General features: G+C 41.1%; 1 long non-coding RNA gene and 1 pseudogene across 1 annotated transcript; both read right to left on the bottom strand.

The window, feature by feature from the left end:
* Window positions 1-10,100: 10,100 nt before the first annotated feature.
* On the bottom strand, window positions 10,101-35,196 carry LOC108518430 (protein FAM183A-like; annotated as a pseudogene).
* A 14,265-nt stretch (window positions 35,197-49,461) lies between these two features.
* Window positions 49,462-51,202, bottom strand: LOC108518567 (uncharacterized). Its single transcript, XR_001882402.1, has 3 exons — window positions 51,154-51,202; window positions 50,078-50,138; window positions 49,462-49,522 (listed from the first exon to the last, which is right to left on the bottom strand). It is a non-coding gene; the product is annotated as an uncharacterized LOC108518567 (long non-coding RNA).
* Window positions 51,203-66,819: the final 15,617 nt, after the last annotated feature.

Here is a 66,819-nt window from a genome sequence, read left to right as displayed (position 1 = left end):
GGTTGTTCCTTTCCATGTTTAGTGCTTCCTTCAGGGTCTCTTGTAGGGCAGGCCTGGTGGTGACAAAATCTCTAAGTATTTGCTTGTCTGTAAAGGATTTTATTTCTCCTTCACTGATGAAACTTAGTTTGGCTGGATATGAAATTCTGGGTTGAAAATTCTTTTCTTTAAGAATGTTGAATATTGCCCCCCACTCTCTTCTGGCTTGTAGAGTTTCTGCTGAGAGATCTGCTGTTAGTCTGATGGGCTTCCCTTTGTGGGTAACCTGACCTTTCTCTCTGGCTGCCCTTAACATTTTTTCCTTCATTTCAACCTTGGTGAGTCTGACAATTATGTGTCTTGGGGTTGCTCTTCTCGAGGAGTACCTTTTTGGCATTCTCTGTATTTCCTGAATTTGAATGTTGCCCTGCCTTGCTAGGTTGGGGAAGTTCTCCTGGATAATATCCTGAAAAGTGTTTTCCAACTTGGTTCCATTCTCCCCGTCACTTTCAGGTACACCACTCAGATGTAGATTTGGTCTTTTCACATAGTCCCATATTTCTTGGAGGCTTTGTTGACTTCTTTTTACTCTTTTTTCTCTAAACTTCTCTTCTCACTTCATTTCATTCATTTGATCTTCAATCATTGATACCCTTTCTTCCAGTTGATTGAATCGATTACTGAAGCTTGTTCATTCATGTAGTTCTTGTGCCATGGTTTTCAGCTCCATCAGGTCATTTAAGGACTTCTCTACATTGGTTATTCTAGTTAGCCATTCATCTAATCTTTTTAAAAGATTTTTAGCTTCTTTGCAGTGGGTTCGAACTTCCTCATTTAGCTCAGAGAAGTTTAATCATCTGAAGCCTTCTTCTCTCAACTTGTCAAAGTCATTCTCTGTCCAGCTTTGTTCCATTGCTGGTGAGGAGCTGCATTCCTTTGGAGTAGGGGAAGTGCTCTGATTTTTAGAATTTTCAGCTTTTCTGCTCTGCTTTTTCCCCATCTTTGTGGTTTTATCTACCTTTAGTCTTTGATGATGGTGACGCACAGATGGGGTTTCAGTATGGATGTCCTTTCTGTTCGTTAGTTTTCCTTCTAACAGTCAGGACCCTCAGCTGCAGGTCTGTTGGAGTTTGCTGGAGGTCCACTCCAGACCCTGTTTGTCTGGGTATCAGCAGCAGAGGCTGCAGAAGAGTGAATATTGCTGAACAGCAAATGCTGCTGCCTGATTGTTCCTCTGGAAGCTTTGTCTCAGAGGGGTACCCAGCTGTGTGACGTGTCAGTCTGTCCCTACTGGGGGGTGCCTCCCAGTGAGGCTACTCGGGGGTCAGGGACCGACTTGAGTAGGCAGTCTGTCCATTCTCAGATCTCAAACTCCGTGCTGGGAGAACCACTACTCTCTTCAAAACTGTCAGACCGGGACATTTAAATCTGCAGAGGTTTCTGCTGCCTTTTGTTTGGCTGTGCTATGTCCCCAGAGGTGGAGTCTACAGAGGCAGGCAGGCCTCCTTGAGCTGCAGTGGGCTTCACCCAGTTCGAGCTTCCTGGCAGCTTTCTTTACCTACTCAAGCCTCAGCAATGGTGGGCACCCCTCCCCCAGCCTTGCTCCCACCTTGCAGTTAGATCTCAGACTGCTGTGCTAGCAATGAGGGTGGCTCTGTGGGCATGGGACCCTCCGAGCTAGGGGCAGGATATAATCTCCTGGTGTGCTATTTGCTAAGAACTTTGGCAAAGCATAGTATTAGGGAGGGGGTGACCCAATTTTCCAGGTGCTGTGTGTCATGGTTTCCCTTGGCTGGGAAAGGGAATTCCCTTACCCCTTCTGCTTCCTGGGTGAGGCGATGCCTTGCCCTGCTTTGGTTCTCGCTCGGTGGGCTGCACCCACTGTCCTGCACCCAATGTCCAACATGCCCCAGTGAGATGAACACAGTACCTCAGTTGGAAATGCAGAAATCATCCATCTTCTGTGTCGCTCATGCTGGGAGTTGTAGCCTGGAGCTGTTTCTATTTGGACATCTTGGAGCCACCCCAGTTATACCTCTCTTAAATTATTTAGTAGTTGATGTAGGATTAACAAAAGACATCTTTTCACATTACAGTCTATGGTTAAGCAATTATATTGCTTCTTTTATAGTACAACAGTATATTTTATTTTCTCTGTTTCATCTTTTGTGTGATTTTTGTCATGTATTTTACTTCTATATATGTCATAAATTTCACAATATATTGCTATTATTTTGGCCAAGACAATTTTCCTTTAGAGAGATTAAAAATAAGAAAAAATACTTTTCTATATATTCTGGTATTACCAATTTTATTGCCCTCTATTTCTTTGTGTGGGTCAAAATTTCTGTCTTTTATCATTCTCCCTTTGCCTACGGAACTTTCTTTACCCTTTTAATGCAGGTTTACTGGCAATGAATTTTTCTCAACTGTTGTCTTTTAGAAAATATTTTTATTTTGCATTCATTTATAAAAGATTTTTTTTCTGGGCGTAGAATCTAGGTTGACTTTTTTTCTTTCAGCACTTTAAAGATGCCTCTCTTGTCTTGTCTTGTATAGTTTTTGATGGAAAGTCTGTCATTCTTATCTTTTTATCTCTGTATGTAATGCTTCTGTTTTCTCTGGTTGCCTTCAAGATTTTCTCTTTATCTTTGATTTCAGCAGTGTGAGTATGATGGGTCTTTGTGTCTGTGTATATTTATCTAGCTTGTGTTTCTCTGAGCTATTCAGATTTGCTGTGTTGTCTCTCATTAATTATGGAAAATCATCTGTAATTACTTCTTCGAATATTTCTTCTGTAGTATCTTTCTCTCTTTTCCATCTGCAATTTTAATTACATGTATGTTAAACTGTTTGATACTCTACCACAGTTCTTTAATGCTCTGTTTTTTCTTTATTCTGTTTTAATTTGGATAATATTTTTTCATTCATCTTCAGTTTTACTTGTTTTTTCTTAAGCTATGCCTTATTGAAAGAATTTTGTATTTCAGATATCATGTTTATTGAAAGTAATGTAGCAACAACAAATCCTAAACTCATTGTATCATGCTTTTTATTTCTAGCTTTCCATGTGACTTCTTTTTAAATTTTAATTAATTATTATTATTTTTTAGATGGAGTCTCATTCTGTTGCCCAGGCTGAAGTGCAATGATGCAATCTCAGCTCATTGCAACCTCTGCCTCCCGGATTCAAGCAATTCTCCTGCCTCTGTCTCCTGAGTAGTTAGGATTATAAGTGTGCACCACCACACCTGGCTGATTTTTGTATTTTTAGTATAGATGGGGTTTCACCATGTTGGCAAGGCTGGTCTTGAGCTCTTGACCTCAAGTGATCTACCTGCCTGTCTCGGCCTCCCAAAGTGCTAAGATTACAGGCATGAGCCACCACACCTGGCCATTCATGTGACTTTTTGATAGTATTGCTTTGCTAAAATTTCTATCTGTTCATGTAAGTTACCCACTAATTCAGCTAGATTATTTAAAATATTCTATGGTTGTTTAAAAATCTGTCTGGTAATGCTAATGCCCATATCATCTCTGGGTCTTATTAATCTATTGATTGCTCTGTGTCTTCATGTGGTTTGCTTTATATTGTTATTTTGTCTGTCTTGTTATTTTTGATTGACTGCCACACATTATATGTAAAAGAATAGTGACATCTGAGGTAAGTGGTATTTATGTTCTGAAATGGACATGACTTTTCTTATTTCATCCTATTAGTGTGCGAGCTTGAGTTATTCTTGTCAGTACATATGTTGAGCTTAGGTTTTGTGATTATTGTAGTTACCATCAGTAGACCGTGAGCTTCAAATTCATTTGGTGGTGGACTGCTTCCAACTTGCACTTGATATGGGGCCTGAGATGTTGAGAATTTTTCTCTATATTTATGTTTCATCATTAGTTTTTAGCAGCCTCTGCATGTTTCCATCACAGATAGGATATTAATTCATATTCTCGCCGTTATACCCTCAGGTGTAGACTGCTGTTGTATGTTATTTGGTGTGAGGCTTGTGATACAGCGGGGAAGATCTTTGTTCTTCTGGTTCAGCACTTGTCTTAGGTAAGTCCTGTGTCATTGAGCCTCAGTCATGGCACTTTCTCAGTATTCTTATCCTTCCCCTCCATTTCAGCCAAACTTGGCCTTATATGAGGTTGGTGCAAAAGTAATTGTGATTTTTGCCATAGCTTTTAGTGGCAAAATCCGCAATTTCTTTTTCACCAACCTAATATCCATGGGAGCTCTTGTGTAGTCAGATTTTTCTGTTTTGCCGTCAGTGGCAACAGGCCACTGCTTTGTATGAGTGTAGGGTCCTGGGTCATAGAGAGTTTCTCACTGTTCCAGAAGCTTTCTTACCTGGTAGCAGAGAACTTATGCTTTCTTTCTCCTTGAGAAGCAGGGATCTTTGCCAGGGCTCTGAAAGCGGGAGGTTTTCTTGCTTTCTCTCCAGCAGCTTTAGACTTTTGCTTCATGTAAAAGAAGTGGGCGAGACCTTGTGCTTGTTCCACCGCAGCAGCAGATGTTCATGACTAGAATGTTGGCACTATTGAAGAAACTCACTCAAGTTTCCTATCCTGCCTGAAATCCTTCTCAAGAGTACCTGGTAAAGGTTTAAGAAAAATAACTGGTGAGTGGGTGCAGATACTGCCTGTATATAAGGGGTCTAGGGATTGCATATTGTGTCATTAACCTACACTTGACCTTAAGAATTTGTTAAAATTGTAGCTGTTTTCTTTTTACCTGCTTTTATGGCACCTGCCTTTTCTTTTTGTGTTCTGCCAAAAGAGAAATAGTTTGTGTGTTCCATCTCTCCTTAGAGGGGTCTATGACTCACTGGAACTTACTTCACTTGGTTGCTGTGTGTTCTCAGCTCTCTGATGGGCTCAAGAATAGGTTCTTTGGCTTTTTCTCATTATTGGGGTGGGATCAATATTCTGTTGGGCTTTCTATATCCTAAGTGGAAGTGGAACTTGAGGAAAGTTTAGTAAAGGAATTATTTGTAGGAATGCAGATCAGATCCATGAAAACCATAGGATAATGCAGTACCCTGGGGCAAGTAGTAACAGGACTTTGTTACCATCATGTTATGGGTTAAATTGTGTCCCTTAAACAGACATGTTGAAGATGTAACCTCCCGTTCCGGTGAATGTGATCTTATTTGGAAAGGGAATCTTTGCAGACATAATCAAATGAGGATGAGATCATTGTGGTGGGCCCTAATCTTGTATGTCTAACATCCTTATAATAAGAGGAGAAGAGATATAGACAGAGACACAGGGAAAACATCAGATGAAGCTGAAGAAGAGATTGGAGTAATGCATCTCTACGCCAAGGAATGGCAAGGATTGCCAGCAACTTTCAGAAGCAAGGCATGTGCAAGGAAGGATCCTCACTTATACCCTTCAGAGAGAGCATGGCCCTACTAAAACCTTGATTTCAAACTTCTGGCTTCAGAACCATGAGACAAATGTCTGTTGTTTGAAGCATGGAAATTTCTTATGGCAGCCTTAGGGAACTAACATACACCCTTAGGCCTGAAGGGGTAAAGAGACAGAGGGAAAGAGCTGTGTGGAGCTCTCATCTCAGGATGATATTAACATGGGGCTGAAGGGGACTCCAAGGAATAAGCAACCCAACCTCTCCATCCTCTATCCTTTCATTCTCTTGCTAGGGGGTCGTCTTTGATTAAACTCAACTGGAAGTCAGAGGGCAAGTGTGTCAGTTGACATAGTCCATATAACAGCCTCCTGGGGCAGACAGCAGAGTGGAGAAGACTGAATAGAAGATGTGAGAAACAAAAGGAAGATAGTGAGTCCAGCAGGGCTTTGTGTAACAATATATCTCTCTAAATTTGTTTCTGGTAGGTGGTATGGTATCACTAGAAAGACCACAAAGTTGGCAGATCCGTGGTGTGCTCTGGCTCTGCACTGACTCATTGTGACTTGAACACTTCATTTAACCTTTCTGATATTCTATTTCCTCATCTGTAAGAAGGGATTAAGCTAGATGACCTCTGCGGTCTCTTCTCGGCCTTTTATTGTGTGTACAGGAATGAGTAATCTTATGTCAGACAAAATGAGGTCTAAAATAAATGTTCTGAGTTCATAACTTGGAATTTTATGATTTTCAACCCAGTTCAATGAAGAAAACGATGATTATTGTTGATGATAATTATACCTTTACTTACCAGCTGTTTAAAAAAATGTGTTTTCATGTCTATTATCTCTTTTAAGTAATAGCTCTGTGAAAACTTTGCTACTTAGGGGTTAAAATTCTTTATGTCTTTGTGTTTACAGTCCAAATGGCTCAACTCAGAGAAAAGTTGAATTGCTTGTTAATGAGACTTGTTTTTGTCAAGGAACTCACCACTTACTCTTTGTAGTTCTTTCCTTTCAGGTACCCTTTCAGTATAGAGTTGCAGAGAGAGAGAGAAAAAGAGAAAGTTTTTGGGCCTTATGTATTCTCTAGTCACTAAGGAGCCAAAAGTTTTTTTTTATTGATTCTCTTTCAGTCTTTGAAGTCAAAGGTCTTCTTCCACATGGGCTACAGAATTGTTGGTGTGGGGATGCCTGTGAGGGCTCTGAGATTGTCGGTCCAGATGCTAGAGTGAGCTTTGAGCAAAGGCAAAGACTAATGACCCAGTAATGTTATACATCACAGACAAACCAGATGGAATCAGTTTCAGACTTCCTGGTGTCTGCAAAGGGAGATTTTTCTTTTGTGTGAGTCTCAACTCAATTGATACCTCATTCAAAATGGCTCCTCTTATCACACAAATCCATGTTTATCATTTTCCTTCTGCTCTCCAAATATTCTCAGATAATATTTCATCGTAGATGACCTTCTGATGTCAACTCATTTCTCAGGGCAGGGATCAGGAAGACCTCCAGTATGGTGACATGGAGAAAGATACGCTTATTTAGGGACAAGCAAAGCAACCAAATTCATGATAGACACATACTCATGAGAATATATGATTATGTTCTTTCTTGAATATTGTAACAGGTCTATAATATGTAACTGTGCATTGGATGACTGAGTGGTAAGAGATGCCCCTGTAGGAAGCAACAGGGCAAGAGATATTAGCACTGGGTGGGAAAAAGGAATGAGAGTAAGTACGGAAATAAAAGAGAAAAAGAGAAGGTAGTATTAATTTATATTCATTCACTTTCCTTAATATAACCTACCTCTTACGAATTTGGCAATGGTTCATCTGATATGAAGTAGCAGATTGCAAGCTAGCTAAGTGTGAGTCATTGACCACAGAAAGAGGCATTGAGGCAGAGGGAAGCCCAGGATTCAGAGAGACCGGCTGGTAGCAGCGGGTGACAGTTTGACCACTGGAGAGGGTTTCGTGTTTACTTCTAAGAAGTGGTGTTTTTGGAACGTCTGGGGCAGAAAAGAAGTCTCAAGTAATCTTAGGTCCATAAACCAAGGGGTCTGTGGATAGAACTCAATTTTAATGTATTTGTTTCTTTTGTGATCCTATGTGTTTAAAAAAATTATTCTGCCAGAGAGGTCTATGGTACAAAAAAGGTTAAGAATTTCTGAATTGGTGGAATTGCAAAATACGGAACCAACCTAAGTGCCCATTGACCAACTAGTGGAAAAAGAAAATGTGGCATATATACACCATGGAATACTACTCAGCCATAAAAAGGAACAAAATAATGTCTTTTGCAGCAAACTGGATGGAGCTGGAGGCCATTATTCTAAATGAAGTAACTCAGTAATGGAAAAACCCAATACCATATGTTTCCACTTATAAGAGGGAGCTAAGCTATGAGGGTGCAAAGGCATAAGAATGATATAATGGACTTTGAGTACTTGGGGAGGGAGGTTTGGATGGGGTGAGGGATAAAAGACTGCATATTGGGTACAGTATACACTGCTTGGGTGACAGGTGCATTAAAATCTGAGAAATCATCACTAAAGAACTTATCCATATAACCCAAAACCACCTGTACTCCCAAAACCATTGAAGAAAATAGAGGATACTTAATGGTTCAATGAGTGAGACAGATTTATGTATTTGTCAACTTTGTTTTGTAGTAAATACACTACAACACTTAAAAAAATTCTGAATTAGGAAAACAATTCAATAAAGAGGCACCTAGATGACTGATGTTGGTTCATTTACTAGGTTCCATGCCAGCAGGTAAACTGAGGTCTGAATCAGCAAGCTGCACACACTGCTAGGTCGTAAAGGCAGAACAAACAGCTGGTCAAGGTTAAGGTGATCAATGAAACGTCAGCGTGTTGCACAGCCCTTACACATTTAATATATGATATGTGCATAACACATTTTTTTTGATATTTGAACTTAGCATAGTTTCCTGGTAAGAGTAACTCTTCCACCTGGTAAAGCTTGTTATCTACTTCCTTTCTTACATCAAAATAAATTCCAGAAGGCTCAAATGCTTAAATGTAAAATATGAATCTATAAAACACTAGAAAAAACCTTCATGAATTACAAAAAAAAAATCTTAGAATGGGTAAGACTCTTTTAAGTATGATATAAAACTAAGAACCATAAGGAAGAGGATAAACAGATTTGCCTATATAAAAATAAAAAAATTTACTTGAAAAAAGTACCATTGGAAAGTCAAAAGACAGCCTGGAAAAAAAATAATGGCAACACTTGTAACAAAAGGACTCATTTTCCACAGTACCAAAATTGCTTCTAAAAACAGGAAAGAAAAAGACCAAAATTCAGAGAAAAATGTGTATAAAACATAAAGAGGGAGTTTGTGTAAAAAAGAATGAATCTGTCTTACAGAGACTCATGCTCACTGATAATGAAAGAAATACAAAATAAATGGACAGATTATTATATTACCCCCATTGAATTGGCAAAGATTTAATAGTTTGATCACTCCCTCAGTTGGCTAGGATCTATGCAAACAAATATTCTTGCACACTGTTGTTCCTGGGAGAACAAATTGGTACAAGTGTTTGAAGATCAATTTGGCAATATCTATAAAAATTTTAAATGCTTCATTCCTTCGACTCACCATTTCTACTTTTATGAATTTATTTTGTAGATAAATTCACATAAATTTGCAAAGTTATGTGTACAGGCTGTTCGTTGCTGCTTTCTAATAATAACAAAAGCAAATATATAGACACAAAGAAGTAGCCTACATGTTCATCCAAGGTGCCAGTGTGCTCTCATGATGCTACAATAATACAATGGCTTATAGCTATTAAAATGGGCCACACATACTGTATTAACATGGAAACCTCTCGAACATACATTATATTAAAAAATAAGTTGCAGAATAGTATGTAAGAAATTATCTTATTTGCTTTAAAAAACATTCGGAATATTCACAAAGCTTGGAATGTTAGCAGTGGTTAACTTGGTAGTGCAGAATGGTAGGTTGGGATGGGGAGTGAAGAGGGAGCAGGGGAAGATTGGAGATTTGCAGAATCTTCCTACCTACTCCCACTCTATAGCTTCTGTATTATTTAAAAATTTTAAAGCAAATTTATAAAATATTTTAGAAAAAGCATACTTTTTTTTTTAAGAAAAGGGATTAGTTACTGCTATGGTTTGAATGTTTGTGCCCTCTGAACCTCACATTGAGATGTAATTGATGTGGGGTCTTTAGGATGTGATTAGGTCATGGGGGCTCTGCCCTCATGAATGGATTAATGCCATTATTGCCAGAGTGGGTTAGTTATTGAGTGGCTGGGTTTGCTATAAAAGCAAGTTCAGGCTGATTTCTTATCTCTGTCTCACATGCTCACTTCTGCCTTCTGCCCTCCAGCGTGGGCTGACCCTTGCCTGATGCCAGTGCCATGCTCTTAGACTTCCCAGCCTCCATATCTGTGAGAAATAAATTCGTTTTCTTGATAAATTATTCGGTCTGTGGTATTTTGTTATAGCAGCAGAAAACAAACTGAGACACATACCAAGAAAAAGAATGCCTACCTAGATATTAGATATTCCCATTTATATGGTGTTGAGAGATTGGGGAGGGACATATTAAGGTAAGTTTGGTGGCTTTAGGAATGCCTCTAGACCCACCTCACTGATATATGTTCACCCTCTTGTATTTTTCTAAAGGTAATATTTCTGTGGGCCATGCAAACTCAGGGTACTAAATCCTCTGGGATGCTACTTGTGGTCATTATCTTTTCCTAAACTCCACATTTTAGCCTTGCACAGAGTGATGTCATTGTAGACCCAGAAGTTACCTACTTCCTTTCTTACCTGTGATTCAGCCTGTGGTTGTGGCATTCCGGGTTGACCAGGAGAGGTTGAGAGATGCTCGTTGAGTGTGCCTTCCGCAGTATCCCAGCATTGCAAAGCCTAGGAAGATCTGAGCAGGACAGCCCTAGCTGGGCCTGCCACACTTGTCCTTCCTGCTATAGTAAGCTTGCTACAAGATGTTGTGAAATGTTAAAGATACAATGCTTCCCCATGCACACTTCATATCCATGCGAGCCAGGTCTTTACTCTCTCCCTTTTAGACTTAGATCTTTTGTTGTGTAAGTAGTGTGAGCTTCACCTAGAATGGTCTCTCTGTCTTCCATAGTCTCCTGTCTCCAAGGAGAGGTGCCACATCTGAAGAGGTGCTGTTGCAAATGATCAGTGTATTTACTCTCCTCTTCACTGGTAAAACCTGGGCTTTACTGTGCTACTTACTCAAGTCTCTGTGAAGCAGCCCTGCTTCAGAGCTGCACGTTTTAGACTGGAGTTGGGTGAATGAATGAGAAGGCTCGGCTCCAAGGGCTCTGAATCCCATCCGATTTCCTTATTTTTCAGTCTGTGTCTCTGGATATTTCTTCCTTGATCCCTGGGAAGCATGATGAATGAGATTCAGAAGCCTGGCACCTGTAGGTTTCTCCAGGTTATCATGCTGAGATATGGGTTTCCAGGTGACCATGTGACCTGTGGGTTGTCCAGGGAAGGTAGCTGGGAGGTAGTTGGGCATGGGGGTCTGAAGATGCATTTGAGGTCCAGTCACATTTAGAGGGAGCTGATGTGAAAGGCCCAGATGAAACCGCCCAAGGAGCATCTGCAGTGGCAAGAGTCGAGGGTGGGGCTGCAACATCAGGGGAGCACCATGGGCCCAGAGGCTACTACCCCTGAAGTTTCCGAAGGTCTAAGACAATATCAGAAGCCCTTGTGGAAGGATTCATGTGATATTGGGTATAGGGTTTCTGCGTTCATAACTCCTTGAGGTCTAGTCCCTGCAAGGTCTGGTTCTGGGATGGAACTCATCTGGGATTGCCTCCTCTCTTGGGTGTCCTACTATGGACTTGGCACTGCTTGTCTGGTCTGGTCTCTATCAGCGTCTCTCTCCATCCTCAGCCTTCTGTCATCTCCAGGCAGTGGTCTGCTGTCTCCAGGCAACAGTGTCCCTGTACTGCCCTGCCCCAGCTTCTCAGAATCCAGCCTGGTTACTAGAATCGCCCCTGCATACTGCCAGGAAAGGGCTCACTGTCAAACGGCAGGCTCAGGAAGTATTGGACACATGATTAGACCTGATGTTGGCCAATTATTTTCCTCCTGATTATATGCTTTCCACTTCTCTCCTCCACCTTCTCTGCTACTTGTCCTGCAGTTTGCTGTGTGGTTACAGACAAGTTTCACAGAGAAGCCAGTTCCAAATGTAGAGGCTAAGGAAGTCTGGCTGATCACACAGGATATGGAAGGAACAGACTGTTGAGGCTGAATGTCGGTTTGCCATTGTCTTGTATTCCCTATGCCCACCATGTTAGGCTTCCAGGAATCCACAATCCTGGCCCAAGAACTGTCACAATAGTAGGGAAACCATGTCTCTAGGATGAGGTTTGTGAGCCCCCAACAGGTCTGGTTAGGGGTGACTGGAATGGGGGTGGAGACTAGAATACAGAGGACTAGAAACTAGGGCTAGGAGGAGAAGTAGGGTGAAAAAGAAGGCAGTAGTGGAAATTGGGACCCTGATGAACATAATGGTGGCAAATGCACAGGTTAAAACCAACAGAGGAGAGCTGGGCAGGTCAATCCTTAAGGTAGGGTAGTGGGCAGGGATGACTTTAACCGGTAGGGCAGAAATGGAAAAAGTTGGATGGAACAGGAGAGTAGGGTGCAACCTGAGAATTGTGAAAAAATGAGAGAAAGGGCTGGATGATGAAAGCAGCAAGGAATGGAAAAAAGTGAAGGCTGGGGTTGAGATGGAGAAATTCAAGATAGCTGTCTTGACATGTTTTCATATGAGAGCTCTAGTTACTCACTTGTCCACAGGGGTCAAAATGTGCCCCAGACCTACCTCAGCATTTATCTCACACACCTGCTCTTTGCGTCACCCCGTGACTGAATGCCCATTGTGAAACTCATATGCCCTTCCCTTTTGATCTAGTGAATAGGCTCCACCAACCTAGAAATGGTACCAGTTTTCAGGTTTAAGTGTAATCATGAGGGCCGGATGTGGTGGCTCACACCTGTAATCCTAGCACTTTAGGAGGCCAGGATGGGCGGATCACCCGAGGTCAGGAGTTTGAGACCAGCCTGGCCAACATGGTGAAACCCCATCTCCACAAAAAAACATAAAAATTAGCCAGATGTGGTGGCAGGCACCTGTAATCCCAGCTACTCAGGAGGCTGAGGCAGGAGAATCGCTTGAACCCAGGAGGCGGAGGTTGCAGTCAGTCAAGATTGCACCACTGCACTCCAGCCTGAGCGACAGAGTAAGACTCCTTAAAAAAAAAAAAAGAAGAAGAAGAATCATGGGAAAAAAAGAGAAGAAACGGGCTATAGTACTAGTCTCTGTTCTTGGGATGCCATGTCGTTTTGCCCCTCAGTAGGCAAATATTTATCAAAGGGCTAGAAAAGAGTTAGGAGGTGGGGGCCTAGTAGAGCAGTTCTGAAGCAGTACTTGGGAAAGTGGGAGAAAGTCAGTGCCCCAGACTCTTTAACTTACCACATTGTTCAAAGCCCTTTCCCATCATTTACATCACTGCTTGAATATGTGGGATTAGAGAAGGGATATATATTATGTTCATTTTACCAATGAGGACACTGAAGACTGGAGAGGGAACTACCATAGGCAGGCAGTGGATGACAAAGCAGGTAGGACTAGAATTTGGGGCAAAAGGAGGGGCAGGCAGGAGGGAGTACAAAATGGCTCAAAGCACCGAGCAGTAGTATCACCTCCACCTATGTCTCTGGGATGGGTCCTGTAGGGAGGAAGTGCTTAAGAGCAGAACTGTACTTTTTGAAGCTTATCCTTTGCTCCTGGTGGTCCGTTGGTTTGATGCATTACTCTTTACTAGAACCGGAAACGTAGAGCCGAAGCTGGTAGAATAACTGCCCACTCCTGAGTGCCTGAAGACTACATTTAGGCTTCCTTGATCACTACCTGAGCTGCTGACTCCATGGCAGATGATTAAGGAGGTTACTGCACTCTTCCCTCTTCTTTTTTTCTGATGTAGCAACCCTGTCTGCTTTAACATTCCTGGTTTCTTTGGTCACTGTACAAATCATAAGCCCCCTTGCTCTTCTGTTTTTAGTACTTTTATCACCATAATATTCTGATTTTTCTCCCTTAACCCAATACTCTTTTCCTCCCTTATTTGACAAAACTCTAAGTTGTACTCTCTAGAAGTCCGGGTATATGATTACCAAACTTCCCTATTTCCTTAGACTGCTTTTTTTTTTTTTTTTTTTTTTTTAATTTTAGATTCAGGGGATACATGTGCAGGTTTGTTGCATGGACATATCACATAATGGTGAGGTTTGGGTTTCCAGTGTGCTCATCACCCAAATAGTGAACATTGAGCCCAACTGATAATTTTTTTAACCTTCACTCCCTCCCACCCTCCTTCCTTTTGCAGTTCCGAGTGTCTATTATTTCCATCTTTATGTCCATGTATGCCCATTATTTAGCTCTTCCTCAGAAGTGAGAACATGTGGTATTTGGTTTTCTGTTTCTGAGTTATTTCACTTAGGATAACAGTCACGTCCACGCATGTTGCTGCACAGGACAGGATTTCATTCTTTTTTATGGCTGCATATTTCACGGTGTGTATATATACATTTTTTCTTTAGTCATCCATTGATGCGCACTCAGGTTGATTCCATGGCTTTGTTATTGTGAATAGTGCCATGATAAACATACTAGTACAGGTGTATTTTTTTTAATGTTATGATTTATTTTTCTTTGGGTAGATGCCCAGTAGTGGGATTGCTGGATTAAATGGTAGTTCTATTTTTAGTAGTTTCAGAAATCTCCATACTGTTTTCCATGGAAGTTGTACTAATTTACATTCTTACTAAATGTGAGGGGTATAAGGATTTCTTTTTCTCAGCATCCACACCAACATCTGTTGTTTGTAGACTTTTTAATGGTAGCCATTCTGAATAGTGTAATCTCATTTTGGCGTTACTTTGTGTTTCTCTGATGATTAGTGATGTTGAGAATGTTTTCATATGCTTGAGGATGCTTGTATGTCTTCTTTGATAAAGGTATGTTTATGTCCTTTACCTACTTTTTAATGGGATTGTTTGTTTTTTTCTTGTTGAATTGTTTGAGTTCATTGTAGATTCTGGATATTTGTTATTTGTTGGAGACATAATTTGTGAACATTTTCTCCCATTCTGTAGGTTGTCTGTGTACTCCATTGATTAATACTTTTGCTGGCAGAAGCTTTTTCATTTAATTAAATCCCATTGGTCTATTTTAATTTTTATTGCATTTGCTTTTGAGGTCTTAGTCATACACTTTTTGTCTAGCCCAATGTCCAGAAGAGTTTTTCCCTGGTTTTCATCTAGGACTTTTATAGTTTCAGGTCTTACATTTAGGTCTTTAATCCATCTTGAGTTACTTTTGTACATGGTGAAAGATAGGGGTCCAGTTTCATTTTTTTCATATGGCTAGCCAATTTTCCCAGCACAATTTGTTTAATAGAGTGTAGTTTCTCTATTATTTATTTTTGTCAACTTTGTCAAAGATCAGTTGGTTGTAAGCATGTGACTTTATTTCTGGGTTCTCTATTCTATTCCATTGATCTGTGTATTTACTTTTGTGACATTACCATACTGTTTTAGTTACTATAATCTTGCAGTATAATTTGAAGTCAAGTAATGTGCTGCCTCTGGCTTTCTTCTTTTTGCATAGGATTTCTTTGGCTTTTGGGCTCTGTTTTGGTTCCACATGAACTTTAAACATTGTTTTTTATAATTCTGAAGAATGCTGTTGGTAATTTTGTAGGAATTACATTGAATCTGTAGATTGCTCTGGGCAGTGTGGTCATTTTAATAATAGTGATTCTTCCAACCCATGAGCATGGGATGTTTTTCTATTTGTTTGTGTCATCTACAGTTTCTTTCATCAGAGTTTTACAGTTCTTATTATAGAGATATTTTACCTCCTTAAATATATTCCTAGGTATTTAACTGTTTTGTAGCTATTGTAAATGAGATTGCATTTTTGATTTGGTCCTTTGGTTAGATCATTATTGGTGTATAGAAATGCTACTGATTACTGTATGTTAATTTTATATGCTGAAACTTTACTGAATTCATTTATCAAATCTATGTTTTGTTTTGGTGAAGTCTTTAGGGTTGTCTAGATATATTATCAGAATTTGACTTTCTGTTTTTCAATTTGGTTGCCTTTTATTTTTCTCCCTTTCTTGATTGTTCTGGTAGGAACTTCCAGTACTATGTTGAATAAGAGTGGTGACAGTGGGCTTCCTTGTCTTGTTCAAGTTCTTAGAGGGAACGTTTTCAACTTTTCCCCATTAACTGTGATTTTGACTGTGAGTTTGTTGTAAATTGCCTTTGTTATGTTGTGGTATCTTCTTTCTGTGCCTAGTTTGTCGTACATGTTTATCATAAAGTGATGCTGAATGTTATCAAATGCATGTTCTGCATCTTTTGAGATGATCATGTGGTTCTTGCTGCTCATTCTGTTTATGCAATCTATATATTTATTGATATGTGTATGTTGAACCATCCCTGCATCCTTGGGATAAATCCCACCTAATCATGGTGTATTATCTTTTTGATGTGTGGTTGGATTCAATTTGCTGGTATTTTGTTGAAAACTTTTGTGTCTATATTCATTAGAAATATTGGTCTATAGTTTTCTTTTTTTGTTGTGTCCTTATCTGGTTTTGGTATCAGGGTGATACTGTCTTCATAGAATGAGTAAGGTGAATTCCCTCTTCTTCATTTTTTTTGAATAATTTCAAGGGGCTTGGTATTAATTCTTTGTATGCTTGGTCGATTTTGGCTATGAATCCACCTCATCCTGGGCCTTTTGGTTGTTGTTGTTGGGATTTTTAAATAATTACTAATTCAGTCTTGCTGCTCATTATTTGTCTGTTCACGGGTTTTATTTCTTCCTGGTTCAATCTCAGGAGGTTGTGTGTTTCTGGGAATTTATCCATTTCATCTAGATTTTCTAGTTTGTGAATATATTGTTGTTCATAATAATCTCTGATAATATTTTGTATTTCTGTGGTATGTACATTTCTGTGATATGTTGTAATGTCTCCTTTTTCATTTCTGATTGTGTTAATTGAGATCTTTTCTTGGTTAGTCTAGCTAGTGGTTTATCAATTTTGTTTATCTTTTTGAAAAATCAACTTTTGTTTCTTTGATTCTTTGTGTTGTCTTTTGGTGTCTATTTAGTTCTGGTCTGATCTTTGTTATTTTTTTTAACTTTAGGGTTGTTTTGTTTCTGTTTTTCTAGTTCCTTGAGGTATGATATTAGATTGTTAATTTATAACATTTCTACTTTTATGATGTAGGTGTTAGTGCTATATATTTTCCTGTTAGCACTGCTTTTGCTATATCCCAGAGGTTTAATTATGTTGTGTTTTCATTTTCATTCATTTCAAAACATTTTAAAATTTTCATGTTAATTTCTTCACTGACCTAGTGATCATTCAGGAGCATGCTCTTTAATTTCTGTGTATTTGTATAGTTTCCAAAGTTTCGGCTGTGCATGGTGGTTCATGCCTGTAATCTCAGCATTTTGGAAGGCCGAGGCAAGAGGATAGCTTGAGCCCAGGAATTCGAGTCCAATATGGGCAACATGGCAAGACCCTGTCTCTCTATACAAAGACAAAATTAGCTGAGCATTGTGGTGAGCATCCGTAGCCCCAGCTGCTACTTGGGAGGCTGAGTTGGAAGGATCATTTATTTGATCCTGGGAGGTTAAGGCTGCAGTGCGCCATGATCGTGTCACTGCACTCCAGCCTAGGTGACAGAGTGACAGCCTGTCTCACAAAAATAGTTCCTATTGGTATTGATTTCTAGCTTTATTCCACTGTAGTCTGAGAAGATACTTATATTATTTTGATTTCAATTAATTTATTATTTAATTTTTGTTTTTCTTTATTTTTTCTAAAAATGAAATGGGATACATGTACAGAACATGCAGGTTTGTTACATAGGTATACGTGTGCTATGGTGGTTTGCTGCACCTATTGACCCGTCTTCTAAGTTTCTTTCCTTTACCCCCTACCCCCAACAGGCCCTGATGTGTGTTGTTCCCCTCTCTGTATCCATGTGTTCTCATTGTTCAACTCCCATTTGTGAGTGAGAACATGCGGTGTTTGGTTTTTCTGTTCCTGTGTTAGTTTGCTGAGGATGATGGCTCCCCGCTTCATCCATGCTCCTGCAAAGGACATGATCTCATTCATTTTTATGACTGCATTATAGTATTCCATGGTATATATGTACCACATTTTCTTTATCCAGTCTATCATTGATGGGCATTTGGGTTGGTTCCATGTCTTTGTTGTTGTAAATAGTGCTGCAATAAACATATGTGTGCATGTGTCTTTATAGTCAAATGATTTATATTCCTTTGGGTATATACCCAGTAATGGGATTGCCAGATCAAATGGTATTTCTGGTTCCAGATCCTTGAGGAATCGCCATACTATCTTCCGCAATGGTTGAACTAATTTACATTCCCACCAACAGTGTAAAAGCATTCTTATTTCTCCGCAGCCTTGACAGCATCTATGGCTTTCTGACTTTTAAATAATTGCCATTCTGACTGGTGTGAGATGGTATCTCATTGTGGTTTTGATTTGCATTTCTCTGATGATCAGTGATGTTGAGCTTTTTTCATGTTTGTTGGCTGCATAAATGTTTTCTTTTGAGAAGTGTCTGTTCATATTTTTTGCCCACTTTTTGATGGAGTTGTTTGTTTTATTTTCTTGTAAACTTGTTTAAGTTCCTTGTAAATTCTGGATATTAGACCTTTATCAGATGGACAGATTGCAAAAATTTTCTCCCATTCCATAGGTTGCCTGTTCATGCTGATGATAGTTTCTTTTGCTGTGTAGAAGCTCTTTAGTTTAATTAGATCCCATTTGTCAATTATGGCTTTTGTTGCCATTGCTTTTGGTGTTTTAGACATGAAGTCCTTTCCCATGCCTATGTCCTGAATGGTATTGCCTAGGTTTTCTTCTACGGTTTTTGTGATTTTGGGTTTTACATTTAAGTCTTTAATCCATATTGAGTTAATTTTTGTATAGGGTGTGACAAAGGAGTCCAGTTTCAGTTTTCTGCATATGACTAGCTAGTTTTCCCAGCAGCATTTACTGAATAGGAGATCATTTCTCCATTGCTTTTGTCAAGTTTGTCAAAGATTAGTTGGTTGTAGATGTGTGGTGTTATTTCTGAGGTCTCTTTCTGTTCCACTGGTCTATATATCTGTTTTGGTACTAGTACCATGCAGTCGTAATATAGTTTGAAGTCAGGTAGTGTGATGCTTCCGGGTTTGTTTTTTTTTTTTTAGGATTATCTTGGCTCTATGGGGTCTTCTTTGATTCCATATGAAATTTAAAATCATTTTTCCAAATTCTGTGAAGAATGTTCATGGTAATTTGATGGGAATAGCATTGAATCTATAAATTACTTTGGGCAGTATGGTCATTTTCACAATATTGATTCTTCCTATCCATGAGAATGGAATGTTTTTCCATTTGTTTGTGTCCTCTCTTATTTCCTTGAGCACTGGTTTGTAGTTCTCCTTGAAGAGGTCCTTCACATCTCTTGTTATCTGTGTTCCTGGGTATTTTATTCTCTTTGTAGCAATGGCAAATGGGAGTTTATTCATGATTTGGCTCTCTGCTTGTCTGTTATTGGTGTAAAGGAGTACTTGTGATTTTTGCACATTGATTTTGTATCCTTAGACTTTGTTGAAGTTGCTTGTCAGTTTAAGGAGTATGAGCTGAGATGATGGGGTTTTCTAGATATAAAACCATGTCATCTCCAAACAGAGACAATTTGACTTCATCTCTTCTTAATTGAATACACTTTATTTCTTTCTCTTGCCTGATCGCTCTGGCCAGAACTTCCAATACTATGTTGAACAGGAGTGTTGAGAGAGGGCCTCCTTGTCTTGTTCTGGTTTTCAGAGGGAATGCTTCCAGCTTTTGCCCATTCAATATGACATTGGCTGTGGGTTTGTCAGAAATAGCTCTTATTATTTTGAGCTATGTTCCATCAATACCTAGTTTATTGAGAGTTTTTAACATGAAGGGTATTGAATTTTATCAAAGGCCTTTTCTGTATTTATTGAGATCATCATGTGGTTTTTGTCATTGGTTTTGTTTATGTGATGGATTATGTTTATTGATTTGCATATGTTGAACCAGCCTTGCATCCCATGGATGAAGCCAACTTGATCAAGTTGGGTAAGTTTTTTGATGTGGTGCTGGATACAGTTTGCCAGTATTTTATTGGGGATTTTTGCATTGATGTTCATCAGGGACATTGGCCTGAAGTTTTCTTTTTTTGTAGTGTCTTTTCCCAGTTTTGGTATCACAATGATGCTGGTTTCATAAAATGAGTTGGAGTGGAGTCCCTCCCTTTCAATTGTTTGGAATAGTTTCAGAAGGAATGGTACCAGCTCCTCTTTGTACTTCTGGTAGCATTCAGGTGTGAATCCATTTGGTTCTGGGCTTTTTTTGGTTGATAGGCTATTAATTACTGCCTCAATTTCAGAAAAGCTTGTTATGTGTCTATTCAGGGATTCAACTTCTTCCTGGTTTAGTCTTGGGAGTGTGTATGTGTTCAGGAATTTATCCATTTCTTCTACATTTTCTAGTTTATTTGTGTTGAGGTATTTATAGTATTCTCTGATGGCAGGTTGTATTTCTATGGGGTCAGTAGTGATGTGTCCTTTATCATTTTTTATTGTGTCTATTTGATTCTTCTCTCTTTTCTTCTTTATAAGTCTAGATAGTGGTCTATCTATTTTGTTATTTATTTTTTATTTTTTTCAAAAAACCAGCTCCTGGGTTCATTGATCTTTTCAGAGGGTTTTTCATGTCTTTATCTCCTTCAATTCTTCTCTGATCTTAGTTATTTCTTGTCTTCTTCTAGCTTTTGGATTCGTTTGCTTTTGCTTCTCCAGCTCTTTTAATTGTGATGTTAGGGTGTCAATTTGAGATCTTTCTAGCTTTCTGATGTAGGCATTTAGTGCTATACATTTCCCTCTTAACATTGTTTTAGCTGTGTCCCAGAGATTCTGGTACATTGTCTCTTTGTTCTCATTGGTTACAAAGAACTTCTTGATTTCTGCCTTAATTTCCTTAACTACCTAAGATTCATTCAGGAGCAGGTTGTTCATTTCTATGTTATTGTGTGGTTTTGAGTGAGTTTCTTAATCCTGAGTTCTAATTTGATTGCACCGTGGTCTGAGAGACTGTTTGTTATGATTTCTCCCACAACTGAGGTTCTGTTGTGTTGCCTTTTGGTTCCTTTTTCTTCATCCCTTGTGTGATTGCTTTATAAAAACTGTGAGTTTTATATTTCTATATGTTTTTGTGATGGTGAATATCAACCTTTTGTTTCCATGCTTAAGACACTTTTGAGCATTTCCTGTAGGGCTGGTCTAGTGGTAACAAATTCTTTCAGCATTTGTTTGTCTGGGAAATACTTTATTTCTTCTTCCTTGGTGAAGCTTATCTTGGTAGGATATACAATTCTTGGGTGAGAGTTTTTTTTTCTTCCAGCATTTTGAAAATGCCATCTTGTTCTCTTCTGGTCTGTAAGATTTCTGCTGAAAAGGTCTGCTGTCAATCTGATGGGGTTTACTTTATAGGTTACTAGAAGCTTTTCTTTTGGCTAATTTAAAAAATCTTTCTTTCATGTTGACTTTAGATAGTCTGAATATAATATGCAGCGGTGAAGTCCTTTTTGCAATGTATCTGTCTGGAATTAGCTGGGCCTCCTATATCTGAATGTCTGATTCTTTTGCTAGACTTGGGAAGTTTTCATTGATTATTTTCTTAAATGGGTTTTCTAAACTTTGTTTTCTCTTCCCCCTTGGAAATACCAATAATTTGTAAGTTTGGTTGGCTTAGGTAGTCTCAGATATCTCAAAGGCTTTGTTGATTCTTTTATTTTTTTTCCTTATTTTGTCTGACTGGTTGATATAAAACACCTATCTTTAAGTTCTAAGACTCTTTCTTCTGCTTGGTCTAGTCTGTTATTGAAGTTTTGAATGTATTTTGTATTTTCTTCACTGGATTTTCAGTTCCAAATTTTTTTTTTTAAAGATACTTTCTTGGTAAATTTCTCATTATATCCTGAATTGGTTTCTGATTTGTTTGTATTGATTTTCAGATTTCTATTGCATCTCACTTAGCTTCTTAAAATCAATATTTTAAATTGTTTATCTGGATTTTGAGGAATTATCTTTTATTGGAATCTGTTGCTGAAAAGTTGTTGTGATCCTTTGGTGGTGTCATATTTCCCTGCTTTTTCATGTTTTCTGTGTCCTTTCATTGGTATCTACACATCTAATGTAGCAGTTCCTTGTTCCAGGTTTTTGAAGTTGCTTTTGTAGGGGAGAATTTTTCTTGAAGATGTATGTGTGTTGTTGGTTGAGTAGGATATTTTGGCTTTGATTTGGGGTACCACAATAGTGTGATTTTTAAAAATGACTTCTTTGGCAGTGCATAGGGTGAGTGATATCTGTTATTTCCTCAGTGGCTTAGGGTATAGTTATTAGCTTAGGTTGTGGCAAAGTTTTGTTGGAAATTTAGATGCTAACTGAGGCAGTCTTTAGGCCCCAGTAGTTGCAGCAGTGGAGTGAATGTTCCTGTTTTAAGCTCCAGAGCAGCAGCATCTGGCTCTGTTGTTAGTGGATCTTGAAGGGCTAATCCTTGAGCCTCCATGTGGCTTGCTTAGAAGCTAGTAGAGAGAGTGATGTTTCATGTGTGTGAGTGAATTCTCAGGCCCCTGGGCATCTGGTGTGGTGTGGGTGATGGCAGTAGTGGTGATGGAGCAACCCACTGGTACTCAAGTAGTCCATGTTGGTGTTCCTAGCAGCTGTGATGGGTTGGGTGGGCTAGTTCCTGTTTCCACAGCCACTCATAGTAGGACAGTGTGTATTGTGCTAAGTGTGTTTAGGAAAGCTTGGTCTTCTCTGTCCTTCCCCTGGCTGGGTGTTGGCTGCAGCCACATCTCCTTGAACTCAGCCTGAGGGTGGGTCACAACCCACAGTTAAACCCTCAAAATGATGCCAGTTCTGGGCTTGTGACCAAAGAGGGTGGGGCCCTCAGCCCTCCCTCAGGTAACCAGCATGGACAAGAAGCTGTAGGGAGTGTGGTCCACTTAGTCTTATTCTCACAGCAGCATGTAGCAGGATGGTGAGTATTGTCACAGGCAGGCATGCATAGGGTAGCCTTGTTCCCTGTTCATTCTTGGTCAGTTGGCAGCTGCAGTGATTCAGTCTGAACTCAGCCTGAGATCAGGGCACAGCCCAGTGTTAAACTCTCAAAATGGTGCCTTGGGGCCAAGACCAGTAAGGGAAACTCCCTTCAGGCAAGCAGCATAGGCAAGAAGCTGTGTGGAGTGCGGTCCACTCACATCTCAGTCTCAACAGCAGCCTGCAGCAGGGCAGTAGGGACCCTTCCAGGGAGGGGAGCATGGAAGTGCCTGGTCTCCCCTGTCTCTCCTTGGAGCAAGGAAATGGCAGCAGCCATGTCTGTAGATCTCTGGTATCTAGGCCTCAAAATGGCACCAAGCTGAGGCTGTGTGGATGCCTGTGAGATTCCATGTGGGTTCCCTTTATGGAGCAACATTTCTGTGCAATTGTTAGGCAGCTCTGTATGTCAAACACAAGGGCTTAGTGGGTCAAGGGTTTTGTCCACAGCCAAGATTGTAAAAGCCAAGACCTGGGAGTTTCTCTTTTACTGTTTCCCTGCATCCAGGAGCCTCTCCTGGTTCTCAATCAGTCCCCAGTTGGGAAAGCTGTCTCAAACCCTCTCCTTACTTACTTCTGGTCCTTCTTGTCTCTTCTCTGGTGAACCCTAGATGATCTCTTCAAAATGTCAGTATCTTCTGGTTCCTCTCCATGAAGGAGGCACATGCTACCTGTTAGTAGTGAGCCATTTTGATTTCTCTCTCTACTTCACCTTTCTGAGACTTGTAACAGGGAGAAAAATAATAAAGGCTACCTGAACAAAACATGTAAAACAAATAGCAAAGTGAAACCTCTCCGGGTTAATCCCACGGAAAACTGGGAAACTATTTCAGACTCTCTCCACTATATCTCAAAGCCTGTAGGCATTATTGGGCAGCACTGAATAAACAGAATGAGAAATTTCATGTAGTAAGAAGCCAGTGTGCCCTTCCTAGAGTGTTGGTGGGATGTTCTCCTATGGAGGCCACTGGCGACTTCCTCTCAGCTTTATGAACTGTGAGAAGCCAGGTAAATGAACACCTTGAATAGAAAGCAGGCAGGCATCTTGCATATTGTTTTAATTTGTCATTCCACAATGTTCCTGGACAGAATTGTTCCCTTCTGGATTCAGGGGTGGGTGTTTGATTTCACTGTGTCTGTGTTTCATGACGGATTCTGAGTCCCCAGCACCGGCATCTAAACTGGACTCTGGACTCTGCAGATTTTGGACTTGCTGGCCTCCACAACTGTGATCCAATTCCTTAAAATCAATCTTTCTTTCTCTCTTTCTTTTCTTTTCTTTCTTTTTTTCTTTTTCTTTCTTTCCTGTCTCTCTTCTTTCCTTCTCTCTTCCTTCCTTCCTTCCTTCCTTCCTTCCTTCCTTCCTTCCTTCTTTCTCTCTCCCTTTTCTATTTATCTATCTATCAATCATAAACCTACTTCTCTGGCTTCAGGACTATAGACTAGTTTGGGAATAAGGCAGCATAAGAAAAATTCAGAATTGGCCGGGTATGGTGGCTTACGCCTGTAATCCCAGTACTTTAGGAGGCTGAGGTGGGCGGATCATGAAGTCAAGAGATCAAGACCACCCTGGCCAACATGGTGAAACCCTGTCTCTACTAAAAATACCAAAAAAATTATTTGGGTGATGCGTGCCTATAGTCCCAGCTACTTGGGAGGCTGAGGCAGGAGAACTGCTTGAACCCAGGAGGCGGAGTTTGCAGTGAGCCGAGATTATGTCACTGCACTCCAGCCTGGCAACAGAGCGAGACTCTGTCAAAAAAAAAAAAAAAAAAAAAAATCAGAATTAACTTTCCAGAGACAGGATTGTGGTAGAAACAGGGCATATGGAAATGGGAAAAATCTTAGTGGCTTTTATGATTGTGATAATAATTGTATTACATAGGCAAAAAGAGTAAGAGTTTTGGGATGTACCATGCTTTAATAAGAGTCTTTGAGACAGGCCTACGTGAATCTTTCTGAGCAAAGAATTACAATAAAATAAAACAAACATTCCTATTTTCTGAGTGAAAGGAAAAGAGAAAAGGCTGAAATAGCTTCTCACTCCATCCAAGTACCCCTTAAGCAGTTTTCGTCAAGCATCTGCAAGTTGACATAAGGTTGATCCGTTCATTCTGGTTCTAAATTGTTCTGTTAAATGCTAGACAACTTTTGTCACAGAAGCTGCCCCCACCTCCTTCAGGATGATTGTCTATAATTAAGGAGGAAACCAGAAAATAATGATAGGGTTCTCTTTTGCCTTTCTAATGGCTTTCTTATTAAGCATGTCTGAAAAAGCTACTGAGATGTTGATTTCCTACATAACCAAAAGAAGTCAGCCATTATATAATTACTTCTTTTTAAAAACTACAAAGGGAAATGTGTCAGAAATGCTTTCAGTGGGCTAAAGACACCATGAAGCATAATGAAAAAAAATTTTCTCCAACAACAAAAAAGCAGTGAATAAATTAGTCATTAAAGACACATTTTTGGGAACTCTTCTGAGGTGCCAGTTGCGTATCACCCACGGGGTGATCTTTGAGGCTTGATTGTGGCAGGAAAAGCAAAATAGGAACAGGGAATGTGGAAGAGGGCAGTGGGGCTGTGGGTGGTATAATGCTATTTGTGCCTTTTAATGGTAAAAAGAGTCCTCACATATTCTCTATTGGAATAGACCAAGATGTTCAGAAACTGAGACTTGATGTGGATCCCTGGTGTCATTGCTTGGAAAGTGGCAAGGTCCATGTTCCCAGTGCCCCTTGACTACCAGCTTAATTCCTATACTGGGTGCTCAAGGAATAGTGAAAAATGCCTGGTAGCAGGGATTCTCTTCTCCCTTTGCTGCCTTCTTTTCTCTCCCTTTTTCTTCCCTCTAGACAGAAGAAAGAGAGAGACTGTTAGGATAATTACCCATCAAAGTCACTCAGTGAAAGCGGGCCAATATTAGAAGAACACGGTTTGTCTGTCTTGTAGGCATTTATTCTGTAGGGTGGAGAGGCCTATAGAATCCACAGGTTATTTTAGGCGAAGGCCACACACTATAAATGGCTGGGGATTCATTTCCAAATTCTGCTGTAATTTCCTCTCTGGTGACCTGGGCTTCTCTTTAGGTCTTCTTTCTCTAGAATCCCACTGAATGCTTTCAGGTTGAGGCTGACTCCATGCTAAGCAAAGGAGAGGTGATCAAGAAGAGCTTTTGTGCTGACCCAATATACACATCACCCTTTTATATAGCAGCTCCATTTTGTTCTTTGAGTTCATTTTATGCTTTACTTGTAAGGAGCTGCTCCTCTTTGAAGGTGGGCTGATGAACAGGGTGGAAATAAGCTTGGAATGGTATCAAGAAGTGAGAGTGTGTGGCTAGTGATTGCCTTGAAACATCTTGTTAGCATCCCAGATCACGCTGTCATGGAAAGAGCCTGGATTGAGAGACCTGGATTTTAGTCCTAGGACAAGCGATTAAACCCCCTCAAATCTCAATTTCTTCATCCATAAAATGAGAAGGCGGAGGATTAAATTTTTTAATATTTTAAATTTCTTGGAATTAAAAGTAGTTTGCATGAATTACCTGGGTCAATTATATAATAATAGGATATTAGAATCAGAAGAACATGTAGAGGTCACTAGAGATCCTAACGTCCTGTGCAATAAAGTTATTTTCTTTGCAATATCCCTAATAGGTGATCATCCAACATTAATTTGAATATTCCTGGTACAAGGAGCACATTGCCTCACAAGTGAGCCATTTCAAATTTTTAAACAACCCAATTATATGGCAAAAATATGCATCCCTGTAATATTTAGTCATTGATCTAATTCTTGTTGTTCCAGGGACCCTATTTGTGATGGTTAATTTTACGTATGAACTTGACTAGGCCAGGTACCCAGATATTTGGTCAGACACCAGTCTAGATGTTGCTGTGAAGATATTTTTAGAAGAGATCAACACTTACATCAGTAGATTTTGAATAATGCAGGTTACCTCCTCGTAATGTGGGTGGGCCTTATCCAATCAGTTGAAGGCCTTAGGAAAATACAGATAGATCCCTCAAGGAACAGGGAGCTCTGCCTTAAGACAGTGCTCAGACTCTAGCTGTAAAATTAACTCTTCCCTGGGTCTCTGGCTCACTGGCCTGCCCTGAAAACTTTAGACTTGCTGGCCTCCAAAATTGTGTGATTCAATTCCTGAAAAATAAACCTGTATGTATGTATGTATGTATGTATGTATGTATGTATCTATCTATCTATCTATCTATCTATCTCTCTGTCTATCTATAATTATCATCTCCTATTGGCTGTGTTTCTCTGGAAAACCTTGATTAAAGCACCTACTACAATACTGCAATATTACCTACTACAATACAATACAACAATACTTCAGGCCTTCAAATATTTGAAGAAAGTATTCATATCAGCCCATGTGAAGTTGGGTCCTGAGAAGAGATGGTTTAATGGAGCTTTTTCTAGGCAAAGAAAAGCAAACTTACCTCTGGATTCATGGGTTGGGGGGACACAGGCAACAACAAAAGGCCAAGAGATAAATGAGAAAATAAAGAATGCAAAGTGCTGAAGGTGTTAGCAGAAAACTTTGCACCTACTAGATCCTCCTTTAATGAGAGTGGTTACGATGAATAAAGACACGCCAAGGCCAGGCAGATAATACAATCATCCCCACCAGTGTCCTCTAACATTTGTAGAGTTTGTGGGGCTATCACAATATTTGCTTTCACGCTTGGGAGATAATTGGCACTTAGCTGTTACAGCAGCAGCAGTAGGGGAAAAAAAACACACACACATGGGGAAGGGGGTAGGTCTGGTTTTCATCTGCTGGATCCAGCACATGCCCATGTGAATGAAAAATAACAGCTATAGATGGCTCAGTGCCTGGACATCTGTCGTCACCCTGTCTGGTAGCTGTGCTTTCTTCCTTAACCATGAATGAGGTGACTGTAGGGGAAATGGAAAATCTTTGCAATGTGGGAGCCAAGGACAGTGTTCCTGAGGCAGCACTGAAATTTGCTGCAGTCTGATTCTTTGCGTGGGAGCTTACTGTTGAATGCTTGTACTAGGAAGGGGAGCTGTGGCTGCTTTTCTTCGGGCTCCCATGATGGGCTTCTCTGGCCCCAGCTGAATCTGTGGAACCAACACTGAGAATCTTACAGAAACAAAATGGAAATACACATCTTACAAGCCCACCACCCAAGCATAACTGTTTTTAACTTTTTTTTCAGTTTTCACCCACCTGCCAACATCCTTTAGCGTAATTATGATCAGTGTGTGAATAGAATTTTGTATAATATATATTGTTTTCCCTTAAAATTTTATGATAAACATGTTCTTACATTGTTTCTCTCCATCAGCACTATTTTATAGCTGTGGTATTATTTCAGAGCGGATGTACCGTGGTTAAGTTCACCCTCCCTCATTGTTAATGTTAAACATTTCCAATACTTGTTATAAAAAACCCTACAATGAATAACTTTTTGGATATAGCTTCTTTCCTCTTTTGAATAACTTCCTTCAGCGTTTCCAGAGAATGAGTCAAGAGATGTGAGTATTTTTATGTCTTGATATAGATCGCTGTATTGTTTCCCCAAAAGGTTTGTATTGGTATAAATTACCAAAAACAAGGCACAAATAGGTCACTCTGCCAGAATGTTCCCAGATTGGGTATTAATTAGAGTGAATATAAAATGATATGTTAGTGTAGTTTTTTTTCATTTTTAAAAAAATTAACAAGGGTCATCTTTTTTTGTGTATTACTTCCCAATTACATTTCTTCTTGTGTGTATTGTTTGTGCCTGCTGGGGTCTATTGGGGTACTGATTTTTACAAATTAATTTGAATGAGCTCTTCCCATGTTAAAATCAATAGAAATATTTTTCTAATCTATTATTTTAAGTTTTAGTTTTATTATTTCTTTGTGTAAAAGGCGAATTTTTTTATCTTAATGGGCTTTCCAATTGTTTTCATTGTCTTACTAAGAAAAGCCCTTTAATCAACCTTGTGTTATCTGGTACTTGTTTTCTGTTTTCATCTGTGCCTTGAATTTGGTAAAATATTGCCTAATTTCTGAGAACATTTTGATATTCAAGTTTAGTTCTGGTTCAAAATGGTTCTGGTTCCTCTAAACACAGTCAACCAACAACAAAAAATTCAAAAATAAGCTTTGGCTCATTTTATTATTTAGAATATGCAGTTAATAGTTCCATTTCTGCATAGAAGTATGGTTCATTCCTATTTTTTGTTAAAGTCCTTGAACAGCTTTAGTATCCTTCATATGTGCTCCATATGTAATCTCTAGCAGGGGGAAAAGCCTTTGAAGGCAGGGTTTATGTACTCAATTTACTTGGTGTGGTACCCTCTCCTCAGTTGGAGTAATTTTTAGCTTGTGTGTCTTCCTGGCTGTGTTGCCTGGGATGCCCTTTACCCTGGTTACCATCTGGATCAAGGTCTGTCATGAGCAACCATTGGTGTAAGGCTTATATTCTGACCAGTTGGTTTGTGGCTTGCCTGCCTCCCTCCCACATAGCAGCTGTGAGGTTGGACAGGAACTCTGTCGTCATTTGGTAGGCTTGCATATGGCCCTCCTCTGCTCTCTCTTTTGGGTTAAGGCCAAGTCCCTGCCATTCATAGCAGAGGCTGTGGTTAATTTGCAAGTGGGATCTAGAACGGGAAGCTGAGAAACACTGTCCTATGGTGCATTGGCTCATCATAGCTCTTTAATAAGTGGTGTTTGATCATTTATTGACAATCTGGAGATTCTTTTATGGCTTAGCCTGGAGGCTGCGTTAGAATGGAAGCCATCCTTATGAAGTTAACAGGAATTCTGGACAGACATAAAGTTATAATTAAGCATTAATCAGGCTGTACTTTGACCCACTTCCTCATAACCAAAAGTCACTAGCTGCTGACTATTTGCATCCCCATTTTTCCTATAGATAGGATCGCTGATGTTAGCATCGTAAGACTTTGGTTTAAGAATTGATTAAGATGTTTTTCAGTTCTTGAATTCCAGGGAGACAACTGATGTCAACCAGTTTGAAGACCCCCCACAGGGGAATGAATGGAATCAGCATGGAATACAGTTTCTTCTTTTCTCTGTCTTGACTTCGCCATGCACTCTTTGGCCAATCAATGATCTCCATGCTTCAGCCCACTCCAGACCCCTTACAAACCCTAGCCCAAAACTCCTCAGGGAGATGAATTTGAGGTTCCCTGCCATCTCCTTGTTTGGCAGTCCTGTGAGTAAACCTTTTCCTCTGCTGTCCCAGTGTCTCAGCATACTGACTTGCTGCAGACATTGGGCAGCAGACCTCTTATGGTAACAGAACCCAACAGTACAAGGACAGAGCAAGGCAGAAGGAGCTGTAGCTCAGACTGAGAACAGGTTCCCCAGATAGTTCAGTAGTTCAGGTTAAAGTGTCCACAGACTGTAGCCATCAAGGGCCCAGTCCAGGCTGGAGGTAGTACCTAACACCTGGTAGGTGAAGACAAAGCCTCTGGGTTCTTTGGTGGAAAATTACATCTTTGACAGACAAGTTACTGAGTTACGGTTCTTGGCTCTGGGACATAAGAACAAGGAACAGCTAGATGAAGGATGATTCAAGGTACTGTAATCACCTGACAGGGTTGATCTTCTCATGGATTATCTTAAACGTGTTCTCTGTATTTCCTGAAATTGCATGTTGGCCTGTCTTGCTAGATTGGGGAAGTTCTCCTGGATAATATCCTGAAGTGTGTTTTCCAACTTATTTCCACTTTCCCCGTCTCCTTCTACTCCAATCAGTAGTAGGTTTGGTCTTTTTATGAAGTCCCATATTTCTTGGAGGTTTCATTCATTCCTTTTCATTCTTTTTTCTCTATTCTTGTCTGCATGTCTTATTTCAGTAAAGTGGTCTTCAAACTCTGATATCCTTCTGCTTGGTCAATTTGGCTGTTGACACTTGTGTATGCAAGCTCTTGTGCTATGTTTTTCAGCTCCATCAGGTCATTTATGTTCCTCTCTAAACTGGCTATTGTAGCAATTCCTTTAATCTTTTATCAAGGTTTGTAGCTTCTTTGCATTGGGTTAGAACATACTCCTTTAGCTCGTCGTAGTTTTTTATTACCCGTCTTCTGAAGCTTATGTCTGTCAGTTCATCCATCTGATCCTCTGTCCAGTTCTGCACCCTCGATGGAGAGACATTGTGATCATTTGGAGGAGAAGAGGCATTCTAGCCTTTTGGGTTTTCAGCATTTTTACATTGATTCTTTCTCATCTTGGTGAGTTGGTCTAGTTTCGGTCTTTGAGGCTGCTGACCCTTGGATGAGGCTTTTGTGGGGGCTTTGTTGTTGTTGTTGTTGATGATGTTGTTGTTGCTTTCTGATTGTTTGTTTTTCTTTCAGTAGTCAGGTCCCTCTTCTGTAGGGCTGCTGCAGTTTCCTGGGGCTTTACTTCAGGCCCTATTCATGTGTTTCGCTCTCATGCCTTGAGATGTCATTTAAGGAGGCACCTCCCTTGGCTGTGGGGTGGGGCTTCCCTTTCCCTGCGTGGCTCTCAGGTGGGTCACCGCACCATACTGCTGTTCCTTCTGGGTCACGCCAGCCTTCTAGTCAATTTTGATGACAGAACCGGGGATACCTTGGTTGCTGGTGAATGATTCACACACTTATTATGGTTTTTTTCTGATGGTAACCTCCAATCACTGCTGCTTGTTGTCGGCCATCTTGGTCCCGCCACCTATAGTACATTTTTTATAGCAGCAGGAACAGAATGAGATGGGGTCTTGTCCTGCTTCTCTGCTGTGGTGTCTGTCTTGCTCATCTGCTCAGTAGAACTTCTTTTTTTTTTTTTTTTTTTTTTTTTTTTTTTTTTTTTTTTTTTTTTTTTGCAGAGATTCTGACTCACTCCTGGGGAAGCATTTCAGCTCTGGGCTTCCTAGAGGAGGCTTCAAGATCTGCTCTTTTTCCCAGACTGGATTTTATGTACCTTCTATTACTCCCACAATATTCTGCATGATTTTTTCTTTCTTTCTTTTTTGTTTTTACATAGAGCCTTGCTGTGTCACTCATGCTGGGGTGCAGGGACGCAATCTTGGCTTACTGCAACCTCTGCCTCCCAGGCTCAAGTCATCCTCCCACCTCAGCCTCTTGAGTAGCTGGGACCACAGATGTGTGCCACCAAGCCTGGCTAATTTTTTTGTATTTTTGGTAGAGATGAGATTTCACCATGTTGTCCAGGTTGGTCTCAAACTCCTGAGCACAAGTGATCCACCTGCCTCGGCCTTCCAAAGTGCTGGGATTACAGGTGTGAGCCACTGTGCCCAGCCCTGTGCAGATTTCTAACGTCATTCCTAACACAGTTTTTATCATCATCATGATTATCATAATGATCCAGTTTTCAAAGCAATGTTTATATACTATTTCTAATATACAAGAAAAGCAGAAAAATAATATAGCACATACCAATGTACTTGCCATTTAGATTTTCCAAATATTAATATTCTTTTTATTAGGTTTTATAAAGGAATAAAACATTACAAATACAGCTGAACTCCTGCCTTTCCATCACATTCTCCTCCCTCTTTCTTTGAGCAGAGGTAAGCTACTAACAATTCAGGATGTAAATCTCTGGAGTGTGTGTTCTTGGAGTGCAGCACTACATCTTATTCACCTGGAATTTTTAACTAATAGCAGTGCCTGACACTAGAAGAGATAAATAAATATTCAAACAATTAAAGAATAAATGAATGACAGGGATTGTTTTTATTATAATAATAATAATAATAATAATGATTTTTGTCCTTTGCCATATCTAATAGAGGTTCTGTAAATGATGCGTTTGGGAATTAATAAAAAAGTTTTGGTCTCTTACTGAGAATAATTTGCTCCTAGCTCTTAAAAAAAGCTTATGTTTTGGCCTCTTTAGGCTTTGTGTACAATGTAATTTTTAGGCTTCATATGCAAAATATGCAATGTAGAAGCATGATCTACCTTAAGAAACTTACAATGCATGTAGAATTAACTTCAGATGCAAGACACAAAAGATGTGTGATTGCATGAGATGTATTAAGAAAGAAGTCAACTAAATTAATATCATTAGAAACCCTTCACATTTGATTTGAGTGGAAAATATTCTGGACCACCAGTTCACCGAAGCTGTTGTCAGGAAATGCCAGCCCCAATAACCTGATACACATGGAGGTGACACACACACACACGCCCTCTGTTCATTTGTGTCTCTTCGTCACTGTGCAGGTCCATGAAATCTCCTGGGGACTGTGAAGAACTGGGATGGATAGTGTACAAAAGAACAGTCCCCAACAATTTTGGTACCAGGGACCGGTTTCATGGAAGACAATTTTTCCATGGACCTAGGCAGGGGGTGGGGGGATGGGGGAATGGATTGGGGACGATTCAAACTCATTACACTTATTGTGCACTTTATTTCTATTATTATTACATTGTAATATATGATAAAATAATTATACAAGTCACCATAAAGTAGAATCAGTGGTAGCCCTGAGCTTGTTTTCCTGCAACTAGACAGTCCCATCTGAGGGTGATGAGAGATAGTGATAGATTATCAGGCATTAGATTCTCATAAGGAGCGCACAATCTAGATCCCTCACATGCACAGTTCACAATAGGGTTTGTGCTCCTATGAGAATTGAATGCCACCACTGATCTGACAGGAGGTGGAACTCAAGTGATAAAGCAAGTGATGGGAGCGGCAGTAAATATGGATGAAGTTTTGCTTGCTTTCCTGCCATTCACCTCCTGCTGTGCAGCCTAGTTCTTAACAGGCCACAGACTGGTACTGGTTTGTGGCCTGTGGGTTGCAGACCCCTGGTGTAGAAGAAGTAGAATTTTAGCTCTTGTTATAGGAAGCTTCTCATGGTAAGTGAATACAACCAACCACACAGTAGGCACACTTTTTATTTTTTTTTTTCCTGCGGGACACTAGCAATCTCTTCCATGTTTCCATGTCTTCTTAACCACCTGTTTCCTTGATGGAAGGATATTGATGTTTCCACACAGATTTGGAGTAAAAAGCTTGGTTTTATTCATTTTCCCCTCTGAATTAGGGAAGCTTTTCAAAATGAACATACTGAACAGCAAATTATCATCCCATTAAGCGCTTAAAATTATAGGCAGCTGAGCCAAACCTGCTACCAGCCCCCGCCACCCCTTCCCTGGATACAGTCTAACAAGTCAGCTACAAATTCCAGATGATCAATTTGCTTAGCTGTGATGGTAATTTAGAAACTCAGTGTTTTGCTTCAAAGTCATTGAGAGGCAGTCTCGAATGATAGGCTGTGCTTCATGCACTCTTTGGCAAGAAATTTACTTGGGCTCTTCCATGTTTCTTGATTTGGTGTCCAGCAGTTCTGGGCATCAGAAAGGAGACCCGCACCGTTGGTTACTGCTGCACCATGGAATGACTTTCTGGTTCTCCTGCTGCTTGCACCACCACCACATTTTCCCTAGATGTAGTTTCTCCATATGAACTGCAATTGTTTTCCAGTACTTTTTTGCATAAGTCAAGTGGCCATGACGAGTAGGGTGCATGCTCATATCTGTTAACTCCTTAATTTGATTAATCCGTTCAACATTTACTGAGCACCTTCTATGTTTTAGGCATTGTGCCAAGTGCTGAGGATTAGAAGTTGAGTCAGAAACAATCACTGCCCTCATGAAGCCCACAGTCTAACAAGAAAGAGAGACTTGTAATGAAAGAATGGCAATGCACTGGCCTATCCTGGAAACAGAAACAAGGTGCCACCATGAGATCTGTATTGATCAAGTAGGTACTAAAGAACATAAGGCACTTTTCCAAGAGTCATATTTCTTCTATCCTCCCCAGTTGGTGGGGCTGTGTAATTGTTGTCTACAAAGGTTAAATGAAAGCTCATTGATATAGTTTTGCTGTGTCCCCACTCAAATCTCATCTTGAATTGCAGTTCCCACAATTCCCGCATGCCATGGGAGGGACCTAGCAGGAGGTAACTGACTCATGGGAGCAGGTCTTTCCCTTGCTCTTCTCATGATGATGAATAAGTCTCATGAGATCTGATGGTTTTATAAAGAGGAGTTCCCTTGCACAAGCTGTCTCTTGCCTGCAGCCATGTAAGACGTGCCTTTTGCCTTCCATCATGATTGTGAGACCTTCCCAGCCACATGGAACTATGATTCCATTAAACCTTTTTTTCTTTATAAATTACCCAATCTCAGGTATGTCTTTATCAGCAGCGTGAGAATGGACTAATACAGGCATTCATGATAGAGTCTCCAGGAATTCCAATTTCTCAGTACTCTCTGTTTGCTCCCCTACATAGTAGACTCCAAATGAATTGGATTCACTCACCACCCCCAAAGACACATTGCCCTGCCTTTCTTCTGTTCGTGCTCTTGCCTCTGCCTGGAATGCCTCCTTCCTGTTGCTGTGTTTAGAAATCTTGGCAGTACTTCAAGGCCAGGCCCACTTTGCTCCAAGTTCCTGGAGTACTTGGTGCTATTTAGAGTAAGGAGCATAGAGCACGTGGCCTTGCCTGAATGCTTTAGGTTCAGCTGAGTCCCCATTGTGGACTGTGAACATCACAGGGACTCGCAGTCCCTTGGAGAACATAAAGTGCCCCCATACAATTTTCAGTAACCACTTGTTTACTGAATAGGAACGTTTCAATACCAAGGATAGAAAACTCAGCTTTGATTTTCCTAGCTGAGCTGTTACCCGGAAATTCCCTAGACTCACGGTTTGAATTTTATCACCCCTAAAGTGAGGAATATTTACAAGCCTAATGACAGAGTTTCATTATCTGGAGACGACCTGGAGAGAGATAAAAAAAGTTTTGTTTCTCTGTTCTGTTTTCTTAGGGTAGAAACATTCCAAATAATTTTATGCTAGACCAGAAAAGAAACATTCCAAAAAATTTTATGCCAGGCCTCTGTTTCCAGGATAGGCCAGTGCATTGCCATCCTTTCATTACATGTCTCTCTTCCTTGCTAGACTGTGAGCTCCATATTTTGTATTAAATATGGAGGACCTGCCTCCAAACACAGGTGTTAACTCTGATCTAAAGTCACAGGCATTGCTGTGGAAATTCTCTTGTTACCAGTTTTATGCAGCTGTGGTGGGAGGGTCATTCTATCAACCCAAGGGGGTTCTAGTCCCACAGCTTGTCAGGAGAGTCTGGTGCGTGGAAACAGAATCCTTCATCCTATAAATCACAGATGTGATCTTGACAGTCATGTTGATTGGAGTCTTGAGATTCAGGTCCTCAGTACCTATTAACCTCACCAGGATATGGTAACCTTTGTCTTCTTTGTCATTTTCGTAGTTAGCATGGTAACAGTGTAGTTAATTCCATTGTGGGATTGCAAGGGAATACACGTGGTTTTTAGCTTGAAAGTCCTACAATTTAACAGGACAAGACAAGAAAAATGCATGTTCCAAAGACATGAAGGCAAAGAACAGACACCCCTAATTCCACATGGTTTGGATGCTCTGCACTTTGCTCCTGGCTATGCCAGGTGGTCACTCAGGTTGGTGGGGTCTCGGTTCCTGGGACACCCACCAGGAACCATTTCTGTCTGGTCCTGCAGAATTCTGCAGATAGTCTTGGTTCTGAGAATACCAAAGGGATCAAAACACAGTAAGTAATCCAAGCCAGTATTGTTGATACCAAGAAATCACTTGGTTAATTTATTGGCATTTATAGGACATATCCAAGAGTTGGAAGTAATATAAGTGACGTGGATATCGGGGTGTTGGCAAGTATGATGGGTGGGGATCCTGACTACATTAGGTTGGAGAATTTCACAGCCCGGTTTTAGGATGATGGTCCTGGTTCATGTGGAAGACATATGAAAGGTTAGAACAAAAGTCTACTGAGGCCCGGGCACAGTAGCTCACGCCTGTAATTCCAGCACTTTGGGAGGCCAAGGTGGGCAGACCACCTGAGGTCAGGATTTCGAGACCAGCCTGGCCAATGTGGTGAAACCTATCTCTACTAAAGATACAAAAATTGGCCAGGCATGGTGACCGGTGCCTGTAATCCCAGCTACTCAGGAGGCGGAGGCAGGAGAATCGCTTGAACTCGGGGGGTGGAGGTCGCAGTGAGCCGAGATCATGCCATTGCTCTCCAGCCTGGGCAATAAGAGCAAAACTCCATCTTAAAAAAAAGAAAAGAAAAGAAAAGAAAAAAAAGTCCTCTGATGTGAGGCTCAAAGCATGAGGTCCAGGATTCTAGGCAAGGAGGTTAGGAGTCAGCTTCTGGGTCAATGGCCAATGGCTAGAGATTCTTTTCAGGTTTCACTGAGGCAGTGAACTTCAGTAGGGTTTTGGAAGAGAAAGGAGCACTTCTTTACTGAGGGTGTGAGTGTATGTGAAACAAGGGGAGATGGTGAGTGATTTCTATCTGCTAACTGAGCAGACTGGTCCAGGACATTACTCTGTCCTTCTGGGGAAAGTCTGAACCATCAGCCTTGGTGTCTTACAAACCCTGCAGAAGTCAATGTGTGGGGTGGCACTGCCAACCTAAGAAATGGGCACTTGCCTCTCATTTTAAAACAACCATTAGGATTATTTATTTGGCTTCCTTGGCAGTCAGAGAGAGTTGGCAGCTAACTCCCTTGGCATGGCAGAGTCATGAGGCAGTCTTGAAAATCTGTTGCATTTAAAAAATTGTATTGGAAATTCTGAGATATTTTAATCAGTTTAGAATCAATCCACCTCAGAAAAAGAGGATGCAAGTCTGAAAAACATGCCAGTGTAGCTCTTTAATAGCTAATTATGCTATAGGCAGGGAAATGGTCAGGCGGTGACTCTTAGAATGAATAATGACATTAGATGAAATACAAAACAAATCCATATAGGTTTTATTGGATTGGAAGTAAGAGACAGAGAGAGGCTGAAAATTTACCCAAATCTGATTAGGGAAATAAAACCTCAGACAGAAAAATAATGGATGGTGTGAGCTGTTTAACTCGAGTCCCATAGAGAGGTAATGTCCTCAGAGAAGGCACCACAGAGTTTCAGAGCTGAAGGAAGTTCAGGCATTTAATCCAGATGCTCATTTTTATAGATGAGAAAACTGAGGCTTAAAGGAACAAACAATGTGACCAAAGTCTTACTAACTGATAAGGGATGGAGTTTAATTTTTTTTTTTTTTTTTTTTTTTGAGACAGGGTCTCACTCTGTCACCCAGGCTGGAGTACAGTGGTGCCATCTCGGTTCACTACAACCTCCACCTCCTGGTTTCAAGTGATTCTCATACCTCAACCTCCCAAGCAGCTGGGATTACAGGTGCCTGCCACTACACCTGACTAATTTTTGTATTTTTAGTGGAGACAGCGTTTCACCATGTTGGTCAGGCTGGTCTTGAACTCCTGACTTCAAATGGTTCACCCACCTCAGCCTCACAAACTGCTGGGATTACAAGTGTGAGCCATCAAGCTTGGCCAGAGTTTAAATTTGAATCCAGATCTTTTTTTTTTTTTTTTTTTTTTGAGGCAGGCTCTCACTCTGAGGCATGAGCATTGCTTACTGCAGCCTTGACCTTCCGGGCTCAAGTGATCCTCCCACCTCAGCCTCCCGAGTAGTTGGGAGAATAGGCATGCACCACCATGCCTAGATAATGTTTTTTATATTTTATTTTTTGTAGAGAGAGGGTGTCACTATGTTGCCCAGGCTGATCTTGAACTCCTAGGCTGAAGTGATCCTGCCACCTTGGTCTCCCAAGGTGTGAGCCACTGCTCCCGGCTGATTCTAGATCTTATGACTGTTGAAAAGTTTGAGGCCATTTGATGAATCACAGTGCTCAGCCCACTGACAGACCTACCGGCAAAACGTGCTCAATAAATATTTATCAGGCTCCATGAGTCAATTTTCTTTGTCATCCAAGCCCCTGTATCACCTGTCAGGCACTCGGGGATCCCAGTAGCTGAGTAGCTAATACCATGCAATGTACCATCTTGTGTCTTTTAGGCTTTTCAGTGGACAGCAGGACACTGGGCTGGATCCTGGTTCCCTTGGTTCTCAGATTAGGCTCTCAGTGTCTAGGTTGACTCATTTGACTCTGTTCCACATGCATCTCCCTTGCAGACCCCTTAGTGTACCCGAACTACTGTCAGCTCAGCTCTACCCATCAGCATCATCACTTTCCCACAGCCACAAGCCAGAGAGCCTGCAGAAACGTTTGTCTTCCTGTGTCCTTTATTTTGAACATGGAATCAGTCCTAAATTCAGGCTCTTCTTAAACTCTGCATTCAGCATTGCCTTTTCTACTATTTTTCAGGCCACGGTTGTAGACCAGGAACTCATTGTTTTCCCAGCTACCTCTTTTGCACTCTTTTTTCTCTGCTATGGATCTGACCAGAGCATCTTTTTTCATTAGGTCTGAATGTGAGTTTCCACTCCCTTTTGGATCAAGTCTAAGATTTCATTGTGTACCTTTTCTTATCTTTTCATCTTTTATATTGTATTTCAGTATCTCTCCACCTCAAAGAGTAATATTCTATGGAGGCACCTTGGACACCCAGAGAGTAAAATGTGGTGTGTTTATATACAAACTAGTCCTCCCACAGTGACTGGTGGATTTCTTGTCTAGTTCAAGAGACAATCATGTATCTTTCCTGACATTTCTTGAAAGGGACCTCTAGAAAATGACAAGCAGTTAACCCTCCATTTATGGTACTTTATCGTCTTTGTTTTGATAAAAATGACTCATTTTAAAAGGTTCAGAGTAGCATTCTATTTTCCATGCAGTCTGTTTTGTGGGTTGAATATGGTTTTGGATTTTTGAAAGGTTTTAAGTCCTCATAAATGTATGTTGGAATGTAACATGGCCATAGTTTCCCCAAGATGTCACTCCTTTAATCATAATGATCAAACAAGAATTCTGAGGTTTTGGCTTCTGGTTGAAGATCAAGGATTGGATGAAGAGCTGTTAGAAGTTGGGCATGTGGAAGGTGGGCAGTGACTGGAGGTGAGGAAACCCAGAATACTGTGTATGACATGCTCAGGGGAGATCTGTGATGTCACAAAGCCCTGACCTGAATTTTGCTTTCCCCTCTCAATTTCCCAAGTGCTTTCTCATTATTTAATTCTGACAATATTGATTAAGGATTAGCTGAATTTCAGGTGCTATGTTAGGTGCTAGGGATTCATAATTGAATAACATCCTATTTATACTGCAAGCACAAATCAATTCCAGATGGATTTCAGCTTTAATTATAAAAGGTAAATGAATAAAACTTTTAGAATATAGGTGACCATTTTATGAACTTGGAATAGGCAAAGACTTTTTATTTAAAGAAAGCAGGACCTGGCTGGGCACGGTGACTCACACTTGTAATCCAAGACTTTTGGGAAGCTGAGGTGGGCAGATCACTTGAAGGCAGGAGTTTGAGACCAGCTTGGCCAACATAGTGAAACCTTGTCTCAACTAAAAACACAAAAAATTAGCCAAGTGTGGTGTCACGCACCTGTAATCCCAGCTACTTGGGAGGCTGGGGCAGGAGAAATGCTTGAAACCAGGAGACAGAGGTTGCAGTGAGCTGAGATTGCCCCCTGCACTCCAGCCTAAATGGCAGAGTGAGACTCGGACTAAAAACAAACAAAACAAACAAACAAACAAAAGGAATTAAAAAATAAAATAAAAGCAGGACCTAAAAAGGAATCAATAAAGGAAAAAAATTGACAATATTAAGATTTAAATTTTTTGTTTATCAAAAGATATCATAGAAAGTGAAGATATAGGTGAAGAAAACAGGAAAAGATTTGCCATACCTATGAATCCTTTCCACAAAGCACTCATATTCAGAACATATAAAGAACTCTTACAAATCAATAAGAAAAAGAAACAAAATGAAAAATGGACAAAATACTTGAATAGGCAGTTTGCAAAAGCACTTATCTAAGTGGTCAATAAACGTGAATATTTGCTCAACTTAGTACTCAGGGAAATGCCAATTAAAACCACAGTGAAATGCTAGTACCTATACACCAGAATGGCTAACATGAAACAAACCAAAAATGCCAAAGGTTGGTGAGGATGCAGAGCAGCTAGTTCTCTCATACAGTGTTCACGGGAGTATACATTTGTAATTTGGAAACCACTTTGGAAAACTGTTTGGCCTTATCTACTGAAGTGGAAAAAATGCTGAATTCTGACCCATAAATTTCAGTCCTAGGCAGATATACATGCCCAACAAAAAGTGTACATATGATCCATTGCAATGGGTTGAATGGAGAGTAACTAGGGAGAAAAGAAACAGAGACACAAAGTATGGATTATTCTTTTGAGACATTTGGCTGTCCAGGGTGGGAGAGATGGGGACACAAGAGGGAAACTCTAGGTTGAAGGAGGGCTTTTGTAAGAGAGACATGCTCAAAAGATAAATGTTAAAAATATAGGAAAGGCCAAGTGTGGTGGCTCACACCTGTAACCCCAGCATTTTGGGAGGCTGAGGCTGGCAGATCACTTGAGCTCAGGAGTTCAAGACCAACCTGAGTAACATGGTGAAACCCCGTCTCTACTAAAAATACAAAAATTAGCTGGGCATGGTGGTACATACCTGTAATCCCAGCTACTCAAGAGGCTGAGGTAGGAGGAAGCTCCTTCAGCCTGGGAGGTTGCAAGATTGCAATGAGCCAAGATTGCGTCATTGCACTCCATCCCGGGTGACAGGAATGAAACACTGTCTCAAAAAAAAAAAAAAAAAAAAAAAGACTAGAATTGACTTATGGATAAATCCCCAGATGAGAAGAGATTCTAAGTTAATAAACAAAGGTGTTTGAGTGAATTAATAGAAGAACATATCACCTGGCAGATTAGGAAGAAATGAGAATTAATATAGATATGCAAACATGGTATGTGTGGAGGGAATTTTCTGTGGATAGCATCTATTTTAGTGAAGTAAGATGTGAGCTGATTTGCAAAGTGAAAGAGACAAAGATTACGTTAGGGACTGAAAAAAGTGTTGATGTTTTGGAATAGCCACTATGTAAGAATGGGAGAGAGAAGTGATCTAGGAATGTAAGATGGTTGAGTGTCCTACAGGATACAGTTGCAATGGGAGAGTCTGTGTTTGCAGTGGCACCAACTTAGACTCTGACATACTTTCCTTTAGGAAACCTGCTGAGAACATGCAGAAACACTGCACTGCCAAGTGTGGGAGATCCACAGAAGGGGGAAAGTTATATCAGTCCAAGGTTAAGGGTTTGTAATGAGGGTGCTACAGAAGGTCGAGGGGAGTTTATGTGAGTTGAGCATTTTGGGAAAATAAAGATGTTTTTGGAAATTGGGTTGAATAAGAAAGGATCCAGCGAACTGGCAACCTACAGAGTGGGAGAAAATTTTTGCAATTTATCCATTTGACAAAGGTCTAATATCCAGAACTACAAGGAACTTCAAACAAATTTACAAGAGAAAAAAACCCTATTAAAAAGTGGGCAAAGGGACATGAACAGACACTTCTCAAAAGAAGACATTAATGTCGACAACAAACATACAAAAAAAAGTTCAATATCACTGATCATTAGAGAAATGCAAATCAAAACCACAATGAGATACCATGTCATACCAGTCAGAACGGTGATTATTGAAAAGTAAAGAAAAAACAGATGCTGGTGAAGTTGCAGAGAAATAGGAATGCTTTGCCATACAGGAAAAGATTTGCCATACATATGAATCCTTTCCACAAAGCACTCATATTCAGAACATATAAAGAACTCTTACAAATCATACTGTTACAAATCTTACAAATTATACTGTTGGTGGGAATGTAAATTAGTTCAACCATTGTGGAAGATGGTTTGGCAATTCCTCAAAGACCTAGAACCAGAAATACCATTTGACCAAGCAATCCCATTACTGGGTATATACCCAAAGGAATAGAAATCATCCTATTAGAAAGATACATGCATACGTATGTTAATTGCAGCACTATTCACAATAGCAAAGACATGAAATCAACCCAAATGCCCATCAGTGATAGACTGGATAGAGGAAATGTGATAAGATTCCACACTGGAGAAAATTCCACTTTGGAAAAAATAATTCCACATACACCATGGAATACTATGCAGCCATAAGAAGGAACATGATCATGTCCTTTGCAGGGACATGGATGGAGCTGGAAGCCATTGTCCTCAGCAAACTAACACAGGAACAGAAAACCAAACACCACATGTTCTCACTTATAAGTGGGAACTGAACAATGAGAACACGTGGACACAGGGAGGGGAACAACACACACTAGGGCCTGTTGGGGGGTTGGAGTCGGTGGGGAGAGCATTAGGAAGAATAGCTAATGCATGCTGGGCTTAATACCTAGGTGATGGTTTGATAGGTGCAGCAAACCGCCATGGCACATGTTTACCTATGTAACAAACCTGCAGATCCTGCACATGTACCCTGGAACTTAAAATGAAAATAAAAATAAATAATAAAAAAAGGATTCATAGTAATGCAAAAGATGATGAATAAATGGCAAAGAGACCAGCTGAAAAACTGAAGGTTTGATGGGATGTCATGACAAGAAAGTAGACCGGACCTGAGGGAATGAGCTGGCCAGAAGGAATAGGGTCTTCAGTCAGAAGTGGGCATTTTGGCCTTTGCTTTCACATGATGATAAGGTCCAGGATATGGCTGTGAGAATGGGTAAGAGTGGTGATTCTCCTTGAGGTCAAGAGGTTAAGGAGCTTTGCACCCATTGTTGACCAGGTCATCTTTTGGACACGGAGGCTGGCAGGATGATGATGGGAGCAGGACAGGAGAGAAAGACCAGGAGAAAGAGACTGAACTTATCAGTTCAGTTAGGGACAGTGACTAGGTGCTTGGTGACAAGAGTGCAAGTAAAGTCAAAGGTGACAGTACTGGGAAGCAGGAGTTTCAGAGGAGGGAGTGTTTTCACCTGCAGGTACCAGGGGCGAGGGCTTGAAGAGCTGTAGTGAAGAGGAATGATGCAGAGCCTAATGCCGGATCATGTGGAATGAAGGGGTTCAGAAGAAAGGAGAGTTTCTGAACTTAAGAGGGTCCTTGTCCCCAGGATTTCTCCAAGGCTAATCCATAATCATGCTGGCATTCAGCACAAGAAGAAGGCATGTGACTTATGAGAACAGGTTACTTCTGTGCAGTTAACACAGCAGTAGGCAAGAAAAAAGCATTCCAGAGAAGAATTACATTTGGGGTAAGATCCTGGACATCACCACTTTTTTCAGTCCCCAACCCAATCTTTGTCCATTTCACTTTGCAAATCAACTCACATCTTACTTTACCAAAATAGATGCTATTTTCCACATATAGAATGTATGCATATCTGCATTAATTCTCATTTCTTCCTAAATCTGCCAGGGTGATGTGTTCTTCCATCGATTCAGTCAAACATCTCTGTTTTTTTGTTTTGTTTGTTTGTTTTTGACAGAGTCTTGCTGTGTCGCACAGTCTGAAGTACGGCGGTGCAATCTCAGCTCACTGCAACCTCTGTCTCCCGGGTTCAAGTGATACTCCTGCCTCAGCATTCCGAGTAGCTGGGATTACAGGTGCCCACCGCCATGCCTGGCTGATTTTTATATTTTTAGTAGAGACGGGGTTTCACTGTGTTGGCCAGGCTGGCCTTGAACTCCTGACCTCAAGCGATCCTCCTGCCTTGTCCTTCCAAAGTGGTGGGATTACAGGTGTGAGCCACTGTGCCCGGCCCGTCTCTGTTTTTTAACTGAGAATCTCTTCTCATCTTGTGCCTTAGCTGCTGTGCTCTACTGCAGTGCTTAGCACTGACCATTCTCCCAAAGGGCTTCTCCTTATTCTAATGAAATGTACTGTATGTACAGTACAGTAATATAATGTATGTACAGGGTGTACATCCACTGTGTGTGTGCATATGTGTATATGTATATACATATGTGCGTATACATGTACGTATTTGCACACATGTATTGGTATTGTATATGCATGGATATATACACATATATGTATGATCTCATTGAGTTTCTTAACATCATATAAGTCAACTAAGTATTGTATTCACTTTGGAGGTATGGAAAATGAGGCTTAACTAGGTGTCTTGTATGAGAGTGGAGTGGGTGATGGGGCCAGGGTTTGAAACTAGGCCTTCTGGTTCATCCAGGGTAAGTCACTAAATAACATTAAATGCATGTATGTTGCTTCAGTGGGTTATATTTTACATGAAACAGGACCTTGAATGTTTTGGCCATGTATTGCAATATATGTTAAAGTAGTCCTAAAATGAAAAGAACAAACCAACACCAAACCAAATCCATTGGCCCATGTCTTTTTCTCTTTCTGGTATCTCTGGATATCTGCACTTGACTGGGAGGAAGCGAGAGAAATCACTTTTCCCTCTGATCAGCAATAATTTATTGACCTGAAGATGCAGTGAACTGGTGTGAGCACTAAATCCATACTATGCATCGTTACACATTTATCGGGCCACTTTGCCACTTTCTGACATGCAAAAGTGGCTCGATTTGAATGAATTACAGTGATTTTAAAAGCAACGTTTCTGCAGGGTGGCCTCTTTTGAAGTATCCTACACATAAATGGCTTTGGTTTTAAGGGAAATAAAATGCACTCTGAGAACCTGGAGTAGTATGGTCGTTCAGTTCTGAATACATAGTGAAATAGTTTACAAGCTGATGGAGCAGGGATACCTGGAGCTGTGTTCGCTTACATTCCAATTCAATCCCTTTCCTGAATCTGCTGGAGATTTTATTACCACTTAGAAGCCCTGACATTCTGTAAATTGCATGGTGAACCATTAATGATTTCTCAAACAAGAGTGAGGTAATCTTCACAGTAATTTAAAATATTTCAGAGGTCAAGGGGGGCATTTATGGTTTCCTTTATCATGGAGCAAAATGACTTTTTCAGTCAATCATTTAAGCCACGAGTTATGTACACTACGCATATTATCACATAGGAATCTGCTCTTTGTGCTCCTTTTCGTAGGTGCTTTGGGTATTTGTCAGGAAGACAGGAAAGTCAGACCAGATGGCATGGGTTATTATTGGAAACAGATCTACTGATTCATGCATGCCTTTCTTCTTTTTTCCTTCCTCCACTCTGTCTTCGGTTCTATCAGCGAAAACAGTAATTGGCTATCTGGGAAAAAAATGGGGGAAATTGATTCTCTTGGAATGGTTGACTGAGTAAATGAAAAGATGCTTCTCCTCTTTGAGATGTCCAGATGTGTGCTTTGTTCTGGGTTCATATTGAATGTATTAGCTTTTGTGCATATTGTGATGGGGTGCTGATACTGAGAAGGGAAATTTGAATGCACTTTGGTGACTTAGAATTTCTGTGTAAGTGTCTCCAAGGCGGAAGCTTGGAGAGGTTAGGTGTCTTCTTTTTCCCTTTTTTGGGGGGAAACCTCTTTATGAATAGGAAGTGTTCATTAGGTCATTTTGTAAAATTCTGGAAAGCAAAAGTAAGGTACATGTTTGTACCTTACTCATGCAGTGCCTCCATGTGATAAGGTATTTTTGGATAATAATGATATTGATAAAACAATCATTTGTATCACCTTTTGAGCACTAATATGATTGTGAGAGGGGCTTGGATTTTTCAGATTATTGTCAAGACAAGAAAGTGGTGTTGCTCCATGAGGCAGAATTCCATTGTTCACCTATACCAGATAGTGGCTGAATTTGTAACTTTCGGAGTTACTCTCAGAATCCCATCTCCACACACTTCCAACATCTTTATTTACAATAGTCATAAGGGGAGGGTCAGAGCAAGGCTAGCAAAGTTGGGGACCTGAGTTTGCCTGCAGGCACAAAAGCTACTACCTTGGGGTACTTCTTGCCAAGGTTTTTTTTGCCAGAGCCAGGAAGGAGGGGTGTGGTGGGATGGCTTAACACCATCTAAACATTCCCTAAATACTTTCTCTGCTAGGAAACATTCAAGAAATCAAACCCCCATTTCCCTGGAGTCTGAATATAATTTGAATAAGAGGGGAGAGGGAATTGAGATAGGGTAGTTGGGGGAGGACAATATTGTAGAAAAATACCTCTGCAATTGTTTTATCTCTGTCTAACTTAACAGAAAGCTGACCTGTGAGGACTTCTTTAGGGTCCTCTCCGATTTGGATCCCATCTCCCCTCCCCGCCCCAGGTTCTTTTTGAACTTTGAGCCACGTGTGTGTATACGAGCTACGGTGTCATCTTGAGTCAGTGGTGGCAAACCAAGCTTACCTGCCTTCAATCAGAGGACACTTCCTATTTGAACAACTCTGCAGGATCTCACATTATTTTCCTCCCTGGGTGGTACCATTTGCCATAATGGGGGCAGGCACACAATGGATTTCGGCCACTCTCAGTAGAATCAGCCAACTCCCCATATTAGAATGAGGTTTTATCTCCCTGGAGAATCTGCCTATGTTGGGGCAGCCATATGTGTGTTTTTGAATCGAGGAGGCCTGAGCCACTCATTCACATTTGTTTAATCCAAATGCAGGCCTCTCTGAGTAGGCGGTGGCTGCGGGGGAGATATTTGCATTTCTGACCTGCTGCATGCCTTTGCTGAATGAAATTCATATAATTACTACACACCATGACTTCCTCTAGAGTTGTATCCGTTCTGGTTGGCTTTTTTTCTTCCTCCACTTCATCATCATCCAATTAATTAACAGTTGCCATGGTGACTGTTGCCATGGCAGCATACAATTCTCCCAAAGGGATTCTCATTCATATTCTAATCAAATACATGCACATGGCTGGGTGGCTGGAAAAAGTGGTCAGGAGAATTCAAGAAGAATGGAGGAAGAAATAAAAGGGGGTTGCTTTGTTCTTTTGCCCTGCCCTATCTAGCTTTGTCTTTAGCTTACTTTATCTTAGGAAGAGGATGATTGTTTTCTTTATCGTTTTCTTATAGAAATGCCTGACTGTTCTCAGGGTGCATCCTGTTTTAGTAAAGTAGTCTTTTCTGCCGTGGGACCATGCTCTTCTCTCATTTTTTTCTTCCTTCATAAGGTGAGGGGCACATTGATTTTCCTCTGCTGTTTAGTCTGGCAGACCTGCCGGTGAGATTTCTAATGGATTCTCTGTAAAGGAACCAAAGCTTTGTCGTTTACAACCATTGGCATCTTCCACCTCTCAAACGAAGATCATATCTGTCACCTGTCCACGTGTGACTTCCCAGGAAGCAATGGTTCTAATAAGATTCTGAACTACCCTTGCAAATCTGTTTATGGATTGTGTTATAGAGCCGAACCAGGTGTCGGCTCGCTGGGTGCAGCAAGGGCAAACCCTGACATCAGGATTGCAGCAAGAAAAAGTGAGGCATTTAGTTGCCAGGTGCCAAGCAAGGAAGACCAGGCAGTTAATGCCTATGACTTCCCTGATGGCTTGCAGATAAGTGATTTTAAAGACAGGGCTAAATTTCAGAAAGGAGAAGTTACAGGCAAAGTCATAAATCAATACATGGAGGTTATATATTGGTTTGGGCCTAAAAGGGTGGGATATCTTGAGCAGGAGAGCTTACAGGTCATAGGTAGATTTCAAATATTCTGATTTGATTAAGGAAGAGATTTGTTTAAAAATTTGGGGTCAGCAGTAAAGAATGTTAGCTCTGGCTCCTGGTGTGACTTTCTCCAGGCCCCTCAGGAAGAAATTTCAAAGAACTGTAGTCAAAGTTTACTTTTTAGTTCCCCGTCTTATCTGAGGTCTACTTGCCAGCAGATCTCTTTGGTGGGGGTCTGGGTTTCTGAAAAACAATTCAGGGACATATATTAAGAGGTTATCTTTAGTTTCTATAGGGAATCAAACCTCCCATGATTCTAGCTTCCTTGGATATTGTTTTAAGCTACTATTACCTTCTTGCTTATCAAGTTGCTTATTTATTTCTCAAGGCCAGCTAGGTGCCTGGAATTTCCCTTGAAGGAACTCAAGATTTTCTTTTATTTTCATGCTTGGAGGCCCAGCAGGCCCCTAAGAGGGGGTACTGGTTTTGTCTCAATTACTTATGCATGAGAGACAGCCAAGTGGAAAGCGGTCCCCAGGGAATCTCCAGCCGGCCTGCACACTGCGGTAGAGTCACAGAAGTTTGTGCCATTTGCAGTGGGGAGGCGCCTGGCCCCTCCTTTTCCTGGGTGGAACCTGGAATTTAATCTGTGAGGCGGGAAGCACACTAGCAGGCTCTGGCTTTGTGGAGAGTTCCTGTTTTCCCTTTTGTTTTTTCTCCTTTTTGTCCAGTAAGTACCATTTTTATCACCCTTCAAAGTATCTGCAAGCCTAATATTTCATGGCCGTGTGACAAGGACCCCATCTTTAACTGAACTAACGGAAAAGTCCTACAACACTTGTTTAATGTCTGACCATACTCATTCGCTTTCTCAGTTCCTCCAGAAAGAATGAAAAATATCCAGGACTCTTCTTCCATCCACATATCCCTGGCATGTTGACCTGACTAAGATGACCTTAGCCCAGGACCACTGTTAGATTGGAATGCCTTCATTTTAGCCCACCTCCCTCCTCAGAATCTCTGCTGCAGTTCCGTTCTGGTTTGCTTCCCTCTGCTTCTCTTCCTGCCTCCAGGCCCTACCCCTGTGCAGGCATCTTCCACACAGAAGATGACGATTCAACATGAGATTTGGGTGGGGACAAACATCCAAACTATATCAGCTTCGTTCCAAAAGAAATGCAATTGTCTTAAATGCCCTCCTTAGATATCTCATCAAATAACCAGGAAAGATCAACCACCAAAAAAGAGAAGAGACTGTGAGTTGTCCTGTCCACAGACAGATTTTTTTTTCTATTCTTTCGAGAGTGACTCCAAGAGATTGTTTGGGGGACTTTATTTGCATTATAAGACAACTTTTGTTCCTGTGTAGCTCTGCCCTTCCTCTGCTGGCTGCCTCCTGCCTCTTGGATCTATGCACCTCTCCCCTGTGAAGAGAGTTGTAAGCATCAACCATCTGGCCCCTCTCTGAGTTCATATTTTCCATGACTCTCTATTTTTTCTCCTATTGATCTGCCTTTTGTCATTTGATTTTCAGTGAATCTTCAGAGGGCAAAAGGAAAGTTTTCTCCCTCATCCCCTGTGTAGATAATCCATGGGCTCCATTTTGGGAAATATTGGCCCAAAGAGAAGCCCAAATTCTTAGCATGGTATGCAAAGTCCATTACAATCTGATTCCAATCTGTTTTTGTCTTTTTAACTTCTAGTAATGATTCCTCCTCAGATTTTTCACCTCAGTGCCTGCCTTGTGTTCTAATTGTGCCAAATTTTTCATTATTCTTCTCGCCATACTGCACACAACTCAAGCTCCAGGCCTTTGCTCAAACTCTTCTTTTGTCTAAATGACCCCACTCTCTCTGATCCTGGTCAGACTTCTCCTCAACTCAATGCCACCTCCTTCCTGAAGTCTCCCAATCTTTCTCAGGTAAGACCATTCCTTCCCTGTGTCCCATAGCACTTTGAAGGCTGATGCTTGTCCTTACCACATTTTATTTTAATTCTCTCTTTTAGGATCTGTATTCCTTCCCCTTTGAAGATTCAGGGCTGGGGAAAGAAAAGTAGCAATTATTTAGCACCTACTAAGTATTGTTTATGGTGCCAATGAACTATTCTCCTCATCATAAACTTCTTTTTTATTAACAACAACAACAACAATGACAACAAAATAACTGAAATGCGTCCTTCATTCCAGGTAGTGTGCCAAGAAATTTACATGCATATTTGCATATTCTCAATATTCATAGCAATCTTATAAAACTGCCATTATGATATACCCTTACTTACAGAAAATGAAGGAGCTTAATGTACTCAAAGTTGATACTTAGTAAATGGTGCAGTTGGAATTTATCCAAAATTGTCTGACACTGGAGCCTGCTTGGGGGATCCTGTCATTGTTACTGAATTTTAAGGTGGAGAAACTTGCTTAAGGGTACCCAGCAGCAGACAGCCAGGGCTGCTGGATTCCCAGGCCTGGGGAAAGATACTCTTCAAACTTGGAACCTGCAGCTCCTCCTGTAATTCCTGACATACGGTTCATTGAATTGAACTAGACCTGTTGAGTATTAACATGACTCTCATTTTGACTCAGAGAACTGACTTATCCAAGGTAATGTAGTTAGAAAGAGTCTTGGTTGAGAGTCCAACACAGATGTTTTTACAATCGAGTGAAATTCTCACCTTGTCAATGATGCCTCCTCAATGCTATGGACAATTGGATATGTATTTGGGATTCTGGCCACCGTTTACAGCATTGTTTCAAGGGAAAAAATGTATCCTGAGGTCGTTTTCAAGACTGTTAGAGTCAACCCTTAGAACTTGGGCTAAGTCAGAGACTGAAATAGGCACGCCATAGCTCTGTTCTTACCAGCAGTAGCATTTGTATCCAGACCCATGTAGGTATCTGCAAAATATTTATAGTCTTAGAATGGAGTTTCAGTCACATGTTTGGTACTTTGTCCAAAGAACAATATTTGGAAATGGATTCTATAGCACCAGGCAGCTGATGAAGGAAAGAGATGTTTTCTCACCTAATTTTCACAAATGGTTTCTGGAACCTCACCTTCAAACTCCTTGACAAACACAGTTCTGCCTGTACTCTCAGAGGACCTGAAAAAAAAAATCATGCAATTAACCCCATATGTTCAACTTTGGAGAGCACCTGGGTAACAGCTCCTAGTCAAAGCTTAGTATGCCAGGAGCTCTCTGATAAGGGGTCCGACCATTTTCTTTTCCTGGGAATTGAATAAGTCGGTGATCCATCTGTCTATCAAGTGTCTGAAGTCAGCAGAACCCCTGATAGTGCCCAAGCCTTCTTTTTTCCCTCTGTCCCATTGCAAAGCAACTGACCCCATCCTGGGATAACTGTGAGATGTGGCTGCAGCTTTGCTGTGTCTGGTCTTCCAGAGGATGAATGGCTGGTGGCTCTGTCCCAGGGTGAAACTTGTGCTGGGGTGAGGGGAGGTCACAGGGTGCTGAGGAGAGAGATGCCCCCTGTGTGTATAGCGGAGTACCATTGATTTCCACCTCATCCATCACTCCAGTGTGCCTGCCACCGGCTGCAACGTGAAAGTGTGCCCTGCTCAGGTGCGAGGGGACAGTGTTGTGAAAAATTCATCTCTCAGATGATTCACTGGACCCCTGCTTACTAATCCACTCCTGCGCTCCTCACCCCACACGTTTATCGGCAGGAATATCAAGGTATCAGGTTTTAAAGAGGTGAAAATCAGAGAACAAAATTATTAACCTCCACGTCAATTCTAATTAATGCAGCAAGCCACCTGGATATTTAGTGACTGGAAATGAAATCAATTTGAGTTTTCAAATTTAATTTACCTACAACTGGTATGATAAATCGGTAACACACTGCTAGGTAACTTACTTCTCTGTAGTTCAGGGGAAGGATTTCTGTCCTCATTGCTATCTGGGTATTTTACAAATCCTTTCATTAATCCAGAGCTTTGGCCTTCCAAGGAAGGGTATGCTGGTTGTAACAGCTTTGAAAAATTTAACTTCGGCTGCAGCTTGGCCACGGAGAGAAAATGTCATTTCTATATATTTTTTAATAGCTGTTTTAGTTTAATTTATGATTTCCCATCCCCATCTCCACCCCAGCCCCACCCCTACCACCAGTGAAAAGAAAAGCTAAATTTCTAGTTTGGCTTGAGTGAATGTCTGATCTGATCATAAACAGGGCCTTTGGGGATGCTCAGTCTTTTAGGAAAATTGGTTTTGGTCTCAGATTACCTCTACCCTGTGACTGCTTCTTTTGCTAAAATGGCATGTGGAGTATGGAGACAACTGGTTTGGAAGGGAGTGAGGGCTGTGGCTCCTGGACTTCATGGTGGAGGGGAGGAGTGTCCTCTCATATGAGGACTGTGGCTTTAGGTCCATGTCTCTTCATATTGGTTCCTGCCTCAAGACCATGGCTGGTGTCACTTTGGCCTGGTCAGGGGCTTCTCCTCTGGCTGACCTCCAGACCCTATGGCCACTGCCCATCCCAGCAGGCCCCTGGCTCTCACCATCAGTGCCCAGCAGTCAGAAGGTGGCTTGGCAAAGTGAAACCTCAGAGCCTCCCTCTGTCCCTCCTGCTGGCTTGCCAACTCGATGCGGCCTGGCTTTAGGCTGGTGTAAGGCATTCAGAGAGAGTTCTTTTCTCAGAAGTCCATGCAGGGAGCAGAGGCTGTGCCACCTTCTACTATCTTAGGTTCACTTATTCAATGCCAAACACAGAGAGGGGACATGGGGACATGCCTCGAAGTGCCTTGATCTCCTCTCTTCGGCTCTTCCACCATCCCTCAGAATGGAAAGACAGGTCTTTCTTTTACCCTCCTGTGTAATAGTGTCCTTCTTCTACAGGAGTGGCAAACATTCCGGCCTTTCTGCCCTGGTGGAGGGTGCATATATTCTAAGTGGCAGTGGTATTTTTATGCATTAATGTCATCTAGTCTTGGTCCTTAATGATTTAAAGCAGGGTGGGGGTATCTTCAGGGAGTGAAAGTCAAATTGGGAAAAACTGTGTTCAGGACAATGCCCTGGCTTCAAGGTGAATGCTTTGCTGTTTAATCCAGTTTCTGAATGCAGTAAATTGAAAACTACTCTAGCTGTTCTTTCTGCATTCTTTGAGTAAAAATCCTCCTTTTCCAACAGACGGGAGTTTCTGGATGCCTTTGGCAATCTGGGATGATGGGGACATATTCAGAAATCCAGAAGAAAAACACATGAACAATTTTCATTACAATTTTACTTTCATTAAATCAATAATATGTGAGGCTTTGCCACATGGTCTCTGTCCAGACACACCTAACAGTAGTTCATAGGATGTGATCACTTAATCAACAAGTGTTTTGCTGTTTTTTTTTTTTTTCTTTTTTTTTTAAAGATGGAGTTTCACTGTTGTTGCCCAGGTTGGAGTGCAATGGCGCAATCTCTGCTCACTGCAACCTCCTCCTCCTGGGTTCAGGTGATTCTCCTGCCTCAAGTTGCTGGGATTACAGGCATGCACCAAGTAGCTGGGATTGCAGGCATGCACCACCATGCCCGGCTAATTTTTGTATTTTTAGTAGAGACAGGGTTTCACCATGTTGGCCAAGCTGGATGGTCTCAAACTCCTGACCTCGGGTGACCCATCCACTTCGGCCTCCAAAAGTGCTGTGATTACAGGTGCGAGCCACTGGGCCTGGCCTAGTCAACAGCTGTTAAGAAGTGACAGAAGCAACTTGCACGTGTGCATATGCATTTGTGTGTGTGTGTGTGTGTGAGAGAGAGAGAGAGGGAGAGGGGGAGAGACAGAAAGAGAAAGAGAGAGGGAATGGAGTGTGTTAGATTATGGGCTAAGCAGTGTGGAGAAGGATATCAAAGGTGTGAAAAATTTGGGATTAAACCTGTAGATAGAATACAAAAATTAAAATGTTTAAAGTCCACAGATAAGTGAGTGCAACTAATATAGCCCCAACTTACTACAAGATTTCTGAGGGACCGCAGAACAAAGAAGTGATTACAATTAGACATTTTTAACCAGAAAAGACTTCCTAAAAGAGGCGATTTTGGGATTAGACTTGCAGGCAAGGTTATTTATACCTATACAAATCAAAAGGAACAGGAGCAGATGGATTAGCTGACAGGAGCTGAGGCTGGCTGTGAAGGAAATAGGGTTGGCGAGATAGGAGGGGACCACTGTGAGTAATGGGCATGGTTTTGTGAAAACAGTTTTTGCTTAGAAATCAAGAGATGCTCTAAGCTGTTAATGGTGAGCTATGTGACCTGGTAAGACCCCTGGCCTCTCAGGCCCCAGGTTCCTCTTTGGTTAGAAGAGGGACGAGGAAGTCTCTCAGGCCCCTTCCAGTTGCAGCCAGCTGTGATTCAATGGCAAGAGGAATCCTGGTCTAGGTTTTGAGAGTGGAGGGTTGTGGTGAAAATGACGTGGACATGGGATTCTTCCAGCCATGGTATAAATTGGAGCCCAGGAGAGCAGGGGCACAGGCATGAAGTGATGTAGGGATAATGTCCTGGGGGTGAATAGTGGCCCCAAAATGATATGTATAGGTACTAATCCTCAGAACTTTGAATGGTACCTTAAATGGCAAAAAGGGACTTTGCAGATGTGATTAAGTTAAGGGTTCTGAGATGAAGAGATTATCCCGGATTATCTGGGTTGGCCCTAAATGACGTCACAAGCATCCCTCTAAAAGAGAGACAGAAGGAGTTTTGAGACAGACAAAGGGGAGATAGTGTGGCCACAGAGATTGGAGTGAGGTGGCCACAAGCTAAGGGATGCTTGGAGCCCCAGAAGCCGGAAGTGGCAAGGAAGGATTCCCTACTAGCGCCTCCTGAGGGAGTGTGACCCTGCTGATACCTTGATTTGAACTGTCCATCCCCAGAATTGTGAGGAAATAAATTTCTGTTATCTGAAGTGCCGGGTTTGTGGTAATTTATATATATAATTTATTATAACAGTCACAAGAAATTAATACAATTGTAACTGAAACAGAGAAAGAAAGTGAAGATTCATGAGACACTGGTCTTTTTCTCAGTTACCTTCTCAGGGAGTGACTGTGGAAGAGAAGGAAAGCAATTAAAAATGGCTCTAACCTGAGCCATGAGACTGTGGTGTTCCTAAGAATGCATATTTTTGACGGGGATTACTTTGTAGACATATTCTCCTTTCATCACCTATGTGGCACATGTTTTTGTCTCCAATTTTAAATGTAAATAATGTATCTCCGAGTCACACACACATAGGGAGGAAAACAGTCATAGAATTAAAAAGCTTAGGATAAAAAACCTCAGTTCCCTCCCCTCCCAGCCTCCAGTTTCACTTCAGAAACACTTGCTTTCCTCTCTGAGGCTTGTTTTTCTTGGCATTTACCTTCATCTATGATGATTTCTTGATTTGTCAATCTTAGACCATGTCTATTAATTTCCTCTTCTGACCATTATGGATTTTCTTCTCTTCTGACCTCTCCTCTGTTGGCTTCCCCTCCCTCCAGCCTTCAGTATAGTTTAGGTGATGGAATGTTACCTTGGATGTTTGGATCAAGTCACCACGACGTAGTAGCCTCTCAAAGGAAGTGACTGAACACTGGATAGTAGATTCTGAAGCCCATAAAAAGGACAGAAAGTTGAGAGTGTGAAGATGATATTGTTTGTCTCTGTGTCCCCAACCCAAATCTCATGTTGAATTATGATCTTCAGTGTTGGAGGAAGGGCCTGGTGAGAGGTGATTTGATTATGGAGGTGGATTTCCCCCTTGCTGTTCTCATGATAGTGAGTTCTCATGAGATCTGGTTGGTTCAAGTATGTAGCACTTCCTCCTTCACTCTCTCCTGTCACCATGTGAATATGTGCCTGCTTCCCTTTCTCCTTCTGCCATAACTGTAAGTTTCCTAAGGCCTTCCAAGCCATGCTTCTGGGCAGCCTGCAGAACTGTGAGTTGATTAAACCTCTTTTCTTCATAAATTACCCAGTCTCAGGTAGTTCCTTATAGCTGTGTGAGAATGGACTAATACAGAGAACATCTTGTGAGCAGATTTTGTTCAGGGAAAGCTGTGCTGAGTCCCTGTCAGGGCTGTCTACCCCTCATCTCAAGCCTGTGAGGGTTTCTGCCAGGATTACAAGGAAGGCATCCCCTGCAATGAGGACCTGTTGTGACTTCCCCAGGATATCGGAAGGGTGAGAAATGGGCTTACTGCTTTGGTGGTAGAGCCAGGAGGCCTGCTTCTGTTTGGGAGGGGCCTGCACCCTTGCAGTCTGCCAGGAACAAAGACAGGTGCTGGGCATCTCGCCGGTCATGGGAGCAGCTGTCTGAAGGGCCCAGTAGGGAGGTCTCAGAAGAACATATGAAAACACCATTGAGAAAGAAGAGGAACCTTCAGAATACCATCCCATCAAGTGTGAACTTTCTGGAATTTCCTCCCCTGTCCTTTCTCCCATTTGCAAAGAGGAGGAGGTGAGCGAAAGGAGAGGCTGAACACACCTCCCACCCGAGTGTAAAGTGGCTGTCGTCAACTGGCCCTACCTGAGGAAAGAGAGAATATTTAGCACTAAATTAGTTTTGGAGACTTGATTGTTATTAATACATAGGAATGGGCACTCTAATACTTAAATTGAGGCTCTGTCTCCTGACATAATGACTCTAGGACTAAAGTGGGAAAATCTTGGGACCTACCAGGGTTTTAATCTAGCCAAAAGGTGAAAATTTCCTCATTGAATACATTTTTCAAACTTAAAAAAAATCAAAACTTTTATTTCAAGATAATCATAGATTCCCATGCAATTGTAAGAAATCATACAGGGAGACCCTGTGTGTGTTTCCCCAAGAGTAATAGCTTACAAAATGATGGCATGATATCACAACCAGGATGTCGACATCAGTATAGTCAAGATGCAGAACATTCCATTAACACAAGGGACCCTCCTGCTGACCTTTTTAACCATAGCCGCCTACCTCCCTCCTTAACCACTGGCAACCATTAATCTGCTCTCCATTTCTATAATGTTGTCTTCTTAATAATTCTATATAAATGGAAGTATATGTATAGTATAAAATTTTGTAGGATTAACTTTTTTTTTCTCCTCAGCCTAATTCTGCAGATTCATCCAAGTTGTTGTGTGTATTATTAGTTTTTTGTTTGCTTGTTGAGACAAGGTCTCCTTTTGTCACCCAGGGGAGTGCAGTGGCATGATCATGGCTGACTATAGCCTTGACCTTCTGGGCTCAAGCAATCCTCCAACCTCAGCCTCCGGGTAGTTGGACTTACAGGCACATACCACCATGCCTGCTAAATTTTGTTTTTTGTAGTAGTCAGGGCTTCTTATGTTGCCCAGGCTGATCTTGAACTCCTGGGCTCAAGCAATCCTCCTGCCTTGGCTTGCCAAAGTGCTGGGATTACAGGCTTGAGTCACAGTAGCTGGTCTGTTTTCTTTTTTTATTGCTCAGAAGTATTCCATGGTATGGATATGCCAGTTTGTTTAACCATTCACCCATTTAAGGACTGGGCTATTTCCTTTTTTTTTTTTTTTGCTATTATGAGTAAAGCAGCTATGAATGTTTGTGTTCATGTTTTCGTGTGAGTTCATCTACATTTCTCTGGGAATAAATGCCCCGGGGGCATGTAATGGTTAAGAGGTATAATCGTTGTAAGTTTATTTTTTTAAGATGCCACCAAGCTTTTCCCAGAGTGGCTGTACCATTTTCCACTTGCATCAACAATATACGAGTGATCCAGTTTCTCTATGAAGATATTTTAAAGGCATCGTGGGAGATAAAAATAAAGTTGCAGATGACATCCCCTAGGTGGTACCACTCTGGCCTCTGTAAATAGCAAGTTTGATCTGCCTGACCCATTCAAAAGTGGCAGGTCTGCAGAGCTGGGAGCAGGCCAGGCCTGGGCTCTGGGCAGTGGTGCAGTACCGGGAACTGGCCAGAGAGGCGCCCTAAGGCTTGACAACCGCTTGCTGAGAGGCCTTTTAGTTAGCCCTGTTCCTCCCAGGGCTCTTCCACATTCATTGGTCAGGGCTGTGGCAGCGTCCTTGGATTGGAGCTACTTTTCTGATTATGGAAACAACAATCTTTTTCATCAGAGCACAGTAGTTACTATTAAAAGCTGCAGTCGCATGGCAGGCTGGAAGTGGCAATTCAGAGAAACTTTTGTCTTCCCACTTCCCAGAGTGGTGCCAGCTGGAGGGGTTTTGCTGGGACTGAAGAGGGAAGAGTGGGGCTAGGATCAAAGCCAGAAAGGGGGATGCTTCCTAAAGAAAGCCGTATGCAGGCCAGTTTAACTCCTCAGTTGCAGAGGGGGCTGTGGTGCCTTCTCTCAGAGCTCAGAGGCTACTAAAAGCTCAGCTCTGAGTCTGAAAGGCTTATATGATCCAGCTCTGGAGCTAAATCCCTCCAGAAATCCCAGCTCAATGACTTACTGCCTGTGTAGCCACAGTCAAGTTACTTTAACCTCTTTAAGTCTCAGACGTTTCATCCCTAATAGAAGGATATGAATAGCACCTCTTGGGTTTATTATGAGGACTATATGGGACAATATTTATATAAAGTCCATAGGACAATCATTTCAAGTTGACTACATATTGGAATTACCTAGAGATCTTTAAGGAACACCAATGACTGGGTCCCATTGCCAGATTCTGGGATCATTACAATTGGCCTGGCGTGTGAGTTCTAAAAACTCCTTAAGTGGGCCAGGTGTGGTGGTTCATGCCTGTAATGCTAGCACTTTGGGAAGCCAAGGTGGGTGGATCACCTGAGGTTGGGAGTTTGAGACCAGCCTGACCAACATGGAGAAACCCCATGTCTACTAAAAATACAAAATTAGCTGGGTGTCGTGGCGCATGCCTGCAATCCTAGCTACACAGGAGGCTGAGATAGGAGAATTGCTTGAACCTGGGAGGCGGAGGTTGTGGTGAGCCAAGATCATGCCATTGCACTTTAGCCTGGGCAACAAGAGCAAAACTCTGTCTTAAAAAAAAAAAATTAATTAATTAAAAATACAAATAAATGAAAGCTCCTTAAGTGATGTACTATGTTTAATTGTTCCCCACTATGATCTCTCCCACCAAGTTCATGTCCTTTCTGGAACTTCAGAATGTGGTTTTATTTGGAAATAGATTTATTATGGGTGTAGTTAGTTAAGATGAGGTCATATTGGAATAGGGTGGGCCCTTAATCCAGTAGGACCAGTATCCCTATTAGGAAAGGAGAAGAGACACAAAATAGACAGGTACAGAGACAAAACAATGTAAAGAGACACAAGGAGAAGGTTGTGAAACAGAGGAGGCAGAGATTGGAGCGATGCATCTATAAGCCAAGGAATCCCAAAAATTACCAGCAACTCCCAGGAGCTAGGAGAGAGGCAGGGAACGAACTTCCCTGCAGAGCCTTTCAGAAGGACACCTTGATTTTGGACTTCAGGCCTCCAGAGTTCTGAGAAAATACATTTCTGTTGTTTTTAGCCACCCAGTTCATGGTATTTTGTGACAGCAGCCCTAGAAAGCTAATGTGGATTGTCATAATATACAGCCAACGTTGTCAATCACAGCCATAGACGGTAAAATGTGGCAGAACATGGCTCAGAGAGCATCAGCTATTTTCATTATCTCAAAGCAGATAGCCTTAGCCATATTTAAGTGTCTACTGAGTCTCAGAAAAGCATCTTGGAGAGTAGTCGGTGCTGTTTGAGAGGAAAGAGTCCTAGGGAGCCCTGTTCTCTGAGGATGGGCCACTGTGTCAATCACGGGGAAGCAGTAGGTGTCACCACTGTCACGGAAACCCAGCCCATTCATAATAGTCTGAGAAAACAGGGGCGCCATGTCAGTCCGGGTCTCAGAAGTTTGGGAAGCACTGCATTCCATATTCCCTCTGTATTAGTCCATTCTCGTGCTGCTATGAAGAAATATCCAAGACTGGGTAATTTATAAAGGAAAGAGGTTTAATTGACTCATGGTTCCTCATGGCTAGGAAGGCCTCAGGAAACTTACAATCATGGCAGAAGACACCTCTTCACAGGGTGGCAGGGAAGACAATGAGTGCCGAGCAAAGTGGGAAGCCCCTTATAAAAGCGTCAGATCTCATGAGAACTCACTCACTATCATGAGAACAGCATGGGGGAAACTGCCACCATGATTCAGTTATCTCTACCTGGTCCCGCCCTTGACACATGGGGATTATTACAGTTCAAGGTGAGATTTGGGTGGGGTCACAGAGCCAAACCATATCACCCTCCTTTGAAGAAAGACAGCATACATTAGCATGTTCAAGGTTCTCCTGGAGTAAAGAAACCCCTTCAATTTTACTTATACCAGAATTTCCCAAGCCAGTCTGACTATGTCAAGCTCGACTTTTTCCATAACTTGCATTATCCCAGCAGAACCAGTGCTCTGGAATCTGACTTAGGAAATCCCGATTGAGGTCACACCACCACAGGTGGGTACACACCTACCCAGAGGGAAAACTTAAAGGAAAAGGCTGGGTATAGTGGGTCACACCTGTAATCCCAGCACTTTGGGAGGCTGAGGTGGGTGGATCACTTGAGGACAAGAGTTCAAGACCAGTCTGGACAACATGATGAAGCCCTGTCTCTACTAAAGAACACAAAAATTATCCGGGTGTGGTGGCATGCACCTATAATCCCAGCTACTCAGGAAGCTGGGGCAGGAGGATCACTTGAACCCAGGAGACAGAGGTTGCAGTGAGCTGAGATCATGCCACTGCACTCCAGCCTGGGCAACAGAGATAGACACCATCTCAAAACCTTAAAGGAAGGCGATTCCCTTGTTTTGTCATCAGGCAGAGCTCAGCATGGGCAGCACTGAGAGATTTGGAAACTCAAAGATGTTTCTAGTTCAAGAGCACAGGAGCAGCTTGCACATGGAAGTTGGCTATGTACACTGCATAGATTCTCTAGAATAAAAAAAAATCTTCCCGGACAGGAAAGTGGTTCTGGGTCAAGTTTTAGAGCAGGGATGCCAGCACCCATTCAGCTTGTCACTCTTGAATGAATGGACAAGCTTGGTGGTGAAGGGTGGTTTTTAAAGAGCAGCATTGTTTGGTCTTCAGAAGTTTGAGGGAAGATGTAACAGCTGTTGGAGGGTGTACGGGGTCATAACAGCTGTTCTTCCTCTTTGTGGGTAGTGGAATGAGAGAAAATGAAGCAGAGACGTCTTATGAGCTGTGAGAGGGCGTTTCCCAATAATTCACAAAACTTGAGAGTGATAGAGTCAGAACTCAAAGTCAAGTCTCAGATTCTGAATCCTGTTTTTTTCCCACTGCAGGATGCTGCGTAGAGGGTGAATCTGAGTTTATAGACTCAGTTATGCAAAGAATGAAACTGTCTTTCTCTATAACATGACAACTGTTTCAGACCTCCATTGTGACAGAGTGGCAGAAACGTATTTTTAGTCAATTACTTTTGGGATTGCTATTACCTTTGGGATGGTACCCAGTTCCAGGGGTTTACATGGGGACCATATGAGAGGGGTGGGCAGCACTGTGGTCCCTGATGTCTTGCCTCTGCAGGTGTCCTCCGGAGTATCCATCTTCTTGTCTGGTTCTTGGCCATCTATTCATGAAGATTGTCTCTGTCTCTGTCACCACAGCTACTTTAGTTCTGGTGGCTCTACTTGTGAGCCAGGTTAAGGCATGGAGGTCTCCGACAGGCTGTCTGTGCTCCTGTTGGTCTAGGTCACCTACATAGTCATTTTTTCTCTGGCATCTGGCTGCCTCCCTGAGACTCAGCATGAGACAGGGTACAGGGCTTTGCTTTCTTTTTCCTCTGAGGCATCAGCTTTTGGAAAAACAAATGAGGAAGATTACTTTACTTCCTTGTGTTCCTTTCAATCATATCATCTCCTCTTCAAATGAAATAGAAGAGCCAGGGGAGGATGATGATGAGAAAAAAACACAAGACCCTCAGAACTTCTGAACTACTGAAAAGAAAAAAACCCCATGACCTAATGTAATACTTCAGTAGTAGTATTATTCCAGAACCTTCTCCCATTGCAGTGGGCCCCAGAGGAAGGGTGTAGTCTTTTCTTCCCCTGACTCATGTAGATGGATAAGTTCTGGGACTCTGGGGAGTCTAAAATATATATGTTTTGGGGCTGGCCTGTTGCCTAATATCTTGACCTCCAGCTCTTAGTGTGAGAGAACCAGCCCATGCTAGGAAGATCAATGTTCCGGGTTTGCCTGAGACTAAGAGGTTTCACAGGACGTGTGACTTTCATTGCTAAAACTGGTACAGTCCAAGTCAAACTGGATGGATTGGTCACTCGGTGAAGATCCTTTGATTGTTTTCCTCTGGGGCTAACTTTCTGAGCCTCTGTTTAGACTCACCCCTAAAATTCCCCAGTCCTGTATGTATCTTCTCTTTGCTGAGTTAAAGGAGTAGGGACTCATGCATGAATCAAAAGCCTGCTAACAGTCAGGCATTTTATTTTCCAGATGAATCTCCAAGGATTATTCACCTTGGAGAGTGAGTATCATGGTTCTGGAGCCTGTCTGCTGAGAGCCTTGGAGGTCCCCGCTTTATCATGGCTCGATCTGACCAGCTTGCTATCAGCAACTCATTTGATTTTTCTCAGATAATTATTAATTTCTGCATCTTATACTCATGCTAGTGGATACCTTTTCAATTAACCACTGATGATGGGAAAGAGACAGATTTCCCTATCAGTGAATTAACTGTCAGTGCTGACAGGTAGCGGGGAGCTTGTGAAGAGTACAGTGTGAGTGTGTGTGTGCGTTCACAAGCAAGCGCACAATTGGATAGGTGGGTAGTAAGTGTAGGAAAGAGAGGAAGGAAGGTGGGAGTGCAGCAGAAAAGACCATCTGTTCTTTGCAGCCAATTTTAACTCTTTCCCCCCTTCTCCTAGTCTTTCTCTACTTCCCTGGTTACCGTTATCTGAAGACAAACTTTCAGTGCTAGATATTTTTGATTTACTGAGCTATCAGAAATGAAAGGTGACTTCTGTTCCCAGTCCTTCACTCTTCAAGATACCCAACCAACAGCTGGAACACTAGAAGTACCACCATTGAAGGAAATCTGGATTCTGTTACATCTTTACGTTAACATCCCATGCTCCATTCCCATTGATTTGCTCCCTAGCTTCAAGAAAATCAGTTAACCTCTCTGGTCATCTCTTGCTTTGTAATAAAATGAAAGTGAAGGCTCAGAGTCCTGGATATAGTGACATATTTTCAAAATGTATATTGGTGATGCTGACTGTGGAATCTTTTTATTATACCATTTCTCTGCTCACAGGCCTAAAACATGGGCTAAGAAAGCCCCACAGCCTATAGAATAAAATCTAAACTCCTAAATATGCCAGTCCTTGACCTCCACAATCTGGATTCCAAAAGCCTGAGCTGTTAATCATCTGTTGCTTCATTTGGCCCTCTAGCATATATTAAAGTGTACTTTAGTTACTTTTAATAAGTATCTGTCTTATTTTTAAATTTATTTAAAAGTTCCTTGACAAGCAGACTGCTTTTTGCCCTTTAAAAAAAAATCCCCAACACCTCACAACTGTTTTGCACCTAGTAAGTGTCCAATAAATGTTATTCAATTCAATTAATAAATTGAATTGAAACTTTTTTGGGTGGGATATACAAATCCTTTTTAAAACACAAGCAGGTTATGAATCTTTAAATTTATCCTGTACTTATTCCCAACCATAAAAGGAACATTCAATATTTAATCAGTAAGTATGATTTTGGCTGCGAGTTTTTCATAGATGCCCTTAATCAGAATGAGAAAGCTCCTCCTACTCTCAGTTTGCTGACTGTTTTTATTAGGAATGAATATTGGATTTTGTCAAGTGCTTTTTCTGGACTGATTGAGATAATCATATAATTTCCTCCTTTATTCTGTTAATGTGGTGAATTAACTACATTGATTTTCGATTGTTGAACCAGTCTTGCATTTCTGGGATTGTATTTGATCATTTTTCTATTATCCTTAGATATATACATTTCTATGGATAATGAATGGGATTAGCCTGTAAATTTTCTTTTCCGTAATGTCCTTTTCAGGTTTTGGGATTAGGCTTATCCTAGTTTCATACAATGAATTGGAAAGGACAGCTTAAGATTTATATGAAAGTTGCAAGGATGTAACAGAGAATACCCATATACTCTTGTACCCAGTTTCCTCTACTATAAAGAACTTACTTTCCTATGGTACCTTTGTCACAACTAATGAATCAATATATATGCATTATTATTATTTATTTATTTGTTTTTGAGATGGAGTTTCACTCTTGTTGCCTAGGCTCGAGTGCAGTGGCACAATCTCAGGTCACAGCCCCCTCCACCTCCCAGGTTCAAGAAATTCTCCTGTCTCAGCCTTCCAAGTAGCTGGGATTATAGGCATATGCCACCATGCCCAGCTAATTTTGTACTTTTAGTAGAGACAAGCGTTCTTCATGTTGGTCAGGCTGGTCCTGACCTCAGGTGATCCACCTGCCTTGGCCTCCCAAAGTGCTGGGATTATAGGCATGAGCCACTGCATCCGGCTGTGTTTGTTATTATTTTTAACTAATGTCCATACTTTATTCACATTTGCTAGTATATAAGAAAGCAATAGACTTTTGCATATTAACTTTGTATCTTGCAACTTTGCTGTAATCACTTATTAGTTCCATGGGTTTTTTTGGTTTGGTGATTTTCTACATAGGTGATCATGTCATCTGTGAACAAAGATGGTTTTATTTCTTACTTCGCAATATACCTTTTATTTATTTTCCTAGTCTTCTTGAATTAGCTAGGATTTTCTTTCCTCTTCCTTTTTTTTTTTTTTTTTTTTTTTTTTTGCGGGGGGGATAGGCTCTTGATCTGTCATCCAGGCTGGAGTGCGGTGTCATGATTATGGCTCACTGTAACCTCAGTGTCCTGGGTTCAGGCAATCCTCTTGCCTCAGCCTCCTAAGTAGCTAAGACTGCAGGCATGCACCACCATGCCTGGCTAATTTTTAAAATTTTTTGTGGAGATGGGGTCTTGCTGTGTTGCCCAGGCTGGTCTTGAAGTCCTGGCCTCAAGCAATCCTCCTGCTGCAGCCTCCCAAAGTGCTGGGATTACAGGTGTGAGTCACTGCACCCAGTCTTTATTTTGCTATTGACTAGGTGAGAATGGATATTCTTGCCTTGTTCTTGATCTTAGAAAAGCATTTATTTCTCACCGTTAAGTATGGTGTTATTTGTAGTTTTCTTATGGATGTTCTTTATCAAGTTGAGGGAGTTTTTATCTATTTCTAGTTTGTTGAGAGTTTTTATGATGAATGGTAGTTGGATATTGTCGAGTGCCTTTTCTGCATCTATTTATATGATTATGTGATTATTGTTCTTCAGACTAATGATGTGACAGATCACATCAATTGACTTTTGAATGAGGAGCCAGCCTTGCATACCTGAAAGAAATCCCAGTTGGTCATCGCATATAATTATTTTTATACATTGTTGGATTCAATATGCTCAAATTTTGTTGAGGATTTTTGCATTTATGCTCATAAGAGATATTGGTTTATAGTTTTTCTTTCTTGTAATGTCTTCAGTTTTGGTATTGGGGTAGTACTAACCTCATAGAATGAATTAGCAAGTATTTCCTCTGCTTCTATGTTCTGGAGGTGATTGTAGAGAATTGGTATAATTTCTTCCTTAAATGTTTGATAAAATTCACCAGAGAACTCATCTGGGTCTGGTAATTTCTGTTTTGAAGGATTATTAGTTATTAATTCTACTTTTTAATAGATATGTGCCTATTCAGATTATCTACTTACCATTGTGTGAGTTTTGGTAGATTTGGCTTTCAAGGTTCAACCTCAGGTTACTAAATATGTCAGCATTGAGTTGTTAAAAATATTTATTATCTTTCTTAATGTCCAGGAGATCTGTAGTGATGGCTCCTTTTTCATATTTGAAATTAGTTATTTGTGCCGGCTCTCTTTTTTCCTTAGTAAACCTGGCTAGAAGTTTATCTATATAATTGATATAGTCAAGGAAACTGCTTTGGTTTTGTTGATTTTTCTCTAATGACTTCTTGTTTTCAATTTCATTGATTTCTGCTCTAAGTTTTATTGCTTTCTTGCTTACTTTGAATTTAATAGGCTCTTCTATTTTCTTTTTTGCATTTATATTCTTTATCATTTTATGAAGCACATTTACTTGCTTTTCCAGTTTTGTAAGGTGGAAGCTTAGATGATTGATTTTAGATATTTTAAATATTTCTTTTTTAATATGTGCATTTGATGCTATAAATTTCTGTAAGCCATACTTTCACTTCATTTGCCCTAATTTTGATAAGTTATATTTTCATTTTTATTTACTTCAAACTATTTTCAATCTTATTTTGAGACTCTCCTTTGGCGTATGTGTTATCTGGAAGTATATTGTTCTAAATTACCAAGTGCTTTGGGGTTTTCCAAAGTTTGTGGTCTGAGGACATACTTTGCATAATTTTTATTCTTTTAAATTTGTGAGGGTGTGTTTTATGGCTTAGAATGTGGTTTTCCTTGATAACTGTTCTTTGTGAGCTTGAGAAGAATGTGTATTCTGTAGATAGATGAAGTTTTCTGTAGGTGTCAATTATATTTAGTTGATTGGTGATGCTACTGAGTTCAGTTATGTCCTTACTGATTTTCTGCCTGCTGAATCTGTCAATTTCCAATAATGGGGTATCGAAGTCCAGCTAGGACAGTAGTTTCATCTGTTTCTCCTTGCAGTTCTATCA

The sequence above is a fragment of the Rhinopithecus bieti genome, unplaced genomic scaffold (assembly GCF_001698545.2).
Source record: "Rhinopithecus bieti isolate Rb0 unplaced genomic scaffold, ASM169854v2 scaffold_2077, whole genome shotgun sequence".
Classification (NCBI taxonomy): domain Eukaryota; kingdom Metazoa; phylum Chordata; class Mammalia; order Primates; family Cercopithecidae; genus Rhinopithecus; species Rhinopithecus bieti.
The sequence above is the reverse complement of the archived record's forward strand: the minus strand, read 5'-3'. Positions and strand labels throughout refer to the sequence as shown.